Source organism: Parasteatoda tepidariorum, chromosome 2 (assembly GCF_982258835.1).
Source record: "Parasteatoda tepidariorum strain Cologne lab strain chromosome 2, Ptep-v5.0, whole genome shotgun sequence".
NCBI classification, from domain to species: Eukaryota; Metazoa; Arthropoda; class Arachnida; order Araneae; family Theridiidae; genus Parasteatoda; species Parasteatoda tepidariorum.
In genome coordinates this window covers 17,235,947-17,308,035 of record NC_141756.1, presented here as the reverse complement: position 1 = coordinate 17,308,035, position 72,089 = coordinate 17,235,947, and the positions used below count along the sequence as shown (strand labels likewise).

At 29.1% G+C, this 72,089-nt stretch overlaps 3 protein-coding genes across 3 annotated transcripts; 1 reads left to right on the top strand and 2 right to left on the bottom strand.

Moving 5' to 3' along the window:
* Positions 1-10,849: 10,849 nt before the first annotated feature.
* On the bottom strand, positions 10,850-12,093 carry LOC107441586 (uncharacterized). Its single transcript, XM_016054908.5, has one exon. The coding sequence runs from the start codon at positions 11,981-11,983 to the stop codon at positions 10,991-10,993; it is 993 nt and encodes a 330-aa protein (XP_015910394.1). The 5' UTR covers positions 11,984-12,093; the 3' UTR covers positions 10,850-10,990.
* Positions 12,094-14,745: 2,652 nt separating this feature from the next.
* LOC147814558 (histone H2A type 1-D-like) lies at positions 14,746-23,162 on the bottom strand. The gene is made up of 2 exons (XM_087155599.1): positions 23,048-23,162; positions 14,746-15,356 (listed from the first exon to the last, which is right to left on the bottom strand). The coding sequence occupies exon 2, from the start codon at positions 15,335-15,337 to the stop codon at positions 14,984-14,986; it is 354 nt and encodes a 117-aa protein (XP_087011725.1). The 5' UTR covers positions 15,338-15,356; positions 23,048-23,162; the 3' UTR covers positions 14,746-14,983.
* A 4,550-nt stretch (positions 23,163-27,712) lies between these two features.
* LOC107441569 (paired box protein Pax-1) lies at positions 27,713-70,998 on the top strand. The gene is made up of 2 exons (XM_016054880.4): positions 27,713-27,847; positions 69,967-70,998. The coding sequence occupies exons 1-2, from the start codon at positions 27,844-27,846 to the stop codon at positions 70,707-70,709; spliced, it is 747 nt and encodes a 248-aa protein (XP_015910366.1). The 5' UTR covers positions 27,713-27,843; the 3' UTR covers positions 70,710-70,998.
* The last annotated feature ends 1,091 nt before the right edge of the window (positions 70,999-72,089 follow it).

Below are 72,089 nucleotides of genomic sequence, written 5' to 3'. Positions count from 1 at the left end.
ACATCTTTTTTAAATTTGTGGGGGCGGAGTTAATCGACCATACCAACCGTCATCTATTGGCGATCGAAATGGGTTGGTTCTTCGTGATAGAATCAAGTTAGCATGCTTTATATACTAGTGAATGATGTTAAACTTTCATAGTGGTAGTTACGCCACAAATTTTATAAAATGAAAAAATGTATTTGAATTTTCTTTTTATTACAAATAGTTTAGAAGTAAATTTTTACCTTTAATTCTTTACGCGAATTTCTAACTTGAGTCACCCCTTTTTAACGAGCTCAGTTCGCATTTTGCAACCGATTCTATCGAACATTCACTCATTTTTTTGTAGTTACTATTTCTAGGTAACTTGGTTGTTGAAAAACATTCACTGCATCGTAAAATAAGGGAAGGATTAGAGCCACTCTCTTCTCCTCTGCTCAGATGCATGGGAATGTATTAGAATGTTGCCTCTTACATAATATTTTATGCATTTAGATTATCAAAAATATATTTTAAAATTCCCACGATGCTTAAATTAAACACTGTGATTAATGCAGTTTCAAATAGTTTCTGAGATTAATTTTAATCGGTTTAAAAATCAAGACAGAAACTAACGTACTTCCTACTCCTACGACTATCCACAAGCTAATGGTGAAAGGATGCTTAGTGTTAAGGGCATTAGGTAAAGAGTTCAACTATGTGTCACCGGTACCAATCATTTCGGACACCAAAAATGAGGAGTACTAAAAATTTTCTGCAAGCGGCGTTAGCAGATATTGCCCAAATCTGGTGAAGTGAAAATTCAAATTTTAATTGGAATACTAAAACCACTAAAATACGGCTATTTGTTATTCAATAGTAAAATAAGAATATAATTAAGCTGTATTGAATCATTTTTAGCAATTCAGAAAGCTGGAAATTCATACATATGGGACAGCGATGATGGCAAGCATTCCGCATAATTGAGAAAATGTCTTAGAGTAATTGCTTAAATTTCCGCTATATTTGTAACTGGAACAAAACTATTTACGATCTATAACTGTTCACGATGACTTATTTTAAATATAATTACTTTTTTAACAATAATAATGTAGCCTTACATGGCTATATATCCCATAAAATACAAATTTTAATTTGCCTTAAAAAAAACCTTTATAAAAAGGATATTAATGGCCTAATTATTGATTAAACCTACTCCATTTATTGCTATTCATGTAATTTGAATTGATATATGTTTGTAACTGGTATGATTACGTAAAATAACCAATATACTATAAGCATAAGCCATTCATTCAATATACCAATCATACTTTTAATTGACTAATGTAAAAAATAACAAAATTATAAAATAATATGTATTATTTTTAAAAAAAATTATGTAAAGAGTTGTAGCCAGAGGATTGAATAAAGTGTTTTTAAATAATATACTCCCAAATTGTTAAAACAATTATTTTCAATTAAAAAATTTCTCTCCTACATAATAAAAAATTTCCAAATTTTTTAAAATTAAGTTTAAACAAGCACTTCTGAATTAATTTTTTAAAAACAATATTCAGTAAACCAAAATTCAAATAAAAAATTAAAGTTGACATGCACTCACTCCTTTGCAAACTTCCGTAATCTACAGTGCTAATATACTTAGTAACTATCCCTCCCAAGCCTGAGTAATAATAAAATTTTGAGTAAGTAGATTATTTAAAAGCATATTTATAATTGCAGCAAAATAATGCAAATAAAATTTTAAAAAAATCAAAAAGTTTTTTCCAGAAAAAAACTGCTTGAGAAAATTTGAAAAAAAAAAATTTAATCGATCATGTAAGCTAAAAGATCAGGTCACCAAAGTGAACTAGCATACAAAGTAATCGGGTCAGCAAATTTAGTTATTATTAAAATTATTGTGTCCACAATATGAGCTGCGGTAAAGTGATTACTTCACTGAAGTGGCGTTGGCAATGTGATCTGTCGGTGAAGTGATTGTCAGTGATATGAACACTTCTATATAATTATATTACTTTATGGTATAGTTTTATTCATATCCATTTACATTTTACCGTAAGATAGTTTTAAAAGCATAAATGTGGATTTTGGAATGAATAAAATGAAATCATGTGGTGTTTTAAGGAAGAGATGCTAAAAATTTATTTACGCAGTAAATAGCAAAAGCTTTAATTCCAAAGAGTGATAATTTTCTTACGAAATGCATAAAAGGTCCTCCTTTAACAATTTTTTTTACAACCAAATGCAACACAGTAAACCACAATATTTTAAGGTTTTTGAAATTAAAATTCCCGCAATAATTTTCTTCCATTCTATTATATGTATTATTTTCGGTTGAACTACAAGTCTTCCTGTTTAAGAATATAGCAGAGCATTTCAGTGTATAAAAATAAACTTTTTATTGAAAATCCATTTACTGAAAGAAGAAATAAACAAATTGCACACTACTCGGCCTTATAAAATAAAATCTAATTGGGAAATAAGGCATTTTTAGCTTGACCATTCGTCACAAATAGTTGGTTAAAATTTTCAGCTTATTAAGGAGTGGTAGCTTTCTATGATGTCATACTTACATCTGTCCTGCTGATTATGTATTGCTCAATGGCTAGCTCAGGTGGCGACTGAAAATTTGAACACATTAAAGTAACAATGAAAAAAGGAAGGTAGGGATTTTCTCTCGATCGATTCTCTAGTCACATGATAAAAGGATAAAAAGGTTTACAAGGATAAAAATGTTAGCGATGAAAGCACCCGATTTACTTTTTATCCCAATGCTTTCCACATATCGATATTTTAAACACGTATTACGAAACTCTAATCGTGCATTTAAACATGCGCTTCATTTAAACGAATTTTATTGCAAATAAAGAGATTTTCATTGTTCTTTCAGCAGTTATTGCTACACTTTTCCCAAAGGTTTTAAAAATCCCGATATTTTGAGCATGATATTATAACGACTGGCAAGTTTCGAATCACACATTTTAATAATCATTTTTAATGTATACTTTATTTGCATTTATCTCATCGTCCATCCAAGTTAACTTTTTTTTTTTTATGGCAGTTGTTGCTACCTACTTTCAAAAGTTTTTTGAAATCTCAATATTTTTAATATTACTATACTCAGGGAAATCAAACCTGGTTTTTAAAACTGCTCAATGCTTTTTAAATTTCTTTTAATTTACTTTTTTATATCGTAAGTACATTTAAAAAACCATTTAAGATTTAACAATCATAAAATCTCTTATAATTCACTACATATAAATGTCCTAAAGTTAAGATTATATTCCTAACTGAATATTGAATCTTTTTAATAGAAGCTGTAATGTGTTTGTTTTATTTTATATAATTTCAGACTCCATAAAATTTTAAAAACTAAAATATTCAATTTGCACTTGCATTGCTTAAGAAAATATTTTTTATTATTATTTTTATTAAAGAGCTTTAGATTAGGGGTGCACAAACTTAGTAGAGAATATACATTTTCGAGAGAAGGGCCACATGCACAGCAGATAGACCAATAAAGGGCCGCATGCCAAAGTATTTAGACAGACATAATGACAGCAATTATAGGTAGTAATTGTTATATAAAAAACATCATTGATCTAAGCACTAAATTCCTTTTGTCAGTTAACCTTGTACTATCTTTGCATAAAATTAAATACTTTTAAATGTTTAAAATTAGAAATTGCAAAACTGAAGAATCAGAATCAATTTATCAGAATTTTTTTTTAGCTAAATTGAAATAATTAAAAACTATGGGAAAATTCATGCTTTTTTCTTCTTCATATTACATTATACAAAAGTTCATTTAAATAAATTTCAACATTAAAATTTTTTAAATCCTTATATTTTTTTGATATGAAAGAAGCATTTTTTATGGTATCAATTTAGTTTAGTATTCTTCAGTTTTGAATGAATTTTAATATTTAATTTTATTTTTTAAAAATATATTACAAAGATGGAGAGATTTCCGTATCGTGATCTGTGGTAGAATAATTGCCATGACTTGGCAATTTCTAGGCAGTGGCTCGCAAGAAACTAAAACAAACAACACAGAAAGGAACCAACTCTAAAGATATAAATTGTAGCCCTCCCTGGTAAACATTTACATGTTCTTTTCTTTTTAATTTTCAAGTTTAAAATTTATTTGACACATTGGAGATTGTAGTTGACATGACACATCACGATACAGTAATATCCCCCCAAGATGACTTGTTGTGGGGAAAACATTGATACCAATTAAAAAAATACACCAATTTTGTTTTTTCCTTTTTAAATTTTTTAATCTTTTTTTTTAATTGTTAATAAGAATACATTTCTTTTAAATTTTCAATAACATTTGAATCATGAATCTGCTTTTATTAGCTATTAAAAAAATTTTGGGGAGATTTCCGTATCGTGATCTGTGGCAGAATATTCGCCAAGTCTTGGCAACTTCGGGGCAGCAGTTTGCGAGGAACTAAAAAAAGAAAACATCACAGAAAGGAACTAACTCAAAAGGTATAACTCGTAGCTACCCCCAGGTAAACATCTACATGTTTTTCTTTTAAAAAATTCGCAAGTTTGGCAAGTCTATTTGGCACCTCGGCGATTGTAGTTGACGCGACAGATCACGATACGAAAATATCCCCCAAATTTTTTTAATACGGTAATATAGCTTGAAATGATCGGTTGAAATGTAGTTTTACCTAATCAGAGTTCATTCAGGGTAATAGTGCAACGCCAAAGTAAACTACAATTTCGGCAGGGTTGGCAGGTTTTTGACAGTTTAAACCATGGTTTAAATCGTCACGTCAAAAACCTCACTGTCAAAAATGTCGAAAATGTCAAAGACCTATATTCATAGGTGAAATTTAATTAATACATAAAATTCATATATTTTTTATAAAGGATAGTGTTTCTAAATATGTTCTAGAAAAAATAAATTGAAAATTTTGAGGAAACACTTATATTTTGAATAGTAACCAAAATCTTGCACTTTTGAAAGCTCACATCTTTTGTAATATTATGCATTCATTTTCATGTGTTATTGAAAATCTGCAGTGATATTATTAAGAAATTTATTTATAACCAAATTTAGTGTATAGTATAGATCATAGATTCTCAACCTTTCTAACGTTGCCGCCCCCTTAATAAGCAAAAAACATATCAACGCCCCCCTTTGTGATAATCCAGTTATTTAGAGCATTGAGGACGGGGGGGGGGTGCTGAATTATAAGATGCATTTTTAGGCAATTTTTTAAGCGTTAAATTTGCATGTTTTTTTTAATTTTTAAATTTAATGTGTACGTAAACTCTATAATTTTCTCCCGGCAGGTAATCGCAGTCTATTTGTCATAATAAAAATAAATACGTCTAATCTTAATTAGATAATTAAAAAAACACCCAAGAATAAAAGTAGTATTAACGAAGCAATCAAGTTACTATGTCAGTGGAATGATTGTACTTGATGGTTCATAGCCAATTTCTTAACGTTCGGTTCAATATTTTTACTGAGGTGAAGACGCAAGTCCCCTCGTTGCATGATTTCGAGTTCATTTCTCTTTTTTGTGACTTGATCCATAACAGCACTGAATCCACTTTCGACGAAGTAGGAGAAAGGGAAGGACATTAAAAATAATTTTGAAAATAAGAATGAATTTCGACAAAAGAATTTTGACAGTCCAGAGTAGAGGCGACTGATGTTACCTTGAAGCCAAAATTATGTGAGTTATCACCAGTTCAAAGCTTCATTAGTTGAAAGTTTGCCCAATTCCTCCTGAATCTGAACCTCTTCTGTTTCAATATTCAAAAAAGGGCATTTGAAGGAAACAGAACAAAACACATTTATAACAGTCAGAAAAGTTCATGTGCAAAGAGTCAAGGTGTTAACTATATTCTTGTGTATCATCAGAGGAAATTTCGCCATTCTTTTCTTCAAGGTACGATAAGATTTGAAATTGGTTGAACTCATTCCTACCAAATTTCTGCTTCCAAAAAATAAGTTTTTTTTAAAAATGTAGAAATAACTGATTTCGTAGGGATCAAATTGAGTTTGTCACCTTGAAGTTGCAAATTAACGCCATTAAATTTTGCAAATAAATCCACCAACGTCTATCTTAAATTCTAGCAATCTGTCTCTCAGAGCTACATTCTGTCTTCGAGGAACTCAAGCACAGAGTCGAAAAGATTCAAAAACCCATTGAGACAAGGCTCCTTTGGAAAGCCAGCGAATCACGGTGTAGTAGCAAGCGATATTCTAAATAGTTTTTCTTAAACAGCTATCTGAATAATCAATCGTTGAGAACATTACTGCGAATTTTGTTCGCAGCAGATATGACATATTGCCAATGCCGGATTTGCGTATAAGCTAAATAAGCTGTAGCTTGGAGCCCCGAGATGACAAGGGCCCCCAAATCCTACTTTTCCCCCTCTTTATTTAAAGTTTTATTCGGAGCTGGGGCCCTCAGAAGCCCAAAAAGCATTTTTTTTTTTTTACATTGCTGGACATAATAAATATAAATAAATAACTGAATAAAACAAAAAACTTCACTGTCATTAGAAGGGAACATCATCTTTCAAGCAATTTGAGTATTAATAAATTATTTATAAATAAAAAAAATTTTAGTTTGAAAGGTAAAAAAGTTATTTTTTTGCCCCTTCATTCGATCATCAGACTATTTAATATCTGTTTCTAAGGATCAGAATTCCCTTTTATATTACTTTAAAATTGTAGAAATAATGTATTTAATGCTTTCAAGTGATATGCAGCAGTTTTAAATAGCACTTTAAAATACCTAAAAAAGGACTGAAATTATCAATTCAAAAACAATTAACCAATACTTTTGAATATGAATTTAAATAACTGCACACGGTTGCTTTGCTATCTCATTTTATATAGCATTATTTAGAGCAGACAGTTGTGTGTGGGTGTGATGATGACGTAATAAAAGAGGCATACAAAAAAAGCAAATTTCATTTCAGTTAAAATCCTCCATATTATATTTTTAAACTCCTCGAAAAATGTAGTAAAAAAGGCAACAAATTAACTGTCGCAAACAAATTAATATTAAGTAAGAACGAAATAAAAATGATATTGAAATATGTTGAATCACTAATGAGACAGACGGGATGAAAGACATCAAAACCCATTTGATTGAATAGTAAAACTATCAGGTATTTCTATAATTCTGAAATCTATCAGGCTTTAATTTTTTTTTCTGTCACAAAATTTATCAGTAATTAAAAATAATAAATTCGTTAGATTTCAATATTGGTTCTGTTTTTTCGTTGATTAAATGTTAAACATTAACAGATATTTGTCTTTTAGAACATTTCATTCTATAATAAAATAATTATTCTACAATCGTAATTATCTAAAACTAATTGATATAAAGGTTTAGTGCGATCCATTGATACGTTGAATGCTCGTTTTGGCTGGATGCCCGGGACTGTTGCTCATTTTATATAGCATTATTTAGAGCAGACAGTTCCTAGCCACTATACACCATCAAGAGCAAAGCTGATACTTCAAACCCGTATCATATTTATTCTCTCTGATTTTTAATAGACCCTTTAATAAATCCTTAAAAATATAAACCAAAAATTTCATAAATAATGAAAATTTTTATTCTTGCACTAAAATTTAACAAATGTACTTAAAACTATTAAAAAGAATGCAAAAATAATGAAGAAATATTTTTAATATAAACATCAATTAAATAATATCAGCTTTCAAAATGTTCTTTTTATTTTTGAAAACAATATTAATATAACGGCCCTCACCTGCTCCAGGGTGTAGGGACTACTGGATTGGGTTCAAAATGACAAGGCTACGGAGTTGAATATTAGTTGTCGTAAACTCGAAATTGGGGGCAATAACTGTTATAGAATAGACTAATAAATTTGGCCGGGATAGCCTGGTTGATAGGGCGCTGGGCTCGTGTTCGTGAGAATGGGAGTTTGAATCCAGCCGGCAAAAGAATATCCATGTATAAAATGGTGTCTGGTGCATGTTAAATCTGTCGGGGTCACAAAGTCCTCCAAGTTCTCATAACAAATAAATACATCTGGGTACTGATCTAGCAGTTCCCTTGTCTTCTGGATTGGGTTCAAAATTACAAGGCTACGGAGTTAAACATTGGTAGCCTTAAACTCAAAATTGAGTCGGTTGTTCAACGGGGTTTTAAAAAAATAATAAAACTAATAATCGAATTGTATTTTCTTGTTTTCTTTCCAGCTCTTTGCATATTTTCTATGCACATTCAAAATTTCATGTTTCTAAGTCTTATAGATTTTGAGCAGCAAGCAAAATGTAACGTTAAAAAAAACAATTGAGAAAAAAATCATCAAAAATTGCAAATAAAATGTATTTAAAATGAATCTAAAAAAAAAAAAAAAACTCTGTTAAATATATAGTGGACCAGCACGCCAAATTTTTACTCTGTGCTTAAAATGTGCTTCTTTTGTAACTTTTTCCCTCGTTCAAAAAATATGTGCAATAAAAGAAAGGTTCGACCTAATACTCTCATCACAATCAATATACTATTTCACAATAAAGTAATATTATAAATATTTTTAATAATATAATGTTAATACGCAACAACAAAAAATAATGACAGTTTACTTTAGGTGTATGGAAATGGAATTGAACTTATAAGGGCCCCACCAAGCTTAAATCCGGCCCTGCATATTGCAATGACTGATGCAAACGGTCGCTGAGATTTTTTCTTACTAAATACTGTCTGTGAATCATGCAGTGAACTGCTGAAATATCTGGTACCACCCTCTTCAAAACGGCGATAAACCCACCATGTCGTCCCACTATTGCAAGGGATATTTTTGATTTAATCGGATGAGGCTGGATAGTGTAAAACTGTTCCTAAAACTTCCTTAAGTATCAACTCTTTCCCGATGGTATGACATTTCCCAGATTTAGCAATTAATTTTGATATATTATAACAAATCTTTATTTTGTTTGTGACAAATCTTTATTTTGTTTGTGAGAATGAGTATTTTGCAAATGCTTCTGCTAACGGGAAGGCTCTATTGTCTCATTATACTAAACTTTGTTATAAAATAAATTCATGGGTAGTTGAGAGTTCGACAGCGATTGAACAAATCTAAACTTCAAGTACGTGGCACTGTATGGAATATACTTCTTTATGTTAACCCACATTGTTGGTGGCAGCAAAATACGAAGGAAATAAAATCAAATGTTTTTTCAAATTAATAAATAATTTACGATTAAGAACTAATTCACAAACGTACCTGGCGAAATAAACAATGAAATCGAATCGAAACTGGGTAAAAAACTGCTAGGAAGCAAACTAAACCACCATAAGAAACACGGGTCAAATCGAACATTTTTACAAAAAGTGCGTGCACTTTAATTCTCCCCAAATGGCTTGAATGTCAGAGGCAAAAACTACTGACTCATGCGCTGTGCTGATTCGGATCGGAGAATATGTGTTGCATAAGTTCGTTTACTGCTGGTAGTAATGTTGTATCAGATAATCTAAATTTATTAATTTAATCTTTTTTTTCTTTATCATTAATTTTAGATTAATTTTATTTACTAAATGATTCTTAATTTAATAATTTTATTTGGGAGTAATAAAATTAAATTTGAATAACATAACCTGCTCATCGCCCCCATATCGCCCAAAACATACCTAACGCCCCCCTGCCGCCCAAAACAAGTCCACCGCCCCTCAACATACTCCCAACGCCCCCGTTGAGAAACAGTGGTATAGATTATACTGAAAATTAGACATTTTTAAAGATAAATCTTTTTAATATTCTTTTAAATCTTCTTAATAATCTTTTTAACATAAGACAATACGAATTTAAGTGCTTTCTGTTAAATACACAGAGTAGTTAGTGTCGATTTACAGTATATTCAGCCTATTCATTTACTATGCTGAAAATTTAGTTTATCCAAATACTTGTGAATTTCATTTTGCTGAATACTATATAGTTTTGTTGAATATCTAAATATTCAGCTGCTGAATAATTACTTCTTGCTTTCAAGATATGCATTATTTGTATTCTTAATACAAGTGGGGGAAAAAAATTAAGAGGTAAAAATTGTTTTAAAATGATAAGTGTAATAATTATAAATAAATATAATAAACAATATGAATTATATTTTTCATTATTCCCAAATATAACTACTTTTAAATTCAAATTAACATATTGGATAATAAAGATATTCGGTATAACATTAAAATTTTTTTCCATATACTTGTATCAAGCTTGTATTTATACAACATAACTTGTAAGTTCCTTATAAATATTAGTTATATGTTCCTTATATGTCAAAAATGCATAGTAATAAACTTTTAATTTTCTTAAATATCAAAAAAAAAATTTTTTTTTCAAAATATAAATATTTAAAAAAATTTTGTGCAAAATTTTTCTGCACATGCATTTGAATATAAATTTCTGAGATTTTAAATCTGTTACTTTACCTTAATTTTAATTAAAAAATATTTTAAAACCTGCTGATTACCTATAGCATAATTAAATTTCAATATAATGCATGGCAACTGTTGGTAGTTTTGAAGTTTATATATTTTCTTGGCAAACTTTAGTTTTTGACATTTTTGACGGTTTAAACCAGTATTATACCCTTGTCATGTCAAAAACCCAACCCTGAATTTCGGCAAAATAAATTATGCTATTAACGCTCCAAAATGAACTCTTAGCTAAAATAGAAACTAAACAATTGTTTTTTAATATATATTAGATTAACCAAAGCAAGGTGGACGCTTTTTGCCTATTCACAGGGTATGATTGCCTTGATGCCAATCTCTATCACTGAGGCCATCTGCCCCTTGTGATACAAAGAAATGAGCCTAGGGACAAATATCACTGTTCTCTGTTACACATATCATCTGTTATAAATAAAACAATCTGATATAATAAATAATCAAATGTAACATGATAATCAAATAAATCAGATTTATTTGATGTTTTAAAAAAAAAAATCACAAACCTTGATACTAACTATATAGATATAAATGTCTTATTATGTTTGCACATGATGCACTCTAGTATGAATACGGGAATGTTGAATTAAATTGCATGTTCTTGGAAATGTTTTATGACATATATTACATGAATAAGGTTTCTCTCCGGTATGAACAGTGTGATGGTGATTAAAAGAACTTTGAAATTTGAATGTTTTACCGCACACGCTGCATGAATAAGGTTTCTCTCCAGTATGAACAATGTGATGGTTATTTAAAGAACTTTGAAATTTGAATGTTTTACCACACACACTGCATAAATAAGGTTTCTCTCCAGTATGAATACGAAAATGTTGCACTAAATTGCCTTTAAATGTGAATGATTTACCACATACACTGCAAGAAAACTTTTCACCAGTATGAATACGAACATGCGTACTCAGACTATTTTTATCAACAAATTTTTTACCGCACACGCTGCACGAACACATCTTCTTTCCACTATGAATATAGGAATGTCGAATCAAACCATGTTGAAAAGAGAATTTTTTCCCACATTCATTACACGAATATGGTTTTACATCGGAATGCAAGGCCGAGTGGCGGGTTAGACTAGATTTCAATGAAAATGTTTTATCACACATATCACAGGCATAAGGTCTCTCACCGGTATGAAGATAAGTGTGTTGAGTTAAATTCATTTTTTGAGTGAAACTTCGATTGCACACATTGCATGAATAAGGCTTTTCACCAGTATGAACACGAGAATGTCGATTTAAACTTCCCTTTTCAGTAAATATTTTATTACACACGCTACACGAATAAGTCTTCCTTCCAGAATGAACACGATAATGTCGAAATAATTTAGATTTATCCGCATATGTTTTACCACACATGTTGCATGAAAAAGGATTTGTTTCGCTATGCAGATGAGAATGTTGATTTAAAAGAGTTTCACTTTGAAACGTTTTAGCACAAACACTGCAAGAAAAAACCTTCCTGTCTGCATTAACGATGGTATGTTCGTTTAAAGTACTCTTTTGTCTTAACATTTTATCTGAATTTAGTTTAATCTAATGAACATTTTTGTTTTGCAAAAGAGCCATTCAATCTTAGCAGCCGATGTTCCATTACGATAACCCTAGAAGTCAGTGGCGTTGGCGGCATCAGAAAAATTAGGGAGCGCCAAGGCTATTCTTACGCCAAGATTTGCCCTGCAGACGGCAGGTGAATTTTGCGCGGAATTTGAAATGCCGTTATTCAGCATCATGTGCAGTGTAGCGTTAAATGAAATGAGTGTATTTTAATTATAAATCTTTCATTTGTACAAAAACGTTTCACAAATCTTTTATTTGTTTAAAAAGTGTTTCGTATGCACGTAGGGGCTTTTGATGACTGATTATTTTATTAAATTATTTGTTTTCTTTTCAATGCTGAGTGAATTACTAAGCATTATTTCGTCTGAACTCAATATATGAAAAAATTGTAAGTAAAAAAAATTATTTATTTATTTTTAGAAAAACAAAAACAACTCTTTTAAGTGGCAAAATTTTGTAGCTGCATTTTGATAATTTATACTTTATTATAAAGAATTTGTTTTTTATTCCTTTTTATCTTTTAATTCTTTCAATGCACGGAATTTGATAGCATTTTATTATTTTTAAACCAATAAATCTTCTGTCATTTTCTCTTATTTTAATTAAAACTAAGCTTACATTTATTTATTTGATATTCGGCCCTTAGTCAATCCAATGTTATTATTTTATATAATAAATATTAAGTACATTTTTAAACTAATAAGTCTTAAGTCGATTTTAATTCCGTAAAAAAAGATAAATAAATAAAACAAAACTTAAATTTAATTTTACAGATATTACGTTTGAAATTTGACTGTTAGTCAATACAACTTTATTATTTTAAATAGATAAATGAAAAAAAAAGTTTAGCGATGCTTCAAAAGTATTTTTTTCTCCAAAATTGCGTTTGATAACTGAGTTCGAAATTATGTTCCCAAACTAACTTCTTTTTTTTTTTTTTTTTACTTATGTATTCTTTTGCCTTTTAACCATTTTTTTTTTTTTTTTTTTGAAGTTATACTTCTTATGCGACTTCCAACAAGGTTGCGTTAAACGTTTAACGCTACATTTTTATTGGCCGGGAAATCACGTGGTAGGATCCAGTTGTCCCTCATTCATTTCTATATTGTTTTAGTTCTCACTAGTATAAAAATAATAAAAGTCATAATAGTATTGTTTTTCTATAAATATTTATTTAGTTTGTTTTGATACGCATATAATTTAATGGTGTAGTATTTTTTATTTTCAAATTTAGTGGATAACAATTGTAAAAAATGAGTGAAAACAATACCACGGACAATGTGACGGATTTAAGGTTATGTCAAGGTACGTCTTTTGTGAATATCAATTGATTGTTAGGTTTTCTCTTCTCAAATTACATTACGACGCATTCACATACATTATTAATACATTTTCCAGGGCGAGACGATGAGGCAACCACAAGCACTTCCACTGGTTCAAGAGGTCTACGAGGGAAAAATGCACAATATTACCGTGATTACAGAGCACGGAAACGAGCGGAGCAGAAAAGAGAGTCGTTGGATAGAACTAGTGATCCTTTTACGACTGCTGATTCTTCTACAATTAACGTCGCAGGTTGCGAAGTTTAACTTCTCCCACGCGGAGGGACTCTACGCACTATTTTTATTCTTCTTAAATATTTTTACAATACATGTAAGCAAAATATTTCGATAGAATATTATTATTTTTTTAAACCATTAAATATTACGTCATTTTTAATTAAAATATAAAGTCAAAACTTACTCTTGTTTTAGTTTTAAAATTCGGTCATAAGTAAATCTGTCTTTATCATTTTAATTAAAAAAAATAAGACTAATAATATAAATAATATTATTTATCTATAAGACTAATAAGATAAATAATAATGTCATTGATGTTACAAAGACAATTTTCACAGTTAACATTTTCTTTTGTTATAAATTCATTATTTTTATTTTAGATTGATATAAGACATGGATCTTAGATTTTGAATTGGGTAGTTTTGCTTCAAAATGTAATGTCGGGAGTATATTATATGGAAGTCAAACAGACGATATATCTCCATATAAAACCTCTAATTGACATTGTTCAGTTCTAGTTGTAATTAAAGCTCTAGACTACCTAGTAAAGTAGCGTCACTCTTTTCCTTACGACCTTTGTGCCGTTTTCGATTTTGATTGACTGCCACTGATCACATGGTTAAACAGTTGCTATTTTTTAGTTCTGGAATTCCATTTAGTATTTGTCAGTTCCCCAAATTCCTTTACCCACTTGTTGCAATCTTCTAAATTTAGAACATTGCTTCTAAGGGTAATAATGTTTGATGAAATATTTTCCATTTCATTTTTAAATAAAGTAGGCCCGACATTTCAAGTTTGAAAAAAAAGCTGTAGTACAGAAATCATTCTATGCTTAAAATAACAAGCATAGCAGAATGAAATAGCCAAACGTTACAGAAGACGTTGCCAAAAAATCCAATCAGGTCGCGGTCGCTCAAAATCTCTCTTTAGTTTCTGCAGATGTAAAGGTAGTTTACATGCTGCCCGGCACTAAAGGACACCCCTTTGTGTGACCGTTACTGGCATGCAAGGAACTTATTGATTTCATAGACTTTTACTCGCCAAGTCTGTTATGTTTTTCTTTTCTTTATGTTCTCATTTGTTCCTCCTCATTTGTGGTGTAGAAGTCTTTCTGCAACGTTGGCCATTGGAAATAAAAAAAAAAAAAAAACGTTTCTTAAAATTGACTACCAAATTGATTATTTATTGATTTGCAGTTTACAATTTAATAATTCCACTGTCTCATATCTGCTACAACTTTATGAACTAAAGCCGTACATGTGTTTAGTATAATCCACAAAATCTATTGCACTTACACATACGAACTTTTTTGATGAAGTAATTAAAACGATTCATTCCCCTTTATTTGATGTCGTTTGTCTGGGCAGTTTAAAATAAACGGGAAAAGGAAATCGCGTTATTTTCCTGGATGACTTACTGCTTCTAAGACTGTCTTTCCCAATAATTCGTTCAGTTCTTCGTCAGCTTGAATAGCTTCCATTATGTCTTTGACTTCAATGACTTTATTTCGGCGATGAATGGCGTGGTTCCCAGCTTTCTCCAAAATTTCAGTCATCAAATACTCTTGCGCAGCTGACAGGTACAGGGAAACTTCTGGTTTAACTTCGACGGTTGGTTTTCCTTTAATCAATAAGTTGTGTATTTCCTGAGCTGGAAAAGTTGGTCCCGAAGCACCGCGAGCTGTTGCGGGCTTACGCTTAGATTTGGAAGCTAGTTTTCTCCTCTTTGTAGGTCTTTCTGCTGACTGCATTATAGATTCATAAATTCAGCTAAAATGCAAAAAAATAAAAAAATTTTGCGATTGAGATTTGCGTGATATGGCATGGTGCAGTTAGGATTCTACGTTGACGCATCCCTTATTATAAAATGTCAGAATCCTTGTCAAATTTAATTACATACACACATTAAAAGTCACAAAATTAATATTTTAGCGAGGAAAAAAACAAAAAAAAAAAAGCATTTTCAAAATCTGACGAATTACTATTAAGGAATAAAATACATCCGAAATCAGTTTGAAGTTTGGTGCTGATTGTTTCAAAGGTGCCTTTAAAAATTGCCATTTACTTCTTCTCAGTTTCCTTCAGCAATCGCGTGGGTTTTTATGCTTTTTATTCTGCCTACATTTATCATTATACATGATTTATCTGATTCATATAAAGTTCTTGGCTTTTTCTCTCTTAAAATTGATATGTTACTTTTTGACATGGATTCAATTCTACAAATATGCTTTAACAGCGGTGATTACTTAATATCTCATTTATAGGGAGATTCAACATTATATTCCGAGAGATAGCGTAAGAAATTGTCAATCATTTTAATATTTTATTTCATATATAACGTTCATGCTAAAATAAAATGATTTGCTGGTCTATACGCTATACGCTGTGTGATAAGGAATAAGAGTAAACTTTGAAAACCATTTTAACAAATGCAAGTGATGGGAAACTAACTATAATTAATTTTAAAAAAATTACTATTTTCTGTACCATGGTATATTCTGAATTCTTAAAAAAAATTGCTATTAATCTTATGGAAATTCTTAAAATTTTTCTAATTTTAATTGAAGGACTTGGGACAAATGATAAGCCACATTTTCAAGTTGTTCAAGAGGGCGCTTTTAAAAGAGTGCTTTTGGTAAAAGTACTGCAACAAAACAATATGGTTTTCATATAGGCAATAAGATTTTTTCTGAGAATTGAGCGGAAATTTCAAAAACTTATAAACTGCTTATCTTTAATCAATATTAAAGGATGTTTTGCTATAAAAATGTTATCTTTGAAAAAAGTTAGGCATATCACTCAATCACCCTTTTCAATTAAAGTCTTCCTTCAAGATTTAAAATATTATGTTAGTTATTGAGTACTTTTCTCATCTGGATACATAATCTGACTCATCATAATCCCCTATAGTACCACCGGCCTATAGAGAAAAATAGTTTACCAGTCCGCTAATGCAATCCAGTTTCTTTGGCTAAATATTTTTTCCTTCTATCATTTGCCATTCAAATAATTTTAAATCTCTTGCCCTTTAACCCTCAATGCTGAGAATTCAGTAGTAGTAGCAGTAGTAGTTCATTTACGTCGCATTAGAGCTCCACAAGGGGCTATGGGCGACGATCTGAGAAACGTCCCAGAGGATGATCCGAAGACATGCCATCACAATTTTGATCCTCTGCAGAGGGGATAGCACCCCCGCTTCGGTAGCCCAACGACTTGTACGCGAAGTCGAGCACTTTACGGTAGAACTGTTTAACGCGGACCAATACCGCACACCCTCGGTCCCTACGCAGACTGATCCAAGTGGTCACCCACCCGCACACTGACCACAGCCAATGGTGCTTGACTTCGGTGATCTGCTGGGAACCGTGTCTTAACGATCAGTCCACTGCGGGACTGCTGGCCATTGGAAATAAAAAAAATTAAAAAAAAACATTTCCTAAAATTGACTACCAAATTGATTATTTATTGATTTGCAGTTTACAATTTAATAATTCCACTGTCTCATATCTGCTACAACTTTATGAACTAAAGCCGTACATGTGTTTAGTATAATCCACAAAATCTATCCACAAAATCTTACATATACGAACTTTTTTGATGAAGTAATTAAAACTATTCATTCCACTTTATCAGTCCACTGCGGGATGCTGAGAATTCAGACTGACAAACTAACAGCAATCATTTTGTCCAACTACAGGGTACACATATCTATATAAAAAATATGAAAACTGATACAAATTAATGTGATGCTGCTTCTAGGATAATTTTAAACAAGGTATAAACTGTTTTTTTTTTTAAAAAAAATTGAAGTCGTAATATTTAGAAATCAATTTGTGTATTGCTTAGCTATTAACCCTACATTAAGCATTTTTTTTCCACCGCCTCTCATATAAACAAACCCTTTTATAAATTGGTGTTTAAATGCATCGATGGTCGTTAGAGGTTCTCCAGATATTTAAAGCAAATTATCGAAACCACAATTTGGTTACATAATACCTAACTCGTAATATAAAACATTATGCTTCGCAGAAATCGGATAGGAGCTGAATAACCATTTTAAATTGATTCAATTTATACCCGATCGAATTATGGTTACACATTATTATCTAATTTAATAATTAGAGCATAATGATACCAAATATGGATTTAAGAAGGACAACAAAAATCACCACCCAAATCTCTTGGGCCAGAACAGCAACAATACTAACCATTGGTCATAAAAATGAAATTTTTATAACCGTCGTTGGACAGTCGACCCAATTTCTGGGTTTACGACTACTAATATTCAACACTATAACCTTATAATTTTGAACCCATTCTAGAAGGCATGGATACGCCTGGATCAAGTATTGGGAAAAATTTTGCCTTCGTGGAGGACTTTTTGATGTAACTAACTCGCATTTGCATCACATGGATAGGAAAACCACCGAAAAATCCCATGGTTAGCCTGATTTCAAGGAGACTCTAACCCATAATCCATCTACCACTGAGGATATTTTATACTTGCATTGTGATTGGTGCGAGTCGGGTGCGGAACTTGTATCGACCAGCCATTGCTGGGATTCGAGCACAGTTCTCCTGATTGGAAGGCGAACGCTCTATCCCCTGAGCTACCTCAGTTCTATAAAAATGAGAGTGTTAAAATTTCAGATTTGACTTATTTGGCGAAAAGATCAAAAAATGCTACTTGAAAAAAAAAAAATTTTGTTGTTGATATTTTAGTATTCTCGATGTACTTGAATGCAGTTTGACGACACCACAGCTACTAAAACAATTCATCATACTTGTAGCATTTTCTAAATGCACACCATAATTGAATCATCTGTCTTTACATCTGTCATAAAAGTTGTAGAAGAGAACAGAAAAAATCAATAGCGGATATCCTCCAAACTACTTAACTGTTTTTAATACTTTAAGAGTGATGATGTAAGCCTTAAAGCTATCCAATTGTGGATGAAACATTTAACAATATCGGTTTAACAGAATCTCAAAATTTTTACATCAAAAAATATATTTCTATATTAGAAAAAAAACAACAACGCATAATTGCTCTCTTTATGATAATGAGAAACTTATTAATATGTGTGTCGACATAATAGACTATATTAATTAGCATCCTCAAGGGTGCTTGAATTGTAACAAAAAAATAATTACTACTTTCTTCAGTAAGATCCAACTAATTATTTCCCTCTTAAGAGAGCAATATACAACGAGTACCTTTAAAATAAATCTTTTGTTAATTGTGTTCATTAAGTGGACCTTATACTTTCGTTGATAAATGCCTGATTACGAAATGGCTTGATTTATTTGGTTATTTGAATCAGTTGCGAAACTGACATTCATTTTTAATATTATTAGTATTTTTTTTAAAATGCATTTTAACTTGCTTGTACTCACTACCAAGTAACACAGACCTTCAAAATTTGAGTTACGAAAAAAAGAAAAAAGAACGGAATAGGTGGAATATTTCTGAGAAATCGAATTCTATATATATGACAGTACTACAGTTGAAGTTACTCCCGTGTACCATTAAATATAAGTCCTAGTACGTGAAAATCCGATCATTTGATCGAAAGTTATTTAAGTCGATGCGTTTTTTTTCCCGCACAGCACCAAAAGTACAGTTTTGCATTTATTCCTATTAACGTGTCTGACACTATTCTATAGACAAGCGATATACTTGAATCTATACGCAAGATTTTATGCTAAATCTAATGTGGCAGAATCAAGTCTATCGAATCAATAGATTAATGTATACAAAGCGCAATTTCTTGCTTATACATTATTTACTTACCTGGCATTGCTAACTAGACAAGTGTGATAGGGGATAGGGGCTAGAGTGGACATCCTAAATAGTTTTTTCATTCTCTGGCCAAATATTTTCTGTGAGATTTTGTATATTTACAACACTGATTTACACTTCCATGAGCAATTGCATAATCATGCAATAAATACTTTAGTAGCAATTTATTAAAGAATGTTAAAGTGCAAAAGTTATTTTACGAACTTCAATTCTTTACTCACACATTTTGTTAATTAACATATCCCTTTATTAACATGTTTTATTTTCCTAATAAATTAGAAAATATACGGTCTATTTTGATATTAACTTTTGCTCTGTATTGTTTTAATGAATCAACATTGAGCATAAACAAACATACGTCTTCGTGGGACTAGTGTAGACATGTGGACCCCTTCAACTTCCAAAGGAGAAAAAAAATATGATTTTGTTACAAATGATGTTATTTATTTCATAAATTCGAAAGACTTTATAGAATGATATACCTGTACAATTAGTAGTTTCAATCTCCAGTAAAACATTTAGCACGAAGCCTTTAATTGTATCTTTAAAGGAGGAGAATTCAAAGATAATTAGAGATTTTTAGATATTTAGATTCAAAGTGATTTGCTAAAAGAAAAAAATTCAATATAGATAAATTAAAGAAGAACAAAAAAAATTTTAGTGAAGGAATTAAATTATAACAGAACATCAGCGAACTTCGTCACCTTGAAAAGTTGTTTCAATTGCTCTAGTGAGAAAAATGTCACTAAACGCACTTCGTGTGTTGTTGTCCATTTAGGCCATTTCATCATTACATTAAAAACTAGGGTAATTAAAAGTGATTGAACCTAGAATTGATTTTTCGCTTTCAGATAAGTAAAATTGAATAATGTTTTTCAAATGCATTAATTTGAGTTCAAACTGTCTTTCTCAGTATAGTAAAACGCTCAATTACAAATCAGGGTTGGGTTTTTGACGTCAAAAAGTGGTTTTTGACATGACAAGGGTATAATACTGGTTTAAACCGTCAAAAACCTGTCAAAAATGTCAAAAACTAAAGTTTGCCAAAAAAATATATAAACTTCAAAACTACCAACAGTTGCCATGCATTATATTGAAATTTAATTATACTATAGGTAATCAGCAGGTTTTAAAATATTTTTTAATGAAATTAAGGTAAAATAACAGATTTAAAATCTCAGAAATTTATATTCAAATGCATGTGCAGAAAAATTTTGCACAAAATTTTTTTAAATATTTATATTTTGAAAAAAAAAATTTATTTTTTGATACTTAAGAAAATTAAAAATTTATTACCAGGGGTCTGTCCAGACATTTTGTGAAAGGTCCGTTTTTTGTATAATTGTGAAAAAATTCCTCGTAATTTGTGAATATAAAATAAACGTTAAGTCACATTCTTTCGACCAGGGTCCGCTTTTGTGAATTTGTGCAAATAGGGTCCGTTACAGCAAAAAAAAAATACTTTTTCAAGGAGTTTCTAAATTGCAAAGACATACAAGATTATGCTCAATGCTGTAAAATTATAATTAAAAAAAGTTTAATTTTAAAAAATAAACAGCAAATGCAGCTACTAAATAAGCGATGCAACATACAAATATTTGGTATTTAGTACAAATATTTGGTATTTAGTAGTTAAATTAGTACTGCTGAACGCAGAATATTAATTTCGGACGAATAAAGGAAGACAAAATTTAGTTCGTTTACGTCTGTCTTTCTCCCCCCCCCCCCACTTCCTGGGATGGGTTTATTCAATTAACAAAACAATAATGAAGAAAGCAAATTTGTAGGGTCCGATTTAAAGATAAATTATTTTGTGAAGGGTCCGTTTTTAAGTTAAAATATTTTGTGAAGGGTCCGTTTTCATGAAAAGATATTTTGTGAAGGGTCCGTTAACGGACCCAAATTTCTTCTAAACAGACCCCTGATTACTATGCATTTTTGACATATAAGGAACATATAACTAATATTTATAAGGAACTTACAAGTTATATTGTATAAATACAAACTTGATACAAGTGTATGAAAAAAATTTTTAATGTTATACCGAATATCTTTATTATCCAGTATGTTAATTTGAATTTAAAAGTAGTTATATTTGTGAATAATGATAAATATAATTCATATTGTTTATTATATTTATTTATAATTATTACACTTATCATTTAAAAAAATTTTTTACCTCTTAATTTTTCCCCCCACTTGTATTAAGAATACAAATAATGCATATCTTGAAAGCAAGAAGTAATTATTCAACAGCTGAATATTCAGATATTCAACAAAACTATGTATATAGTAGTATTCAGCAAAATGAAATTCACAAGTATTTGGATAAACTAAATTTTCAGCATAGTAAATGAATAGGCTGAATATACTGTAAATCGACACTAACTACTCTGTGTATTTAACAGAAAGCACTTAAATTTGTATTGTCTTATGTTAAAAAGATTATTAAGAAGATTTAAAAGAATATTAAAAAGATTTTTCTTTAAAAGATGTCTAATGTACAAAACTGCTAATGTTTATCTTTAAAAATGTCTAATTTTTAGTATAATCTATACTATACACTAAATTTGGTTATAAATAAATTTCTTAATAATATGCAAATTCTGCAATTATTCAAATATGCAAATTTCTTAATAATGTTAATTGCAGAATGCAAATTAACTTCCAAATTATTGTTGCAAAAAATACTCTATGAGTTAAAAATTGTAATAAATATGTTTTTTTTTTTTGACAAATTTATAAAAAATGTTCACACTATTAGCTCCTCTCTCTTTTCTGTGTATTTTATAGGCTGAATCCAATAAAATAAAAACAAAATCGATAGATATATGAAAATCATAGTTTTTGATATTGTACCCCTTTAGTCATACCCATTACTGTAATTTTCATATACATAACTTCCAAACTATTCGTCCCATCGATTTGGGATTAGTTTCATTCAAAAGAGATAAAATATATCATTTGTCTAGATCGGATTATTTAAGTTTATAACATACATTTTGAACTAAAACCTAAATGATAAAAAAAGAGAATATTTTTACTGTTATTACTTACAAACTTAAAAACAGTTGAAAAGAATGAAAGATAATTAACTTAGTCTAAAATTTTTATAAGACTTAAATTGGTTGTTAATGTTGATATTCTTAATTATTATTTTGTTAAAATAATCTTCTTAATCTTGAGCAGAGCAAGAAAAAAAAATTGCTTGTGAAATTTACGGATTTAGCATTCTTTCTAATTGGGGATTTAATCTTTAAACCCTAAATAGCTAAAAAGAAAGTACCCAATCAAGAAGAACCAAAAAAATGGGAAACATTTTGATCCATTTTAGGTACACAGAGAGGCTGCAAGACAAATGGGCTTAGTCATAAATATTGAGAAAACAAAATACATATTATTCTCCAGAAACAGGGTCCCAGACCCCTATCTTGGAATAAATTCTTATACATAGATTTGAAACAGTAAGGAGTTAACTTGTAAAAATCACCGAGTTCGCTTGTAAAAGGCAAATAACTTGTTAAAAGGCACCGAGTGCTTTTAACAAAGGCTTCTATCGAAATGTTACAATGGTGTTTTGTAATTGTAGCCCCAAGAGATCCCATTCCTCCAAAATAATGAAAATAAATATTTTTCTAAATATCAAAAACATACTTACATCCGAGGAATCTTTTCATGAAAACAGAACTTAAAATAAAATTTTCCTGAAAGAAGCTACTAAATTTCCAAATGATTATAAATTTAAATGTATCTGTTTACAGTTCTGACACGAGGTGAAAAGAAAAAAAAAGATATCAATGCTTCCAATATAATTTGCTTATTGCAAGCCTTAATTATTATTGACTGACTGAAACGTTAGCAGGATTTTAAACTCTGATTGACTGAAACAATAAGTGATAAATTTAAAATTATCTAACCACCATTTATAAAGCAAAATACGTTTTTTATGAGAGTAATCTGTTTCATTTGCTGAAGAAACTTGTGATAGTTTTCAATTTCGTTTGTAAGAACTTCAGGGCGATTTTTAATTATTTTTTTTTAAAAAAAATATATGATGAAAATTTCAAAATGAAGGAACAATTAATGATTAAAAAAAACTTTCCTTATTCAAAACTCACTGTCAACTTAGTTCAGAAACTTCAACATTTTCTTCTTATCATCATAATTAATTTCATTTCTCGTATATCTAAATACTTAATATATCCACTTATAAATTTACAAATATTATAAATTTATAAAAGAACCCATTAACGGGTTTTTTAAGGGACAATTTTGCAAAAATTTATATATATATTAAAAATATATGCATTTCACTCTTAAAATTATTGATGAGTTCTCCTAAAAAATCGTATCAATTTTCGGTAGGGACATTTGGACAGATTTCATTATATTAGAGTAACTGAAAGCAAATAACATACCTGCACATTCTAAAAAACGTGAAAAAAAGCAATGATTCAAAAAATATTAATTTCAATTACCGAATTTCAGACTTCAATTGGAAACAAATTGAATGGGTAAAGGGTTCACGTTTCATTAGAACAATGCATTGCCTTGTGTAACTTCGACGAATTAATGAAAATTATTAAAACTCGGTAAAGATGTTTTATCCCCTCCACCATATTCACCAGACACTACAGTCTTAAATTTGTAATTATTTCATTCCTATAAGGATCTCCTTGAAAGAAAATAATTAGAAAAAAAAGCGCATGCCAAACGAATTTATCTGAAAAAGCATGAAAGGATTTTTATGTTACCTGAAGGATAACGAAAGAAACAGAATCAAAACTATACAATTTAGTAAATATTTATCAAAATTTATGTGTACTGAGATTCAATTTTCCTTCGAAATTGTCACGAACTTTTCGAACCACCCAATAAGGAGTGAGTTTTTTGTTTTGTATTAACGGTTGAAACTTTTTATATCTTCTTTAGTGAAGTTGGTTAATATACTATTATATGAGACGTTTCTTTCATATTTTATTAATTGTACACGTATTGGGATGTTCCATAGTAGTATTCACCAAACCCCGTTTCAAAATTTCCTGCTATTTCAATCGTTTCAAAATTGTGTCACCTTTTGTTTATAATTATAATTGCCTAAATTAAAAATGCGAGCAAATTTGAAGGAGAAGCATTTAACATTCTTCCATTCTGTGGAAAAATTTTAATAGAAGTAATGTTAAAAAAATTTCCATGAAAATTTAATGTGTGTCAAAGAAACAAATTTCGTGAAAAATATCAATATTTGTGGTTTTTTTCCTACAAGTCTTTCAAAACAAAAGAAGGAACGAAAACTTATTGTATTTAGCAAACTTTTAACGATAAAGTATAATTAGGCAGTGCAATACTTTTCACAAATAGTAAGAAAAAGAGGTGTTGCTTTATTAGGTAAGAGCGCTTAAAATTTTTCCTCAAAACTTTAAAGCTATTGCTTGCGATTTGTGATTTTGAGTAAGTAATTTAAAACTACACGCTTCTCAATTTTAAAACCTAACTGATGATAAACTGAGGAAAACCGTTTTGAGTGACGCTGAAAACTTCTTTTAACGTTACTTGCATAAAAACAAAAATCTAAAAGCAGGCAACTGTACAGTGCGGCTTTGAGGAGAACTCCTCCAGACTGAAAGTCTGGGGCTGTCTGCTGCTATGGTAACAAGCGAGAGCACATTCTAATGGGGGTAAAATGGAGGAAAGAAGGTGTCGATTGGTTTACTCACGACGACCTACTTTAAGATTAAAAGAAAACTATTCACCCCACACCCCTATTCGAAGTGACCTTTCCTCGTAACCATAGTACCCGCCACGACGTGAGACGGGTGTCTGGGGGAGTTCTCCTGAAAGCCGCACTATATACTACAGCGGCACCTCCAGGAAAGACCACCACTATTTACGTACGCGTTTGAGAGGCACGGAATTTTTTCCATAGACTTTATGTTGAAGAAAACCTTTAGGAGAGACCATTAAAACCTCTCCTAGCGACGAACAAACATCTGCACCCAATACAAAAAAGGTCAACTAAAGAAATACGAAGAGATATCAAAACAGAAAAATTAACAAAACAAATAAGTAAATTAAAATGTATTCAAAATATTTGTGTGAGGCTCTTATTTAAGAAAGCTCTTTTTAACCATACAACATCATGTTGCAGTCTGAATGCACTAAAAACGACACTAACAATGATTTACTTCTAAACTTCAGAAATTAAATTAGAAAAAAAAATTATTAAAAGTCACTATAAAACATACCTTTTTTCATCTTTACTAAATTAACTCATTTTTGTGATAGAAATTGAAATGCAAACTTTAACAAAAAGCGTAATTGTATATTTATTCAAAATAGCTTTATCGTTCATAATTAGTAAATTCATTTTTACGCATAATTATATCCTTTGGGCCCATTTTCATAGACGCTAAGTTTTATGCTATTGATCCGTCTTTCCACAACGCCAAGAAAAGTGACATTTCTGCAAAAAAAAAAAAAAAAAAAAAAAAAAAATGATACTGACTGAAATTAAAATTGTTTGCGAAAAATCATGTATAGTTTCGATAACAATTTCCAATTTCCAACAACCATTTTACAGTGGAACAAACATTGTTGATTGTAGAATTGTATTTGGCATAATTTTGTCAGAAAAAAAATAATAGAGAATCTAAAATACCGCACGTTTTATATCTCAAATTGTGATTGGGTGGAGGCCGTGTAACGAAAGGTACCGCCAAATACAGTAAATGTCCATCATTAGTTCATTTGTGAAAATTAAATAAAGAGGTTTAATTGCATATTTAGAATTTTTCCTCCCATCTTTTTGACAGTTGAGCTTGTTCGGGAGAGGAGGAACCTTTTCGAGTAAATCGTTTTAAAACTTTTAAATCAAATCGAACATGCTTTTTTGTGAGTAGGGCATCCATTTCATTTTTTAAGGCAGAATTAGGTGTTTTTAAACTTCTGAATCAAAACCAATATGTCGTGCATCTCTTTCGCATTTTAATAAAGAATGAGAAGTTCCAAATTAAATCAAATATGCTTTTTTGAAAGCGGCGGCATCTTCCTTACAATTTCGACATTTTTGAATTTCTAAATCAAATCAAACAGACCTTGGTGAGTAGTGCGTCTCCCTTACATTTTAAAATACAATTAGATGACTTTAAAATTATGCATTAAATCAAATAAGTGTTGTTTTTTTTTCAAGAGTCGTGATGTCGTTTCTTTTATAAAAAGTTTTAAATAAAATAAAACGTTTTCACACTCTTAAACTAAATCAAATATGCTCTGTAGAGAATAGTGATGTGCATTTCTTTTTTAAGATAAAATTAGACATGTTTAAACTTATAAATTAAATCAAATAAGCTTTTTTGAAATTGTGGCGTCCTCCTTACATTTTTAAAGTGGTGGCATCTCTATCAGATTTTAGATAGAATTAAACGTTTTCATACTACTTGACCAAATCAAATATGTATTAATAACTAGTGGACAGTGCGTGTCTTTTTTAAGATAAAATCAGTCGTTTTTACACTTTTAAATAAAATGACTTCTACTTTTTTTTTTTTAAATTTATGCAAGGGAGATACCATCTCCCTTGTCTCCCTTTCTTTTTTTTTTTTTTTTTTGAGAGAGAGAGAGAGGAGACAAGGGAGATGGTATCCCCCTTGCATTTTAAGATAATATTGGATGTTTTGAAACTTCTAAATCTAATCAAATATGATTTTTAGAGAGTAGTGCCTCTCCCTTACATTTCAATATAGAATTGGATTGATAAACTTCGATTGTCAATCAAAATGCTTTTTTTGAGAATGAGGACGCTTACCTGACGTTTTGAGATAAGACAAAACGTTTTTAAACTTTTAAATTATACCAACTATGTTTTATTGAATGTGGGGAGCCATTCTAACATTTTAAGTCAGAATTAGACGTTTTTGATCCTTTAAATTAGATCAAATTAGCTGTTTTTAGAGTTTCTTATTTTTAATTATGCTTCATTTTCATGTTCCAGGGCATTTTTAACTTAAAAAGTGCCCTTTTTATTGATGAAGTAGTTTTAATAAATTTTTCCAAATTGTATCAGGTATTTTTTTACTGAAAGAAATCTAAATAAATGTGTGCGTAACATTTAGAGGAACAAAAAATTTGTTAGGAAAGATAAAAAATTTATTGTAAATTTTAAACTTTTGAAAAATAATCGCAATAATTAACTAGTATCCTTATATATTTGAACTTCTGAATGGTTCATCTCCTGTCAGATCACGTGATAATCAATCTCAATTTAAAGAAGTCACATTCCATTAGATGCGTTTTATCCACAAATGAAATCGTGGTATGCCCTAATACAAAACTGTCTCTGATCCGTGACTATCGTCATTGGTCATTCAACCCAACCAATCGGAGAGGAGAAGGCGGAGCATAAGAGAATCCCTAAGGATTTGAGACACACGTGAGGGAATCGCAAGCACGAGAGGCATGGGTGAGTGAATCTTCTATTTTTTTTAGAAGCTACAAACACTTTATAAATAATGTTGTTTTAATCTTTGTTTCGAAGTGTTACTTTTCTCCTAAACGTAGATAGTCAATAGCTTAGGTCAGCATGCAAAACTTTTTATATTTCACTCGATCGGGGACCTGACCAGATAAAGAATTTTAATTTTATCCCCCCTTTTACCTGGAAATAGATAAAATTTGAAAATAAACAACATTTTTATTGTTTAAGAACTATTACGTTAAAGAACTATAAAGAACCTAACACTGTTGCAATTTTTAAATTTTATTTTATCTTTACTCTTGCAATTAAAAGGGGGGAAATGCTATTATATTAAATGTTTAAGGCCTTATTGCAAACAAGACCAAGACCGTTGAGGCCTTCAGGATAATCAGATTTTTTTATTTATCTATTGGTATTTGTAACTTTTTACTGACTTAAATTACGATAGATTTTTAAGCCTCTCCTACTTCCCTTAGAAAACTCTATCTAATTTATTTTGTTAAACTATTTATGTTCCATACTTTTGGGACTCTAAACATGTGACAAAGATATTCAATAGGCGATTTTTAAGATGCAATGATAAGTGGTTTTTTCTTAATACTTACAGAAATTGTCGCTTAAAACTGTTTTTTACTTCTTTATAGGATGAATTTTTCATAGCTAGGTTTAAAAATTATTTCTTGTTCTACGGCTATTTTGTTCTCGGTGCGTCGGAGGCTGAGGCGGTTCTGAAAACAATGCTGAGTTCTTAAAATATTTCTATTTATTCTGAAAACTATGCTGACTTTTAAACACTATTCTATTAAACGTAGTTAAAATTTTTAAATATTTTAATAAGAAATATTTTATTTCAATATTCAGTTAAATACACATTACTCGTTTTTATTTATTTTTATTTTATTTTTTGCATTCATCTACCGTCCTAGCAGCTCACCGAAGTCAAGCATCACTGGCTGCGGTCAGTGTGCGGGTGGGGACCTCTTGGATCAGTCTGCGTAGGGACCGCGGGTGTGCGGTATTGGTTCTCGTTAAACTGATCTACCGTAAAGTGCTCGACTTCGCGTGCAGGTCGTTGTACTTTTAAAGCAGGGGTGCCCTCCCCTCTGAAGAAGATCAAAATTGTGATGGCTTGTCTTCGGATCATCCTCAGGGATGTTTCCCAGACCATCGCCAATAGCCCATTGTGCAGCTCTAGTGCGACGTAAATGAACTACAACAGTTATTTGCCGTTTCCTTCCGATTCATTTCCTAGTGGGGAAACATTAGTACATTTACGATATCAGGAAAAGATAAGCTTCTAATAATCATTATTTTTTTTTGTAAATTTAATTTTTATTACTTTGATTATGAATTCATTAAACTGTTCAACTAATTTTTACTTGGTTATGAAAGAAATTGTTTTTTTTTTTTTTTTTGTATGAGAAATAATGAAATCATATGACACTTAAAGATCATTTTCTTTTTCGAAATCATAAAGTTTCTAAATTTAGAAAAATTAAATATCATGTCATATAATGCAGTTTGTTTCCTAACATAGTTTGGCAGATTTTTAGTATTTTGTAAGTGTTTTAGTATCAAATCGATCAGAATCAATTTTATTTTTATAAAAACATTTAATGTACCAAAAGTCATCTTCGAATACTTTGATTAACTACTTAGTTCTTATCTAAGTAGCTAATATTAACCTAATAACTGTCAATAACGATTAGGTTAAACTATAATTAACGATAGTTTAACTTAATTAACTACCATGATCAAACTATGCAACCTTTATTTATGTTAACAAAAATTTCGATGAAAAAAAAATTATTGTATGTTATTTTAACACTATGTGAACTGATAAGATATAATTATGATAATTTTTGCATTTTTTTAAAATTAATAATTCAGAAAAAGAGTAAACTGTTAATATTATAGTCTAGATTATTAAAAGGGTAAAATGGATGCAGTGAAACTAAAATTCCACAGATTATGTGTAAATTTTTGTTTAATTGTTTCTCAAAAGTGCATCTACAAATGATTTTGAAAATGAATCGCAATTTTTATTACAAAATTGTTTCCTTTAATTTCCAGTTTAGTTTCAAAATTGGACTCTCAAAAGTTCTATCTTAAAAACTGCCATACATTATTTTTCAGTACTAGAGAAAACGTTATATTTTCTACTTAGTTCTCAATGAATGATTGGAAAGGACCGTATTGAAATTCTTAAAACATTAAACTCTAATAAAATTAAATTTAATAGAAAATATAGATTCATATTTTAAGCTTCTTAAAATATGAAACCTATATATTATTTTATTCGTGATAGATTTCTTATTTCAATGTATAAAATAGTATGCATGCATTACATTAGTGGAAACTAACTTGAATGAATTCATAAATAGGACTAGAGTTTTTTTATAATAAATTATTATTTAGACAAGTTTTTTGTACTTTGAGGTAATTAGAAAACTCATTTATCAAAATTTGGAGTTATTATTTATAATTAGCAAAAATAAACATAAAAAACTTTAAAAATTCAACGGAACATTTTAGTTAATAGAAAAAGGGAAAAAGTATATTTAGTCCAATTAACAGAATCTGGTTTATAAAACCAATTTAGGAAATAATTGCTTTGGCATTCATTTGTGAAGAAATAATTAAAAACGTATTTCTTTCTTTTTATTTTCACGAAATCACTATAATTGTTTTAAACAAACGCTGATGAGATTGCTGATTTCTTATAAACAAATACTGGAAAAACTAAAAAAAACATTATACACAATTATATTTTTATGATTATTTTAATTCCGTTGACGAATTTCATTTATTATAAATAATGATGACAACGAATTAAATAGTTAACTTCATAAAACTTAATTCACTTTTTTTCTTCTTTTTGTAACATTCTGATAGCAATTCGACTACAATTTGAAACGGTAGATTCGATGAAAGGTCTATTGTACTATATATTGTAAGTTAAATCATAACCTTTTAAGAAACATAAAGCTCAAAGTTTTGTTTTGCTGAAGATCAAATGTTATTTAATAATGACAAGAATAAATATTTACAAAATCTTTTACTATAATCGATGTAATAGATCTAATATACTATGTGTCTATAGGAAGTACCTACTTTGCTCAAATAATTTAGGGTGAAAAAACTGAAATATCTAATTCAGTAATTCTCAACCTTTTTTGGGGGGCGGCACAGTTTTAACGATTTTGAAATTTGACGGCACACAATGAAAAAAATTTGTTTAAAAGTTGTTTACATACCTATAATACACTGTGTTAAATAGTTTATAATAATAATTTTGAATGTGAAATAAAATAATATGTTCTACAAAAGCACGTTTATTAAGGGATTAATTATTTCTTTCGACTAATTTTTTATTAGTTAGTAACAGTTATTTATTTTTATTTTTTTGCTAGTTATTAATTGTTAGCTTGTTTTCTATAGCTATTAGCTGTTATTTTTTTTGTGATTTCTTGTTAACTAGTTTTTTTGCTGATTATTAATTGTTATCTTTTTTTTTTTGTTAGTTATCCTTTGTTAATTTGTATTGCATAGCTTACTTTAATGATTAGCTTTTATTTCAATTTGAAAGTTAATATTTAGCTTGCTTTCCTTTGTTAATTAATAATTTTAATAATCATTAAGTTTCCTATTTATTTCAACATTTCTTAAAATTGTCAAAACAATTTAAACACTTCCTTCTTATTTTAAGATTGTCAGAGACAAGACAATCGCCGACAAAGATGTTCACACGGTTAAAGCATGGAAAAATTATAAAATGTGTATATTTATATATATATTATATTTTATATATATACACTTTTCTTTAATTTAAACTTTACTCGTAAGGAAAAAAAAGCATTATAATTTTTATTGTATCATTTCTAATATTTGACGGCACACTTTTAGAATTTGGCGGCACACAAAAGTGCAGCGGCACAGTGGTTGAGAATCACTGATCTAATTATTGGGGTTTTGAAACGTTTAAAAATTTCCAAAAAGTTTCATCACACATTTTTATTTTTATTTATTTCTTCACTAAATAGAAGGGACTACACTACATTTTTTAAACATTTAACAATGACGCTCTTAAAAAGTTTAAAAAAAAAAAAAAAAAAAAAAAAAAAAAAAAAAAAAAAAAACAGAAAAACTCTAAAACAAGAACTATGTGAACATTATTTTTATCTCTTTCGAGTGAAATTTTTTTATTAAATTAATGTGTTTTAACTATGCATTTTATTTCCATTTTATTAAATTGTCAATTTTCATTAATTTTATTTGTCAAAAATTTTATTAATATCACCGTTCTGTAATTTCTTACACCGATTAAAAATAACTTATATTTATAATTTTTAAAATTAAATCAATAAATTAAGATTATTGACAAACTAAAATGTTGAAGACAGCTTGATACTGATATTTATTCATAGGTACTCATTAATGACATTCATCGAAAAAAAAAAAAAAAAAAAAAGCATATCTTCGAGAAAAGTATTTTCCAATAGATTTAAATAAATAAAAATATCTAATTAACGTAAATATGGTTTTATGCAAACTTTAAAAAAAAAAAAAAAAAAAACAGAAAAAAACGTAAGTCTTGCATTTTGATTACGTCTGTAAGGAAAGAATGTTGCACCTTGGGAAAATTTTAAGGTACTAATTTTTATCGTCAGCAATGGACAATTACAGCATCTCTTAATTTTTAATCCTTATCAATCCTAACCTATTGGAAATTCTGTCCTCAGATGGAATTCAGATTTAAAATCTAAAGACAACCTTTAAATCATTTCTTTCAATCATTTCTTCTTTAATGTATTTCTTTTTCAATGCAAGCAGATGCTGAGAACAGAAGTTCTCAGTTGTAGAATCACGATGAAGCACGGCACATAATTTCTTTGGCAACAAGAATGGTAATCACACGCTCTCCAATAATCAATTCGATAGTGCAGCTTTTCTTATTTTTTAGGGGTGTGATGAAGAAAAAATTAAAATTGAAACTTTTTATAACTGCTTTGCACAAATTAGGATGTTTCTCTCTCTTTTTTTTTTTTTTTTTTTTTTTTTTTTTAAAAAACCTATTATTATTTGGTAATGGAACAAAGAAGCTAATTGTTTTTGAAAGAAAGTAAAAAGAAACTGCTTAATAACACGCTCCAAATTTTATGCTTTATATAAAGTTTCATTACTTTTGAATTCACAGTATGTGAAGTTTGATAAATAATAATATTGAAACAATACACTAAGTATAATTTATGAAATACAACTTTTCCTTCATTTAAAAAAAATTGCTAACGATTGGAACCTATTTCTTTGTAGCAAACGATACCGAAATCATAAAAATTACTTTGGAACGTGTTCCGAGGAATGACACGCTTTACTATGCTGAAGCATCATCATCACATAGTTTTAAAATAAAACCACAGCTTTAAAATAAAATTAAAATTGTGATCACTCTGAAGAAACTATCATCATCATTTTCTCGTAAATATTTAAGATTCTTCGCTTTTATGACCCAAAAGAATTCAGTTGAATTGTTATATAAATTCTTATTCAAAAATTGATGTAATTTTTCTTTAAAAAAATTTACTTATAAATGTCGAAATATATATATACATATCTTTTTTTCTGTTTTTTTTTCACCGAGACATTTTTCATTGCTTTGAGTGCTAACTTTTGCTTCTTATGTCATCTATTGCGTTAAGGTCATAATTAAAAATAATATTAATGGTGTCTTTAGGTTTTTAGAAACTGTGAATATCTCTGGGAATAATATTGTATATAATATTAATGTACTGTTCATTTAATAAGACGTTAAAAAATAATGATTTTTCTTTAACGCTGCATGAAAACTGCAGTCAATCAGTATGAACTGATTTTATTTGTACCTGAATTCAATACCCTAAAATCTAAACAAGTATGTTAAAAAAAAAGAAACACATTTTCCTTTTAATAATACTATTAGCATAATAAATAATGAAAACCATTATTTTTCAAGCTAAATCATTGAAATATTTGATTCTACAAGAATATCCGTGCACTTTTAAGTACTTTTTCATAAGTGGGCAAAAGACTTGGGTTAGATGATAAGTTTAAAATATATATTTATAACAAAGAAGTAAAATAGAGGATTTTTTTCTCGTTTTGATTCGCGGTTTAACTAAAAAAGTATTTTGAAGGATCACTGAATTCAAAATAACAATTAAAATCCTTTATAAACTAATCCTCGCTTTATTTGATTTCTGATGCAAATTCTGTTTTAATGATTTCTAAATCAGCTAGTGCTTCGAAACCTCTTTTAGACATAAAATTCATTTCACGAATCAAATTTACAGTTCGAATAATTGAGTGATCTAAGTAACTTTCGTTGAAACTATTGTACAAAGTTAAGTGAAATTAAACTTAATTCAATTCATGCCTTTCAGTGTTAAAGTTATTACCAAAACTTTTGAAATAGATATTTTATTTGGCCAGAATTGAGTTGTATCAACCCATTAAATGATAATGATACAACGTAGTTGATTCGAAATATATTAGGGTATAGTTTAAGTTAATTTTTTAAGAACGAAAAATGTGAACTCCACTGTTTGAAATTTTGGAGTGTGTTGAACTATAGTAACGTTCACATTTGTTAAATCATCCCTAATATAGTTCGATGCATGTTTCATATAATGACTAACTATAAAGCGAACTATATTAACATCTCTCCCGTTGCATTGGAAATACAAATAATAATAAAGTTGAATTTATTTATCTGATACTATGGTTCAAATTGAACGGAAGCAAGGTTCAATTTAACACTGGAGTGTGTTGAACTATTAAATCGTTCAAATTTCCCGGACCTTAAGTATGATTGTATATGGTTTATAATACGGCTGATTATAAAGTTTAAGTGTATTACCGATTTCTTAATATAGCTTTCTAGCCTAACCCGATTAAGGTATATTCTAGAACATCAAAATCGTTGTCTGATAACTCCTCCGGGAGGAATACCAGATGCACGGGGGAGGCTAGGCGACCTGCCACCACACCTGTACTTTTAACTTTATTAAAATTTCGTAAAAAACAAACAGAGAATGACAACGGCTTGCGATTTGCCTAATCTAGTAACAGCAAATTTACAATAAGATCCAATTTACACGAGTAGATCGGTTACATATAGTGCCCATACTTGCATCCTTAATTTTTTTTTAATCGATTTTTGACTTGCTACTTATTGAAGATTCTATCCAACTAATCAGCCAAATAACTAAAAGACTCGGAAGTTAAACTTGATCATTAAAGTTAGAAATTAAATATTTATCAAATAATTATAGTGCTTCTTAAACTTATTTACACAATTCGATAATGTTCAACTTGAAGGGAGCATAATTCAATTTAATATCTTATTACGGTTACTACAAATTCACACCGCATTATGATACTGTAACGTATCAAGCTATATAAATAACAGTTCTGTTTCTTATAAAAAATATTAAAAAAACTTTTATTCACAAACACAAATAGTAACAAATACGTAGTACCTGTAACGGGATAGTTAAAATATTATAAAACAAACTAGAAAAACCCGTAACGAGTTATATGAAAACTCAAATTCCGAAACAAAACTAATATCTAAAAAAACCAACAGCTCTGTTGTTCTAAAAAGGTCTTCTAATTTCATCGTCTGCTTTCATTTTATTGTTTATCTCTTTATGTGTTTATTTTATTTTATTCATGATTTTGCGAGCCCGTTTTTTCAAAAATATTTTTATTTTTAATCATGCTTTTGGCAGCCAATTATTTTTTAAATATTTTTAGACTTTTATTACCGATATAATTAATGGTTCAATGTTGAACTGATTTTTCTGAAAGCGTTATTTTATCCATTTATTTGTTTTATTTTGATTCAAACACTCGATAAAAATCAGACCATCCATGCAAAAAATTGCAATTTAAAGATTAATTCTGATATAAATAATAAATTTTATTTCTTCGACATTTAGATTCGCGGATTTGTATATTTTGGAAATTCGTGACTACCATTTTAGAGGATTTCCCCTCGCCTAGCTTGACATCCCGAAATGGATATAATATACATATATACGATTTTTAGTCTTTATGTTATTTAAACCGTGCCATATTTTTCACTTCCAAGGGAAATACGACCCACCAATTTGGAATTTTGAGACAAGACCATAAAATGGAGACATGGTGGTAAATTAACTTGAGGACACTGAGCAGTCAAGCAGGAAGTCGTTTCAAAGATGCCGGTAAAAGGGGCGGGTAAGACCGCCGGCAGCGTCAGTTTATTGGGACGCCGGAGTTTCTTTTCAAGACAGAGTAAACCTATATGCATTTTAAAAAATAAAACACCTCATTTTGTGCGAGGGGGAAAAAAGTGCAAAAAATATATCTAAAATATTTCCGTTTAATAGCCGAACAAAAAAAAATGTTAGAAAATTCTCTGTCTTACAATTTTTTCTTCCTCTTTTTGTGTCTGCCAAAGGAAATTTAATATTAAGATAAAGCATTTTCAATAAAATAATAATTTTTAAAATTTAGACATTATTACTAATACGGTAATAAGAATATGACTTAGTCAAAAAAATCAAATTGCAGTTCGACAAGCAATTGCTTCGATTAAAAAAGCTATAACTTCATTTTGTGCTGGGGAAAAAAAGAGTAAAAAAGAGTAAAAAATATGTCTAAAATAGTTCCTTTTAATAACCGAACAAAAAAAATTTTAGAAAATTGTCTGTCTTTCATTGTTTCTTTTTTTTTCGTGTGCCAAGGGAAATTTAATATTAAGATAAAACATTTTCAATAAAATGATGCTTTTTAAAATTTAGACAGTATTATTAATAGGGTAATAATAATATGAAGGTCGTCAAAAAAGTCAAATTGCAGTTCGATACACAATTCGACTTACAGTAAAAAAAATTGCAGTTCGATAAGTAATTGCTTCGATTAAAAACACTAAAACTTCATTTTGTGCTGGGGAAAAAAAGAGTAAAAAATATGTCTAAAATAGTTCCTTTTAATAACCGAACAAAAAAAATTTTAGAAAATTGTCTGTCTTTCATTGTTTCTTTTTTTTTCGTGTGCCAAGGGAAATTTAATATTAAGATAAAACATTTTCAATAAAATGATGCTTTTTAAAATTTAGACAGTATTATTAATAGGGTAATAATAATATGAAGGTCGTCAAAAAAGTCAAATTGCAGTTCGATACACAATTCGACTTACAGTAAAAAAAATTGCAGTTCGATAAGTAATTGCTTCGATTAAAAACACTAAAACTTCATTTTGTGCTGGGGAAAAAAAGAGTAAAAAATATGTCTAAAATAGTTCCTTTTAATAACCGAACAAAAAAAATGTTAGAAAATTGTCTGTCTTTCATTGTTTCTTTTTTTTTCGTGTGCCAAGGGAAATTTAATATTAAGATAAAACATTTTCAATAAAATGATGCTTTTTAAAATTTAGACAGTATTATTAATAGGGTAATAATAATATGAAGGTCGTCAAAAAGTCAAATTGCAGTTTGATAAACAATTCGACTTACAGTAAAAAAATTGCACTTCGATAAGTAATTGCTTCGATTAAAAACACTAATACTTCATTTTGTGCGGGGAAAAAAATATCTAAAATATTTCCGTTTAATAACCGAACAAAAAAAATATTAGAAAATTCTCTGTCTTTCATTTTTTTGGGGGGGCTAAAGGAAATTTAATATTAGGAGTAAAAATTTTCAATCAAATAATAATTTCTAAAATTTAGACATTATTATTAATAAGGTAATAATAATATGAAGGTCGTCAAAAAATCAAATTGCAGCTTGATGAGTAATTGCTTCGATTAAAGTCACTAACACTTCATTTTGTGCGGGGAAAAAAAGAGTGAAAAATATATCTAAAATACTTCTTTTTAATAACCGAATAAAAGAAATATTAGAAAATTCTCTGTTTTAAATTTTTTTTTATTAAAGTTATATATTTATTTATTGCCAAAGGAAATTTAATATTAAGATAAAAAAAAATTCGATAAAATAATAATTTTTATAATGTAGATATTATTAGTAATAAAATAATAACAGGTTGTCAAAAAAATCAAATTTGCTTACATAAATAATTGCTGTTTCTTGGTATGAAACAGTTGAAATTATTCAACTTAAAATATATGTGCTAAAAAACACTTGTCCCGCCACTTCCCATGTCCAAATATTTCTCTCCTTAATGATACTATTAAGATCTATTAGTTATCATAAATCATTTTTCTAAGTAATCATTTTTTGTAATAGCATTCAAAATTGAAAGTATATTGTTATAACAAACTTGGTGAGTTCACAAGTGTAATTTAATATTTTTGCTTACCAAACGGACGGATTTATTTTAAATACAAGTTTTGCATGACTTTGTGCATGAAGCTGAAATTTAAGTTCTGAACCATTTAACGAATCTCTTTAACTGTAATGAATAATAGTATATTAATGTAATTTGCACCGAAGGATAATAATTGTAAAACGGTGAACAAGAATAAACAAAGATTTAATTAACTTTATCTTAAAATGTGACGTAGAATTACGTTATTCTAACAGTAATAATAATTAAAACAATCTTCTTAAACTCTAAAACAAGTAATAAAGTATTTATAAGAAAACGACACCTTTATGACTTACTACAATTTTATGCTGATGATAGCCAAGCCAATATGAAAATTAATGTGAGAATGAACCATGTGATTTCTCGGCCAATAAAAATTTACCGACAACAATGGAAAACTATCTCTTTTTTCTTCTTTTTTTTTTTGCTTTTGATTGATATTTACTTGAGCTCGGGCTTATAAAATAAAAATAAAAAGATCTCGTGAGTGAAAAATAAGTACAACTATGGACAAATAGTCAATGTTTTTTTCTTAAAAAAAAGAAAGAACTGAAAAATTTACGAAAAAGCACTTAAATTTGCATTGACTTTCAGACAAATTGGAATTTTGAAACAAAATTCGCGTTAAGCTCACAAATAAAAATGACTTGTTCAGCACGTTAAATTTTAACTCCGTTTGTGTATTGTTACAGGTTACAGATCGAACAAACAGGATATTTTTTTCCCTACAAGTTTAAGAACAATAATTCTCAACTATTTGTCGACTCTAATCACATTACTCTCTCATACTCCCCATACATTTTTGCACAGCCCATAATAATTTCAAATTTTGAAAACCTCATAGTTTTTGCTCAATAAAAATGCAAGAAAAAAAGGAGAAAAATTCGCTTAGAAAGCACATAAAATTTCAATAACTTTTGAATAAATTTGTATTTTAGGAAAAAGCTCATGTTAAGTTTATAAAAAAACTTGTTTTTTCAACACATCGAATTTTAACTTTGTAGTTCGATTACTGTGGTCTGCAGAGCTACCCGTATGGTATTTTTTCATCAAGTTTAACCGTTCTCGAACTAATTATCAAATATTATTTTTTTGTTTCATCAAACTTCCCGTACATTTTTTAAAAATCCATTTTAAATTCAAGTTTCTTAGTTCAATTGTTTTTGCGCAGCAAAGCAGATTATAACGTTAAGCTGAACACACAAAACAGCGGAGGTTGACAGCCTTTAAGTTTTTTTTGTTTAATATAGAGAGCTTTATGCATAAAAAAATTATATTTAATTAACTTAAATTCTAAAGTGAATAAATTTTTATGCAAGTACTCAAAACTTTTGCATGCAAGTTACTTTCATCAAAATTAGCATACAAAAACATTTCTTATATAGTGTAAATACATTAATCATTATATGTATTTTCAATAGCTTAAAGCTATGATTGTAGAAGTGTGTCATAACAAAAATAAAACAATTTATTTTTTATTTTTATTTAATTATTATATTTTTTAAAGAGGGAGTTGAAATCTCTTATTTGCACGCTGATTTCTAAACAATCAATCACTAATCGTATATTTGCATGCTGATTGCTAAACAAACTGATTGGTCTGATTCGACAGCTTTAATTTTTAAAGTCATAAACTGACGCACGGGCTTAAATTGAAAAGGCATATGAGTATGAAGCATTTTATTTTTAATTTCAAATTATCGACAAAAGGAATTTCAAATCGATGTATTTAAAAATTTTAACAGTTGCATATTTTTTTTTCTTTCGGTTTTTTGGACAATTAAATATTTAAATCAAAATAAAGTGCAATATGTGTATGCTACATTGAAATTTAAGTGCATCCCATGAAAATTTAATTTCTGAAAAATATGCGAGAAATTATTTAAAGTTAAAGAAAATTACAGTTAACTTCCTTGCAAAATCATCATTAGGTCTATATTTCTTTTACAATATTTTTCTTCAAAACACCTCTCCAGATTTGTTGTTAAGATGTTTATCCATTCAAATTTTTATTTCATCATCGAAGGTTTATGGGACATTCATATCTCCGGTAGCATAATTTGCAGAGTCAATCTGCAGATCGATCTTCCTGATTTCAAATTCATCGGCGACCCTAACATAGTAAGACATATACTATCATTGCAAAAATTAGGCTTTATATAGCCACAGTTATATTAGCTCATACATACATTAGCACAGAAATATTAGCACGAAAGAATTATAAACAACAAAAATGTTGTTAAGAACTTGTTATTTTAATTTTAAAGTTTTTGTGCACTTTCAAATGAATAGAATAATTAAAAATTATAAAATGAATCAAGTCCTTATAGAATCTCAAGAAAAGCAACTAGAGTTTTCGGAAATTGAGAATTTAGTTTTTTAATTTTTCTTGTATTTTAATATGTTATTTTTCGAAATCCCAGTTTACTGAAGTAAGTTATTTAGAAATTTTGAAAGACATCACTTTTCGCTTGTTTATATGTATGGAGACGGGCGAGCAAGTTTTGTTAAAAGAACTTTAAACAAAAGGTAATTGAAAAAGTTTAGGACTTAAAAATTACTTTTGTGTTCTTCCTATTAGTAATTTTTATGCTTGCTTTTTGTATCTGAGATGAAATATAATCCTCAAATACGGTAATATATATATTTTTTAATTCTTAGATAAAAAATAATTAGCAGATGCTTTTATAATCTGCAGCACAAGCTGTCATGCTGGACGATTTTTGCTACTGGGTCCATACCTATTATCAAATAGTGCCCCGCTGAACATTTCTATCCTCAATTTCACCTTAACAGGTAATAACCGCATCGAAGTAATTAAACAAGTCTTCGTTTTCTAACCGAACCGTCTTTAAGCCGAACTTCATTTTTTAGGAGATTTCAATGTGTTTTTTATTATTTTTTTTCTTCTGCATAATTTATGTATACAAAAGAAAAGAAAAAACTACTCCCACAGCATACGGTTGTGGGCCAAGGGGTTCATCGGGGTTAAAGCTCTGTAATTTCTTGACCAACAGCATGTTTGTGGCAATGTGGAATTCGGAACTGCGCTCGACCACTTTTGCTTCCGAGATAAGCTGGTGCTCATCGATCTGAAGCTGGGTGGGCTTCAAATCGCCACTGGAGATCGAACCCTAAATCTTCACAAGTTCCTTAACCACTGAGCCATCGCGAAAAATATTAAAAATATTTGATATTGTTAAAAATATTTTTAAAAAAACTTTTATCTAAAAAAAGAATTAAAAATCCGGAAACCAAAGTAATTAAAAGATATAATCTCGACATCAGCTCTCACGATTACATCCGCAGAAAGGAGTGCTTTCTAATATTGTATTAATATAGCAAAAGCGAAATATATCAATAACAGTAGTGTGAAGAGATTTTTTTTTATAAATTTTGGCTTTATTGTGTTATATATATATATATATATATATATATATATATATATATATATATATATATATATATATATATACATATATATATATATATATATATATATATATATATATATATATATATATATATATATATATATATATATATATATATATATTTTATATATATATTTTATATATATATATATATATATATATATATATATATATATATATATATATATATATATATATATATATATATATATATATATATATATATATATATATTTTATATATATATATATATATATATATATATATATATATATATATATATATATATATATATATATATATATATATATATATATATATATATATATATATATATATATATATATTATATATATATATTTACTTCGCTCACCAACCCTGAAAAATCGCTCTTCGATTATTTTTGCACATTGGCAATAAATAGATTATTGCATTAAAATTAATAAATTATTCCATTTAGTTCCATAGATATAGTTCCCGATTTTATTGGTATAAACCATTTTGCTCGGTTACCATTGAAACTTTGCCCACTAACTTGTTTTATAAATTCTATTTTTTTATAAATTTATTTTTTTTTTGTTAGTATAAAAACTCGTTAAATGTTTTTCGTCAAAGGGATTAAATAGCAAAAGTGTGAAAGGTTAATTCTTTATAAAGGTTATTTGTATTCAAGGCCATATCATAGCTAGATAAGTTTTCTTTTTTGGTATGAAATTAATTATAAAAGTAAATGTAATTTATTACCATAGTTGTAAAGTGGTAATTAAATATGCTTATCAAAAAATAGAATCTAATAAGGTGATATCACACGACTATCTAACGATATAATAAGGAAAATCATTTAAGTCCTTTAATTTTAAGCAAATTGAAAATTAAAAAAACTTAATAATCGTGGAAAGTAATATTAAAAAAGGAGGAGGAATAGACACAGATAAACACCGTTTTGAGCCACTGTGGCTCAGGCAGTAAAGCGTGTGCTTTGAGGTGACCCAGGTTCGAATCCCAGCGGTAGCTGGATGATACAAATTCTGCTCCCGGCTCACACCGAGCATAGTGGTGGCGTGAAAAATCCTTTGTGTTATACAGATCTTGGGTTAGAATCCTCCTGCAGTCTGGCTAACCATGACATGTTTTCGTGACTTTCCTATCTATGTTACGTAAATGTGGATTAGTTCCATCAAAAAAGTCCTCCACGAAGGCTAGTTTATCCCAATGCCTGATCCAGGAACTCCCTTGTCTTCTGGATTGGGTTCAAAATAACAAGACTACGGAGTTGAGCATTAATAGTCGTAAACTGAGAATTGGGTTAACTGTTCAGGGCCGGTTATATAATAAAATAAACACCATAAAATAATTGATATATGCCTCATTTACACGGAAAATACCTGTACAACAACTTGTGCTGATGATAACCAAAAATATATCTATCTTCTATATTTATTACACATGATTTGTCAAATGAGAATGGTTGAGATGATTACATGACGATCTTGTTGTAACATAGTAGAGGAATAATAATATAATTATCAGAGTCAACAAAGATTCAGTGAGGCTATTTGAAAAGAAGAAATAGCCTACATTCATTTTCGAATTTTACAGAGGCAGCCATCTTAAGATATTTTTTCATTAGACCAGCATATTCTCATCTAGAAATCTACAGTTTTGTGTGTGGTCATAGAGCTCAAAACTTTTCATTAATAATTACCGAACTGGTTATTCAAAAACTTAACTTTCAATGACTCCATCTTTTTAGATATATATTTTTATCTTTTCTTATATTTCTTTCATTATTTTTTACATTAGGGCGATTCGCGAAGAAACAAAGTAGTTCTTTATGACTAAACATTTTTCATTATGACAATTATTTTGAGTGCCGTTTTGCTATAAGCTTTATTAACACCTCTAAAATTACATCTCCTTCGCGTCGGAGTCAAATTGTCACTTACTTCTTGTCGTGTGACTCCTTCGCAATTACCGCCCCTTCCACTCCTCTCACTTTTAGAGGCCGGTCGGGTTCTAAAACTTCTTAAGAGCCGAGACATTTCATTCCCCTCCCCTTTATTGCAATTAAAACGATATTAATTTTCAACATTTTTCATTTTTAGACTTTTTGTCGAAAATAATGAATTTTCAAAATCCGATCTTTCTGGAAAAATGTCCAATACCCATGAATATTCCAATCTCAATTATATTTTCAACAAAAATATATTTTCCCAGGCTTGTTTTGATTAAGATTTTAGAGGTTCATCCTATTTCCGTTTTATTTTGACATTACATATATTCTTTGTGATAAAATACGATTGTTACCTATATTTTTAAATGTTTATAAGCTTTAAAAAGACAATCATTTGTGCGTAAAAACGAATATTTTTTTAAGAATTACTTTTTTAAAAAAAAGTGTTATTACGTAATTATTATCTGCTTTTATTACTTTTTAAAATTTACGTCTAATAATAATAATTTGTGTTCTTACCATTCACTAAACAAATTGACTTGACTTTCGTATATGTTTAAGAACCGTATTTAGCAATATGTGTTTCATATTTTGTATTATACGAAAACCCGTATGTTATGAAAGAGGGAAAATTGTTACTTGTCATAAGTTACTTGGATCACATAAAAATTACCCCATTTTTCAGTGCTTTGATCACATTTTCAAACACGTTTTAAATTAAATGTTTTTCTTACACCCAGAAAAAAAATTAAGGTAAAATTACCGTGCTCTACGGTAATGACATCTTTGATTTAAAAAAAAAACATCATAATTCTGGTTAACAAAACCAAAATATACGGTAATTAAATCCTTTGTAATCATTTAGTGTTTTTTTTTTCACTCATATGATACCGGTTGCCATGTAGTTTTGCCGAAAATTCCTGTTCTCAAAAATTATAGTTCCTATTACCACACATTTAGTACAAAATGGTAAACTGAAAAATAAATTTAACTGAATAAAGTGTTTTTTAATACCACCCTCTAAGGCAGTGTTTCCCAAACTTATTACTTTTGTGTACCCTTTCTAAATTTTTCGTAACGCTGTGTACCACTAATAGAAAAATGAATGGATTTTTTACTATAAAAAAAATTCACACAAGTTAAAAGTCACAACTGGCTGTTGGCACCACTAGTTATTAACTGTTAACTCTGCAAAAATAGCCAATAGAAAAATAAGTAATAATAAATTTTCATGGCTAGCATTGTTTTTAAATAAATGTTTTTGAAATTTTTGTTTCTTGCAAGATATTTCGCATAAGAACGCGTACCCCAGCTAAACTGCTCTCGAACGCCTGGGGGTATGCGTACCGCACTTTGGAAAACTAAGGTATAATAATAAAATTACTTAATTTCACCACATTTACCAAATTTTATCACTCATTATAGAACAAAAATTCACTGTTAATTTTACTAAAATCATAATCTAAGCGTTTCGGTAAAAATTAACGTCCTTTTTGGTATTCTCTTAAATGCAGAAACATGATTCAAAACGGTAGATTCTGGTAGTTTCCCTCATACTATTTTTCTCTAATTACTTTTGTTCCCTGTTTAAAAATTCAGTGTAATTATTTTGTAATTAAACTCATTGTTTTGTTAATTAAAAAAATTTACAACAATGTCACTAGTGTTCAAAAATTAAATCATTCTAGGAGCTGGTTCGATTAATGTTTTACAAATACTTGCCATTTCTTTCAAAAATTTTAATGTTAAAAGATTTTCAAAAAATTAACGCAATATCAGCTTTTAATTGAAAATTGCAAGACCTTAAATTGAAAATTGAGAGTCAAAACCAAAAGTAATTTGTAAATGTTTTTTTTTTTTTGACTTATTGAAAAAAAGTTTTTTGAAAGCAATAAATTAACATATTGATTGAATTATACGAATATTTATAAACTTATAGAAAAAGACATTAAAATGAATGCTCTATTTTTCAGATATAAAAAATTTATTTAATTTGAGCTTGTAATTGAAAGTTGTAAGTTGATTAATAGCAAGTAGAATTATTATTACTTGATATTAGCGTTGTACTTAAGAATTTTTTTAAATTATATTTTTACTCTGTAAAATTATTTGTTCAATATTTAAGGTATCTGACTGGAAGAAAATCGGCTGTTTTGACGAAAACTTCGATTTTTTCTTTTTTCTTTTATCTACACTAAAAAAGTATGGTCAAATGGTAAAATTTACTGCGTTTCTGGCTCTATGGGAACACCGAAAAGCACGATAATTTTTACCGAAGCGTTTTGTCACTGATTTTCGTAAAATTAACAGCAAAATATTGTTTCATAATGTGGGATAAAATTTGGTCATTTTAACGTAATACCTTAGAGCATGTCATAAAAATCATTTATTCGGTAAAATTCATTTTTCAGTTTTGTATTCTTACTAAATGTCTGGTAACAAGAACTATAATTCTGAAAATTAGAATTTACGATAAACCGTTACCGTATGCATGATTTAAATATCGCCTCGTATATTTTGGTTTTATTACAAAAATTATGCTTTTTTTTAATGTGTTTACGATACAGTACAATAATTTTACTAGAATTTTTCCCCCTTATATCCCTGAACTTTTATTCATTAGCTTTTTAAATTTTTGTTCTCCGATCTTTAGAAATGAAATTTGAGTTGTTGTTTCCTTCGCATTTTTTTATTTTATTTTTTTAGCAGTTTATACTACTTGAAATACATTTTCTGAAAAACGTTGTTTCTTAGGAAATCTTTTTAACGCTAACACACATTACAAAAAAAAAAAAAATTAGTATAGAACTCTATAAGACTTTGTTACATAACTTCTATCCATTACATAACTCTAAACAAAAATCTATTTTTTGGAGAATTCGTGATTACTTTATTAAAACTTCTTTCATTTTTAATCCTTTCAAAATGAAATTCAAAATGAAGATAAAACAAGGAAAAATTATAGACATATGAAAAAGGGGGGGAATAATAAGTAAAAAAATAGCAAACAACAGTTTAAAAAAAAAAAAAGTTTTAAAAGAATTTAAAAAAAAGGATGAAATTTTATTTAAAAAAAACGGAAAAAAAGACATAATCTCTTCATCAGCCCACACGATTATATCCGCAAAAAAGTCTCTTCTCATTTCTTCTTATCTTTCACTCTTATCTTCATTTTGAACTTATATAATGAGTTCTGTTTACTTGCAGCTTACGCGCAATAAATGAAACTTATTGTTTTTCTTAACTTTCTTCGTGTTTTCTTGTATTTGTTTATTATATATATATATATATATATATATATATATATATATATATATATATATATATATATATATATATATATATATATATATGTGTGTGTGTCGAAGCCATCAGAATAACCATAATATCTTGCAAATGACAAATATCACACTAACCCAATAAAGAAAATAATTGCACCATGTTTTCCTTTCATTTGTTCATGCATAATATCGAATATTCAAATTTAAAATGAATAAATTAGTTCGATGCTACATTATTGCAGCTTATTAATGTTACCGTGGAAATTTCCTCATCATTATTTTAAACCTTGATAACTTCAAATTTGATGCACACTTAAAAACGAACAAGTTCTCTTAAGAACTTAATTGAATAATATTTTCGTGTAATTTGAACCATGGTATCTCGCAATCACACTTAGCTAAATTAGTAATATGGTGTAATTTGTTCGATAATAAGGTTCAAGTTGTCATTTTATTATGATTGCAGCAACAATTCATGGTATTACAGTTTAAAGCTGTGTAGTTTCCTAACTGTGTAGTTTTGGTAAATAAATTATGTATGTTAAAAAGTAACTTAATTGACCAAAGCGAATTTAATAATCTTGTAATGCAACCGTATTCGATAAAGTATTTTGTTTGCGCTCTGTATTGATGCAAGCTGTATTTTCTTGTAACATCCGCTAAATTGCAAAAGTGTAGTTGAAGCCATAAGTATTAAAAAAACGTATTTAAAAAAATATTTAAAAATTTTTTTTTCATTTTTCTTAAAAAAATGAAAGCATTTTTTGAAAAGCTAAAATACTTTTTTTTCCAGTAAATAAATAGGATTTTTTATTCATAATATTGGAGATGAACGCTGATGAAAATAATTATTATTTTTCTAGGGTAAAAAAAAAAAAAAAAAACAATACTTTTAAACATTCAAAGTGTTTTTGTTTTTAAAAAATTAAAGTATTTTTTTTCATTAAACAAATAAGGAAATTTATTCAGAATGAATGTGAATGGAAATAATTTTCATTTTTTCAATATATAACCTATTTAACATTCGTTTCTCTCGGTATTCGCAATGAAATGGAAACTGATAAAAATGCATATTATAATTTTTTCAGTTATTAGTATTCAGTTATTAGTTAGTTATTAGCATTTAGCTAGTTGGAATTTAGTATTTTAGTTAGTATTTAGTTATTAGTATTTAGTAAGTTATAGTTATTTTCTTTAGACAATATTATGTAGGAGTAAAAATAATTATTAGTTTGTGTAACATTTAAATAACAGCTTCAAGCCTAGATCTATTGAGCAAGCTCTTGATACGAAAAAAGTCTTTGGAAAGCAAAAAATGACGTAAAATCAACACAAACCAAAATAAGTGAAATCATCCTAAGTGTGAATGATGAAATTCTTTAAGTGACGAAAAATAACATTTGAAGCGTGGGATTCAGTTGTCAATCAATACAGTCTGTCAAATAGGGTTCGAACTTACTGAGAGTATTCTGTCATCATATGATAAAATAAACATTTAATAAGTAAATATGAAATAATTCTTGTACTTCATTTACTAATGCATTGATAAGTTGCTCTTCACTATCATCACTGGTCAACTTGATTTTTATGCGCTGCTCTTAATTAATTATTCACGAAACTGATAATATATTTTTATTTGAATAAATGCATATTTTATGATGTTACTTCAATACTTATTTTTACTTTTTTTTATTTTATAACAGTCGTTGAATAGTCGACCCAGTTTCTTTGTGTTTACTACTACTAATGTTCAACTCCGTAGCCTTATGATTTTGAATCCAATCCAGAAAACAAACGCAGCACTAGAGCTGCACAATGAACTATTGACTATTCTGGGAAAAATCCCCAAGAATGATCCGCAGACATGCCATCCCAATTTTGATTTTCTGCAGAGGGGATGGCTCTCTCGCTCTGGTAGCTTGACGACCTGCGCTTGAAGTCTAGCACTTTACGGTAGAACAGTTTAACGAGGACCAATACCGCACACCCTTGGTCCCTACACAGGCTGATCGAAGAGGTCACCTAGCCACTTATTGACCGCAGCCAGGACGCTTGTTCTGCTGAGAACGGTGTCTTTACGATAAATCAATTGCAGGACTATACAGAAATGTTAATATACCTTTGTATATAGAAATGCTAATAGTATTCAGGTTAATATTATACTAAACGGTGAAGCTTTGAGATGTCTGAACCAAGCTGTATGATAATCTGGAGTATACGGCTACAGATACATTTACAAATACGGCTACTATGCGCTGTGATTGTCAGTAAATTTTACAGAGTCTTTGAACATTCTTAACGGCAACAGTTGGTACGGAAATTCAAGAGGTTCAAATAACACGTGTCAGAAAATAGCCCCGTTGAAATTTCAAACTCGCAGAAAAATTTCGAAGAAAAATTTTACAGAGTCTTTGAACATTCTTAACGGCAACAGTTGGTACGGAAATTCAAGAGGTTCAAATAACACGTGTCAGAAAATAGCCCCGTTGAAATTTCAAACTCGCAGAAAAATTTCGAAGAAAAATTTTACAGAGTCTTTGAACATTCTTAACGGCAACAGTTGGTACGGAAATTCAAGAGGTTCAAATAACACGTGTCAGAAAATAGCCCCGTTGAAATTTCAAACTCGCAGAAAAATTTCGAAGAAAAATTTTACAGAGTCTTTGAACATTCTTAACGGCAACAGTTGGTACGGAAATTCAAGAGGTTCAAATAACACGTGTCAGAAAATAGCCCCGTTGAAATTTCAAACTCGCAGAAAAATTTCGGTAGAGCAGAATATGAAAGTGAACCGCTCCGTGAGCATGATTCGGGATGGGCATCATGACCATCCCGAATATTATCTGTATTCGTGAACAATTGTGAATTATGCTTAAATTTCAGCCGCTTTAATGAAATATGACATCTTAAAACACTACATACTTTAAGAATCAATCAATATTGATAGTTACATAGAATTACATTACATTTGCTTCAACTGTGTACATTATAGTCACATTTGGATAAAAGTAGATAAATCGAGTTATAATCGAGAATGGATACCCGACTTAAGATAACTTCAAAAAATTCTCTTCTTAAAATGATGCCATAAATAAATTTTTTTTTTTTTTAAATTTAGAGTTAATATTGCAAATTATAAAATTATCGTGATTAGACTAATTAGTATCAGCACAGCATTGTTCTACCAACAATCTCCATTCAATTCAGCACGAGTAAATGTTTGTTTAAATTATTGGTTGGTTGGTCTAAATACAATAAATATAATTGCTTTTTCGTTTTGCTTAAACCTAATTTTTAATTTTTGAGCGAAGCATACAAGAAGTTAGCTTGTATGAATGAAGACGGAAAATAATTATTTCAGCTCTTTTAACTATCAGAGTATGAAAAAATGTTTGCATGAGTATGATGTATTCCGTTTAATTGATATACAGCTCTCATTAGCAGGTTTTTAAAACGGCAATAAAGTGTTCCGAAAAGGCAGGAATAGTCATTAAAAAACGTTAAACCTTAAAGTTGTTGTCTAGAAAATTTTAACAAATATTTGTATTATTTATTTTGTTTTCGGTTGCTTAAATCTCTTTATATTTTTTAATTACTTACTTTCATTTAGTATGTCTTACTTTTATTATTTTCCAAAGAATACATAAAAATTAATATAATATTTAGAAATATATATATATTTTTTAAATATCTGTAAGAATATTTCCAATTTAATTTTATTATTACATTGTCTCATGATGGTTTTTTTTCATGCTTACAACTCATATATTTCTCAATTAGGACCTGTCTAAAAAATTAGTTCAAGCAAATATCATTTACCCCGGATAAGATGTACTTAATTTTGCACAAAAAAATTACATTTTAAGCCTAGCTTAATTTTTGCAGTATGCAATTTAGTTATAGTTTTATAATGTAATGTAAGTCCAAAATTAAAAATTTCAAGAAAAATTAGAAAATAATATTGAATATTATTAAAAAGTTTTTTGTTCATGTGTGAAATAGACATTATTTAATATGACATAGAAGTTTTGAACATTTTTGATAATTTTTTAATAATTTGATGAATAAAGGGTGAAGCAAATATAAAATCAAAATTTACTGAACATCGGATACTTTTTCCATAATAAAACTAATTCGATATCATATTACTGAAAAAGAACTGTTCGTTAAGCATAAGGGAATTTCGTCCGTGATTTTTATTTTATTTTGATTATAGCTAAAAATATGCATTAAAAAGTAAACTGAACTCAAAATGGGCATTGAAAAAAAAATGGACATGGCTTAAAAGACGTCTTAAAGGAAAAGGATGCAGCATTTGGTACTGTTTCTAAACCTACTCTTACTCACTGAAGTGGTTTAAAAGAATATCTAATGAATAATGATTATTCGTAGTATATCATATTAAAACATTAATTTGATATGCGCCATTTTTAAGAGTAACGTAATGTTTGAAAGTTTCGATTTATTGTTTAACATTGGAAAAGCGTATTTCGTGCTATTTACAGTTTCTTTAATGCTAATTTTGAGATATGTCCATTATTTAAATGTGTATATCCTTTTCTTAAACACGTGCTTTGAGTTAGATCTTTTTTCTCCCGAATGCACATATCAAGCCATTTCTTAAAAGTGCATTCTGTTTCCCTAAACGCATATTTCAAGTTATTTTATTTACCTTAAGCATGGTTTTCGAACTACTGTTTTTTTCAAATGCTCATATTAAACTGTTTATTTCCTTAAGCACATTTTGAGCTATATCTGTTTTTTCAAGTGCGCATTTCATAGTTCAAGTCATCTCCATTTTCTTAAACGCGCATTTTGAGCTAGATCTGTCTTATCAAATGCACATTTGAAGTAATATCTATTTTCTTAAACGCGCATTTTGAGCTAGATCTGTCTTATCAAATGCACATTTGAAGTAATATCTATTTTCTTAAACGCTCATTTTGAGCTAGATCTGTCTTATCAAATGCACATTTGAAGTAATATCTATTTTCTTAAACGCGTATTTTGAGCTAGTATCTGTCTTATCAAATCCACATTTGAAATAATATCTATTTTCTGAAACGCGCATTTGAGCTATCCTCAAAATAAATAAGTTCAGTGACAATTTTTTCTTCAATACAGTGTCTATCCACAAAGAAATTTACAAAAGTATTTATCACCTGTTAACGAAGTTTTTCCCAGATGGTAGTTAATTAAAAGTAAATTTAAAAAAAAAGTACTTTATCGTAGCATGAAGAAAGAAAAATAAAATGTCTGGAAAATCACCTTCTTTCTGACAGGTTTAGTCTCTTAGTACAAAGTTTACTTGTAACACATAAGCACATCAGTACAATATAAGGGAATAAAATCATATATTTAAGCTTTATCTCGGCTGTAGATCCAACTAATTAGGAAAAGCGTTTCCTTTTCTGTATCGCATTACTCTTCGCTTCCGTTTCTTACAAAAGTCGGTCTTTGGAAATAACATGACCACCGTTTCTTTTAAACCCTTTTCTTCTTTTTTTTCTGTTTCTAATTATACAACGCTTCGGGCTGATTCAAACGAGGATTCAGAGAAATTCGTCGGCATTTCACCGATCCGAAATAACAAGTCAACTGGAAACTCAAGAGTTTTTTTCTTTCTTTTTTCCTTTTTCCTTACCTGTACTAAAACTTGTGGATCAAAAAAACATGTTTTTATAATATAAATTTTTGTTATAACAGTGAAAAATGGATTTTACAACTGTGAAAATGTACCAAATAATTTTAAATCAAAAAATTTTGCGGAAGATAAAGTTAATAAAAACAATTAACTTTTTCTATAGCCGCAGACTCAAAGAGTGGCGACTCAAAAAAACTCGAAGAGAAATATAAAAAACACACCGTGCTCATCTGCTTGTATCATAAAAAGACAAACGTTGTGGTACCTTCATTCTCTCCTTCATTCTCAATGGACAAAAAAGAAAAGAAAAAAATCACATGATCATTAATAAGCAAAAAAAGCCCTGAACTAATTTAGTGTTATCAGCATACAATTATTAATTAAAGTTATACCGGCATTATCGGTATGCCTAATTTAAAGGTGCAATATTTTTAACTTAATAACTTAATGTACTATAAAATAATTAAATATTATATAATATATACAACAAAAATATAATAATATGCAATACAAAACGCTTTGCGTTTTGTTTTGTGTTTTTCTTACATTTTATTTCCTGTTTCTTGCTTGATATGTTTTTTTTTTACTTAATGTGTTCTATTTTCGTTTCAATTTTCTTGGGTGCTCTTCACACTATTTTATTGACATATTTTGATTTCGCGATATTAATACAATAGAAAGCACTCTTTTGTGGATATAAACGTGTGAGCTAACGACGAGATTATATTTTTTCATTATTTTGTTTTCCGGCTTTTTAATATTTTTTAGCTTATGCTCAGTAAGTAAAACTTATTAATTTTCTTCGTTTTTTCCCCTCTCTTTTTTATCTTTATTGTGCTCTCTCTCTCTCTCTCTCTCTCTCTCTCTCTCTCTCTCTATATATATATATATATATATATATATATATATATATATATATATATATATATATATATATATATATATATATATATATATATATATATATATATATAATCAGAATTTTCATCCATCCATTACATAACTCTAAACAAAAATCTATTTTTTTGGAGAATTCGAGATTACTTTATTAAAACTTCTTTTATTTTTAATCTTTTTCCTTAACAAACGTTACATTTTCTAATAAAGTTATGTACTACGTCATCAGTTTGTAATAGAAAAAGTAAGAATAAATAACAAAAATTTTTTTTCTTTATTTACCTAATTTCCTTAAAGAGAAATTAATAAATAAAACTGGTAAAAAAACATAAGGGAAAAGCTTCAGAGGTAAGCAAATGCAAATTAACAATTAAGTAGTGAGAAAGAAAAGTATTCAATAAAATATTTTTAAAACAAAATTTCAAAAACTTACAACTATACAAGACTGAGGGTAAATGCAATCAAAAAGTTTAGAATACTTTTTTTTTCAAAAAAAAAAAAATTATAATAACTTCATTTAAATTTAAAACATTCGAACTTCTTTTGAGTAACTGAAAAACATGAATCATAACCGGAGTCTTCTTCCCGTGAAACAAATTGCCCGCGTTTTAAATCCGTTAATAAAGTTTTAAATATATTTATTAAGGTATACTGTAAGAGAATCATTTTTAAATTACAGATATTAAAGTGATGGAATAATAGGTGGAGGCACATTTGAATTGCAGAGCGTACTTTAAAAAATTATAGCCATGCTAATAGAATACAAATTTCATAAAAATATGCTAAAAGAATTGTACTTGACTTGCTTTTTACTTAGCAATAATAGAAAGAAAAACTAAAGCTTCATGATATTAGCAATATTATGCTTTCATTAATATTTAATAAAATTTTATACGTTATTTATTTTCTAGACTTTATCCACAATAATATTTCATATTTGTTAAAACTTGATTTACAATATCATTTTAATATAAATATAGATCTCTGAAAATCAAACATAATTGGATTTCAAGTGAACAATAAAAAAAAATTAAAAAAAAATTTAAAATAGTATTTACTTAGGGGAAGAAAAAAAACATTTTGTCACATTGTATAAGCTCCTTGTATATTTTGTTGTTTTAGCCAAGCTAACATGATCCATTTAATTTCTTAGTCGTTCATTATTGAGAAGATGCGCCTTTTCTTTTTGAGATTTTCTTTTTTAGAGATTTTCTTCCTTTACCCTCCTAAAGACTTGCATCAAAATTAGAAAGGCGTATTATCCTAAGAGATCAGTGGCGCCGAAAAAGAAAAAAAAAGAAAAAAAAGAAAAAGAAAACTTTAAGCAGCATCCAACATTTTGGAAAAGTGATCTGTTAGTTTTCTCAAGTAAAATAAATTGTGTAACGCTGTCTTTAACATTTATTTCTAACTACTATTAAAGATTTTTATTAAAAAATTGAAAACCTTAAAAAAACTAAAACTAATATAATAAAATTTCCTTAAAAGTAATATAAACTGATAATTAAATTGGAAATAAAATATTGAAATTCTCAAGAAAAAAAAAACTTTTGTCTACGCTTTCAAACTAAAATATTATTTTTGACATGTAATTATTTTACCTGAGTATAAATGATAGTGCCGTCATTCGGGGCTACTTTGTGCAGGATTTCGCAGTTTTTGAACTTTGACATGTAAAAAAACTATGTTAATTCAAACTTCAGTATAATTTATCGATATTATATTCCTAACTGGACTCAGACGAGTAAATTTGATCAAAATTGGCATTATTTGTATGTAATATTTACAAATAATAAGTTAAAACATACCTTGCACAAAGTAACCCCCAAGTGGGGCTACTTTGTGCAGCGATAGGAATTCAGTTTAATAATCATGTTTTCAGTAAAATATTGATATAAAATTGTTAAAAAAGTTAATTGTTGACATTTTTAATTACAAAAACATCAAGATGTGTTAAGATATTAGTTTGAAAATAATTTTCAGCGTTAAAACACCATTTTTTATGAAGAATTTTTTCTTAAAAAGAATGTTTATTTCGAAATATTTGAGTTTAAACAAAAGGAAACCATATGCATTTTTGAACATTGAAATAGATGAAATTTCAGAAATAATAATTATTATATATTCATTAACATTTATAATATTGATAAATTTGAACATAACATGCTTGAATGAACATGACAGAATTTGCTCTTCAGTTTTTGTCAAAATCACCTGATGTCCTATAAAATATATTTTTATGTGTTAAATCGTTTGATTAATTCATTGAAAAATCTTTGTAGAAGAAAAATAATAGTTTACCAGCACGTTTCACGTGTTTTTTATGAATTTTATTAGAGATAGTATTTCTGCGGATTTTGTACTTCCGAGAAGCTTCTGCAATTGACATACCACCAGCAACTGCTTGCAAATATTATTGCAGCTTTTCTAAAGTGTAATCACGGTAGTTTCTCGTTCCAGGTAATTTTTTTATAACGTCTGATCCTTTTTCTGTCGAAAAAAAGAGGAATGAAACTTTGCACAAAGTAGCCCCACAGTGCATTTTTTTTTCATTTTCCGTTTATTTGTTATTAATTTTCAAATTTTTTTAACGCTAATGTGATATAATTGTTTATTAATATATAAATAAAAAATTTTGCACTTACGACAATTGTTTTATCAGCATCTTTGCATTTCACAGCTAAAGTTTCCACGCACACTTTTCGACGTCCGACGTTCTCGGAAAGTTGTTGACATTGGATAAACAAAACACACTCTGAGATTGTTTTAAAATTCGAAAAAATATTTGTAGCAATAGAGGAGACTTCTATCTTCATATTCCACACATTTTTAATGTGAAAAAAAAACATAATACCTAATAGCAGCACTTGAAAAGTGCCAAATTCGAATTTGCACAAAGTAGCCCCCGCTGCACAAAGTAGCCGCACATGACGGTACATAATATGCAAAGAAATTTTCAGTGAATTTTGTCTTCTTTTAAATTTTTTTTGATTTTTTTATAGCCTTATGATAATTCCCATCTATAATCTTCGAAACCACATCTCACTATTTTTAAATAAAAAAGTAACGATTCTTAAAATTTTACATATTTCATACTTCATATTTGATGCTTATCATTTCATACTTTCATCACACAATATTTTTCCTGACCTTCAGTTAAGCGTTTGAGTTGTTAATATAATTTAATTATTAATATTTCAATTGCCTTTTTCATAGTAATAAGTAATAAATTTTGTATTCACAGTAAACATTTAGATAGTAAAAATGTGAAATAAGCATATTCATCATCACTAAGGGGGTAATCTGTCCAGCTGGAAGAAAAATAGAACAATAAAACGTACTTTAAAAAACTAGAGGTCAACAGAAATAAATTTTAAAAAATTTTTGGCGGCATTAAATAACAGAAATAAATTAGGTTGCCAAAAAAAGTTCTGCAACACCTGCGAAAATTTCAACTTTTATGAATTTTCATTTTGTGCTGTTGTTTTTTTGGTGTTCTTAGTTTAAACTTCCATTAATAAGTTCTAAATGACTTAGGATAAAACTGAACTTCGGGTTTTGATTCGTTATTGCTATAAACGAGATCTTCTAACAAAGGAAGCTGCAAGGGTGTTGCAGAACTTTTTTAACAACCTAATGTAAGGAGGAAAAAAAAGACAGGTATTATTGCATGTAATGCAGCACTTAAACAAAATAAAAATGGAAACTAAATAATAAAATTTCCTTGCATGCATTTTCCGGGGATTAAAATAAAAATGTCTTTAACTAAAAAAATTTTAAAAATGTCCACCTTTATGATTAATCGGATAGACAAACTACTGCCACTTATTTTACTGTAATTTCAGAATGAAAATTCTAACAGTGTAAGAATGCGAAGCCCGATCATTATTTTTATATGTATAGATTTTGTATTATTTGGATTAGTTATATTCACCCTATAACCTGTTGTAACTAGGACAGTCCTTAGGGGCGACCGTTCAGGACCGCTAAAATTTAGGGCCGTCAAAAATTCGAAACTGACTGACAGTTATATTACAAATTTTTCTTCACATTTGCTAAATTTTGAATAAAGTTTTATTAATTCTCGGATATATAATATATACGAGTTATTCGAATTTATATATTTCCAAATATGTCTGATTTCATTTCAGTTAATGTTCCTTTATACCAGGAGTGTAATTTTTAAAATAACAATATGGAACTTTTTGTCGAATTTCAACTTTTATATCATAAAATTAGAATTGTATTAAAATTTCAACTATTGTCGATTTGTGAGTATGTGTTTTGTGGAGGCCAATCCCCAAGAACTGCAGTGGAAAATGTCAAGAAAAATATAAAGCAGGGTTAGCATGATTATTTTTAATCATAGATTTATCTAATAAATAATATATAGTACTGCATTGTCTAATGTATTATACTTAAGGCTGCGATAATAGATCATTGGTATTAAATTTTATTAATAATAAATGTTTTATTTAACCATTTAAACCATTCATATGGTACTATTACAGTTCGCTGTTTTTACAGTTAACAGGAAATTTTGCTTTTCAGAATTATAGTTCTTATTACAATACATTTAGTATCAAATACAAATCTCAATTTTTCCGTGCTTTTGAAGTATCACGAAAAATTACCAAAACTGTCAAAAAAAGTTACTTCAAAACTGTCATTCATACCATTTATTTGATAATTTTAACCTTTTAACGTCGATGCCTTTTTCCAAATAGAATAGTAATAATGTGTTTACACTTCTATGGTTTATTTAAAATGGTAGATTATTTAAATGGTTTATAGGAGTTAGATGACTGTTAATTATTTCTTATTCTAATATAATTTCTCAAGCATAACAAGGCTTAAAGGGGCAAAAATAATGGCTTCAAATGTAAGTGATTTAAAAGTACTACATTAAGATATATCATACAATGGTGACTGTTTTATCCATCTTTTATGAAGTAGTGGAATTTATTTACGTACATAAGTTGGTTTCGCTGTAAATACAAGGGGCGATTTGAAAAACAGATTGCACAATTCTATGAAAGACAGCAAGAATATACATCCAATGTTATAGCGGGATTCAAACCCCTATATTATTGAGGTCTCCATTGTCGCGGGTGTTGTCCTTCTGCCGAACTCTCGGAAGCGTAAAGGTATAATTGTGGGTTCAACATTTTTATGCTGTTTTTCTCTTTCTTTTATGATATCTGTTCTGCAATTAGACTAGAAACAAGCAATTATTTGCATTATGCACTCTACCCTGCATATGCATCAATACCAATGGCTACAGTCAGTGTGCTGGTGGGTGACCACTTGGATCAGTCTGCGTAGTGACCGAGGTTGTGCGGTATTGGTCCTCGTTAAACTGTGCTACCGTAAAGTGCTCGACTTCGCGCGCAGGTTGTCGGGCTACCGAAGCGGGGGTGCCATCCCCTCCGCAGAGGATCAAAATTGTGATGGCATGTCTTCGGATTATCCTCCGGGATGTTTCCCAGACCGTCGCCAATAGCCCATTGTGCAGCTCTAGTGCGACGTAAATTAACAGCAACAGCATCAATACCAGATTCATTCATATATTGTTACATACCCATGGTTACGCTTTGGTTCAAACTCGCTACCTCCATTTTAAATAACGTTTGGTGGAAAGCTAAAACTAGTGTAAAATTACTTGTAATTTTTTTTTTAAATCTTCACTATTCTAAGAATTTATTCTTTTCTATTTATTTTTACACATACATATGAAGACTTGTGAGTTCATAACCAAACACTCCTTATAAGCCTTGCTCAAGTTTAAGAGAAGATTGCTCACATTGAAGAAAAACATTACAAAGATGCATTCTTTGCAACGTGAAGGTGGCTGGTTCGAATCCCACTGTGTCCCAGACTGTATGCGTGTGTTGTCTCTCTATCTTGTGCTATCTGTATATCGACTTCACCAGGACTTATTAGCCAAACTTTGTAATGAGCCACAGGCCTGCGTATGTGTACATAACAATAAACAAATAAATATAAATAGCTGTATCCAAAGTACGGATCTAACTACCGTGGGATTCGAACCCGCTACCTCTCCGTTTCCATTTTAGGATGTGGGGATAGCAATAATGTAGTAATGCTATTTACCCTGATGTAGTAGTGACCTGCTCCCTCACTGGGTGAAGGACTGTCCCGTCGACGAAGGGTTAATTTATGTTTTACCCTGATGTAGTGTTAATTTAAGTTACTGATTTAGTTCAGACTCTTACAGGCAATTATACAAGTACAATTGCATATTTTTTGTAATTTTAAATGTTGGTAGATGTTAATTTACAGCTTGCATAGGAAAAAAAATAACCGAACAGAAACAAAGTTAAAAAAATACTTGCTAAATAAAATAGAGGTTATCAAAATGAACATTTTTACGTCATCTCAAACTATAAAACTGTTAAAATTATCGCCTTTTACTAAAGATTACCTAATTTTACAGCATTTACTACCAAGCAGCAAGATAATAAAAACAATATTTTATTTTTAATTTTATCGAAAAGTCATTATTAAAGCGCTTCGGTAAAAATTACCTAGCTTTTCGGTGTTCCCATAGAGCCAGAAGTACGATAAATTTAACCATATTCTGATAGTTTCGACTATACTTTTTTTTTTCTCAGGGTGGAGTTAAGGAAAACGTTAGTGAACTCAGAAACAAAATATTATCTTTTTTTACATTTACATTCCAGCTCTTGAACGAGCTAAGAATGTGATTTTTAATTTATAATTTTTAATCTTACATTTCAGATTATTTTCATATTTTAATTTGCTCATTGTGGTATGTAAAATAATTTGCTGTTTTATTATCAATGAATATATTTAAATTATACCCATTTAATTTTATACACATATATTTATTTCAATACAAGTTATTTTAAACTTATTATTAAATATGTAGGGTATCTACTTGGAAATAAAGAATAAAGACTTTTTCTGCAATGAATAATTTATTTTTAAAGATGATTCTGTTCTTTGTATAATTCACTTTTCATTCGTTGGTCATTCAATAAAAGGTAGTTCAGTTGTTGATTCTCCGTCTTTGGAATTCATCAATGTTTTTCTAACTATATATAAAAACCTAATGATGGTATTACAGTTTTCTATTGTTGTCAATACATTTTTATAGGCTGGAAAATCACATGGTAGAATCCAGTTCTCCCACATTAATTTTCATATTGGTTTGGTTGTCAACAGCATAACATTGATATAAGTCACAAAGTTATCGTTTTCTTATAAATATTTTTGTTTTCCTAATTTAAAGGTTAAAATTACACGTACTGTTATTATTACGTTACTAGTATTATTATTATTATTATTATTAGAATAACGTATTTCTACGTAATTTTTTAAGATAAAGTTATTGAAATCGGTTGCTGATCTTTTTAACCGTTTCATAATTATTATTTTTTGGTGCAAATTACATTAATATACTATTATGAATTACGATTAAAGAGGTTCGTTAAATGATTTAGAACTTAATTTTCAGCTTCATGCACAAAGTGATGCATTTAAAATAAATCCATCCGTTTGGTAAACAAAAATATTACGGTTGTGAACCCACTAAATTTGCTATAACAATGTACTTTAAATTTTAAATGTTATTTCAAAAAATGACTACTTAGAAAAATGATTTATGTACACTAATAGATATTAACAGTATCATAAGGGAAATACTTAGACGTAGGGTGTGGTGACACAAGTGCTCTTTTTAGTACATATATATATTTTTAGTTGAATAATTTCAACTGTTTTGTGCCAAGTAACAGCAATTATTGCGAAGCAATCATCGGGGTTGATGAGCGCCAGCGAACAGGGGGCTTATCCCCCTAGTAGTTTGATAGGATATCAATATTAACCTTTTTATTATTAGCTGTATTACGAATTTTAGTTAATTATTATTATTTAGTATTATTTATAAATTTTGCCAGATTTTTGATCGTTAAAGGCGAAAACAATTTAAAAACAAAATTTGATTGAAATGAGAAATGTCTAATGTATACTTTGTTAAACATAACATGACTTTTCTTAACCATGATAAAATGGCTCTGAGCTGCTAAAACCCCAAGCTTTACCATAAAAGATAATGCTTTTCACAAATTCGTATCCTCAAATGAGTAGAAAAAATGATTTCCCCAGTTTGATGGAATGTTTGGTTGAAGCCTTTCTCAGGAAACATTCGGGGAAAAAAAAAATTATGTATACTTTGTCTACGGTAAGAACTCCCCCCGGCATGAAGTCTGAGACTATCTGCTGCTATGGAAACAAGAATAGCACATTTCAGGGAGGATGGCTCATCTTCCATCTAGGGCTAACACAATTGATAGAAAAAAAATATTCCCTTTCTCTCACCGACCAGTGCCAAAACGTGACCTAAACAGTGACCCCACTCCCCGACTTAAAATAGTTATACCTCGTTACCATAGACACCGCCACAGGTCCAGACGAATGATTAGGGGAGTTCTCACTTTAGACAAACTACATTTTGAGTGTCACTATATTACTCTGACTCACTATATTACTCGCAGTCAGTATATTATTATATAGTGAGTATTTGTCAGTGTGGACACTAGAGTTGGTATTTTTTTACAATACCGGAATGGATACCTGCCTTAATAATATTTTTAACTGTGCTTTATACATTGTTTTCTACGTTATGTTCGGAGAAAAAGAATTCTGGTAAAATTACTGTACTGTATAATAACATTTCTAGTTTTTTTCTTTTGTTTCTTTTAAATATTATTTTAGTTAATTTAAAATATACGGTAATTAAACCATTTATTTGGTTATTTTTCCGCTCATATGATACCAATTGGCTGAAATTTCTGGTTTTCAAAATTATAGCTTTTATTACTACACATTTAGTAAAAAATACAAAAGTGAAAAGCAAATTTAATTACCCTATTGAATTTTGAATTATGCCACGCTCTAAGCTGTCATGATAAAATTACCAAATTGTGTTCATTAAAAAAAAAAAAAAAAAAAAAAAAAAAAAAAAAAAAAAAATAGCACAAATTTTAAAACCACATTTTATTTTAATTTTACCAAAATCATTACCAAAGTGCCTCGCTAAAAATTGTCGAGCTTTTCGGTGTTCACATATTTTACCATATTCTGGTAGTTCCTGTCATACTTTCTTTCTCAGTCTGGAATGCCTTAACCATGTACAATCTCAGTTTCTTAATTGTTACTCAATAAAATGTTCGAATTCAACTTTTATATCAACGTATTTTTTACGAAAAAAAGGAAAGAAAGAAGAAGAAACTAAGATAATTAAATGAAAGAAGAATTCCATGTTGAGACGATTAGATTCTATCTGTGAAAGTCAGTGCAAAAATTTGTCACCTCCTTTAGGGGGAGTTCAAGGTTTTTTTTTCTACAACACTTGAAAGGGTGCGCAGAGGTTTAGAATTACTGACATGTGTCAAAACCTTCCACGAAGTTCTCACTGGCAGAGCGTTTAGCCCTACAAATGTCCCTTTGAGGATGATCCCAGATGATACGAAGAAAGCATAAAGTTTGTTCTAGCTAATACTCTTTGTAACTTTTTTTTATACATTCCAAAAGAGAAAATGACTCTAGGAAAATTAATGTTTATGTATGAACTGAATATATTTTCTCACCTGAATTATAAGGGATTCCAAAAGTGAAGGTACTTGCATTAACTCTGTTGGAACATAATGTTTTATTCTATCATACCATTGTAATATTTAATATGAGGAAATAGATAACAAATTCCATAGCAAGCAGTTCCGAAAGAAATGTAACTTGTTTAAAAAAAATAGATATGTGCGTAAAAAATCAACTTAAATGCAATAATTGTCGTGGGGGCTTTTAAAATCATTAAATTAAAATCATTTATTAACAAAAAATTTGAAAAGTAACTTTAATTTTTAATTTGCAAATTATTATTCGAAAATTTCGACACTAGGATACAATTTAAAATGAAAATGTATTGAGTATTTCCGACTTACTTAAAGAAAATAATGAAAGCTTTAGTTGGTGAAAAATAATTCGAATAATCATTTTAACTTTTCCTGTATCTATGTAAAATTTTTGATAAATCTACAACATGGAAAATCTCATAACGTTTAATTAACAACAAATAAATAAATAAATCAAATTATGGAAAAAAATAAAATTAGAGTATTGATTTTTCAAAGTTAAAATTTAAAGATTGTTTTGTTTATAATACGCATGTACCTAAAAAAGTTTTTAATATAATTACATTTGAACTTTTTAAATCAAATCAGAATTAATTGTTTTTCCAAACGTGATTTTAAAGATTGTTTTGTTTATAATACGTATGTACCTAAAAAAGTCCTAAAATATAATTACATTTGAACTTTTTAAATCAAATCAGAGGTAATTGTTGTTCCAAACGTGATGCGATTACAATTTGGTTTTCGGTAGAACTCAATTTACTTTTTACAGCACATTTAAATCTTTAAAAATGTATCCTCGAACATATTATAGTGATAAATTCCGAAAATGATATAGGCAGTAAGTTAAATATCCAATTTTCAATTTTCGTTAAAAGCAAAGCAGATTCCAACGAGTGAAATTACTTCTCATTCATTTCTTTTTATTGAATCTCAGAATCTGTATTCTCTAGGTTAATTTTTTTTCTTCAAAAATACAGATAACTATTTTTCAAATCTAAGCAATCGTCTACTTCGTTACCATCAACATAATGTTTGTATATGAGGATAAAATAATTGTATGTTATAAAACAAAAATGTTCTTCTTTTGTGTGAACGCTATTGACGTTTTTAAGAAGAAATAAACATTAAAGAATGAGAATTAACACTAGATTGCCTAAGGAAGTCATTTTGATTGCTTTTAATTTCAATTCGAAAAACAATAATGCATGTATGACACAATTTCTTAGAATTCTGTCCAACATATATTTTTTTTATTGTTAATATTTACTATAAACTTGTTATATAACTGTAAATAATATAAAAAAATATTAAAAATTAGTTTCAGACAAATTTCTTTACACATTATTTATTCCTTTACAATCCAGTCATTTTGACTGCTTTTGAGCACTATAGGTATATACTAAGTTTCAGTCTCTTTAGTGTTAATAACGGGGTTGGTGAGAGGAGCAAGCAGGGGGCGGAACTAACTAGTCAGTTAAAAAATTATTAAATTTGTTTAGAAGTAATATTTCAATTCTTCATAAAATATTTTGTCTAGAAGAAATACTTTTTTATTTCAATTAAATTTAATTTTAATCTTTTATTCAAATTTTGTTCTTCATTAAATATTTGCTTAGACAAAATATTTTATGAAGAATAAGATTTGTTTTTTAAACAAATATTTACTATTTTTTTAAAAAAAATATTTATTTATTTGTTTTATGAACAAATTTATTAATAGATTTTATGAAATTTGAATATTCTTATTATTTAACGGGAGGGGTGAATAAATATTTTTGGTGCAAATAATAATTTTTTCAACTTAGAATAATTTTCAATTTTATTACATTAAGAGAATTTAAAATATGGATTAAGATTTCACTTTACAGGGCTTCTTTTTACTGAAAATTAAAAGTTTAGTCTTTCTCTGAAGTGTAAACGCTCCACTTTTTAAGGACATCTAACGAAGGAGTTAATCCTGCACATCTAAACACCGATGCAAGCCATTCATTTTATCCATTTTTTCATGACAAATAATGAGTTTGGAACACAAGAACAAAGAGTATTTTGAATATTTGTCATTGAAATTGTTCTACACCTAGTATTTAACTCAACTCCTCAATGTGTCACTGTCATAAATATTTAAAATTCTGTAAAATAATGCTTGTCAATAGGAGACAACTGCATTATCTTGATACTTTTGATTTCTTGTAAATGTGCTTATAACTTTAATATCTAATATATATAATTCTCTTACGTGGCTCCCAAATTTTGGCTTTCTTTTCCGCCGGTGGTAACGTTTGCTTTGTTTTGTTTACGTTACTATTTCTCTTACACGGCGACAAAAAAAAAGCCTCATTACAACTCCCCGAATGGCAACGCTAGAAAATCGACCAATGATTGCACTAAAAATGTCACATGCCAAATCTAGCTGAGGTGACTCAACATATAGCGCTTTTAAAAACGGAAACTGAAATAACCAGAGAGCATCAGTGGCGGCAATTACATACTATTAAGTTAGGTAGAAGTGAGTAGTCTTTGTCGATAGATCTCTATTTTAGTATTTTGTCGAAAACGCTTTTTTTCACGAATTTATATATTACGAATTTATTTGACGATTTTTGATTTATATCACGAATTATACTATAGCACATTTCTAATAGGTTTAACGAATTACATGTCATTTATTTGAATTGAAATTTATTTTAATGACTTAGTATTTACTAATAAGGAGTAATTTTAAAAAAAAGTTGTTAAATGGGTTTGAATGATTGTTTTGAATTCTTAGAATTTTCTGCATTTGCAATGTACCTAAGTTAGTAGCGAGTGAAGCGAGCTTAGTTTGCGAAGCAAACCATATAAGGTTGCGTAGTAATTTTCGGGGGTTGGCGAGCGTCAGCGAGCAGGGGGCGCAGCCCACTAGTATATTGTAAATCTTTATTATATTACTTTGATATAGATTATTATAGATTGTAAAGGTGTTGTTATAGATTGTAAAGATTGTAGATTGTAAAGCTTTATTTTCTGGTTCAAAGATTATTTCACTTCTTCCATAAATGATATTAACTCAACTTATATAGTGCTGAAATCTTTACCGTATCAATTTTTTCGGCGCGTCATCAAATATCTTGAGCAAAGTTTAAAGTCAAATATTTTTATCACAACTTTCCTGTGTTTTCATTTCCCAACTTCCGTTCAGTTTCGTGACAATTCTGTTTTAAGACTACTAAAAGTGGTCATTTAAAAACAAGACGGGTAAAAGAACTAAGCGTGGCATGATGGCGGGCACAGCAGATTTATTTTGACCTTAAATAGACTCAACTTTTAAATTTATGTATCTTTGTAGTTATTTTACCACGTTTATATAAACTTGCCTTCGTGTACGTCTGTCCGGGTGGAATTTTGTAATCGATTTTAAACTAACTTCCCGACTAGCTACAAACTTCAAATTTGGCACATAGTTCAGAATTGGATGACAATGCATGAAAATGAAGAGAAAAAAGACACACAAAGTAAAATAAAATTAAAAATTAAAAAAAATTAAAAAAATTTCGAGATTGTCTTTTGTTGTCGATTCCATTATTTCAAATTAGTATTACATGTCAGGTGAAAAGATTTTTATTGTCGGAGTATTTTTATTGGCTGAAAAATCACGTGGTAGGATCCAGTTTTTCCTCATTCATTTCCGGATTGTTTTGGTTGTCATCAGCATAAAACTAATGAAAGTCGTAAAGGTATTGTTTTTCTATAAAGATTTTTGTATCCCTAATTTAAAATGAAAGTTCTATTATTTTAGTAGTGGTCTTGTAGTAGTCTTGACTACTCTTGACTAAGAAAAATAATCTAAATAAAAATATATATTTTTAAAAACCACGTTTTTTGTAGTGAAGAATAATAATTGAAAAGAAATAATTTTTAAAAAATATAAAATAAAAATTAAAAAAATTATAATTTAAAGTAAAAAAATTCAAAATAAAAAATAATATTTTTAAAAACTACGTTTTTGTAGTGGAGAATAATAATTAAAAAAAAATTGAAAAACGAAAAACGTGGGGAGCATGAAATACATAACAGTATACATACACATACATATACACATTTTCTTACTCATGCACATGCACAGCCACATATACATATGCATATACACAAGCATATTCCACATCCACATTCAGATACAATTACAGATATACCATACACATATTCTCAAGAGCACACATACACACACTATAACATTACTGTTATGTATTTCATGCGCCCCACGTTTTTCGTTTTCCAATTTTTTTTTAAATTATTATTCTCCACTACAAAAACGTGGTTTTTAAAAATATTATTTTTTATTTTGAATTTTTTTATTTCATTTTAATTATTTATTTATTTATTGCTGACAAAATTTAGTTAACCGAAAAGAAAGAGAAAACTGTTTGTCCTATATTAGCATTCGCCTCATAAAATCGGTGAATCGTTAAAATGGAGAGAATCACTCAATAATGCGATTTTTTTTACTTTCATTCTTGTGAATTTTTTTTCGTGTTGTTTTTGCGGGATTTATATTTTTCCTTTTATTTAGGTTGATGATAGTTCAACACAAAAAAATTTAATTTTTTTTCTCCTCGCTTTCTTTACGTTCTTTGTGATAAATATTAGACAGTCGTTTGAAATTTATTTATTTATTTGAAATTTCATATAGAATTTTGTAATTTTTGAAGATTTTTAATGTTTTAAATTTTATTTTCTTTCTTTATTAATTAAACCGGTGTTTATTTTGATGTTCTTAAATTTTAAATTTTATTGTTGATTTATTTCGAAAGTAATCGAAATCAAAAATCATTTTCGTTTTAAATTTACTGTTGGTTTTCTTTAATTAAAAAATTTGAAACTAATAAATGTTCTATTAATTAATTTTTAAGTACTTTCGTTTAGTCTTTCAATTATTTCATTCCGTGTCGTAGTTTTAGACATTCTTTCTTTTTAAAACTTTTTTTGTTTTTTTGTTTCCAATGAGCTGCACAATCTGTCTTGCCGATGAGCAGACCTAGTGCGTTCTCCAGAGGTGGTATCCACTCTTTCAGGACCACCACAATGGGTGAGATACCGTTGGTCATGTTAATTTGCACGTCTAGTGCCTGCCACACTAGATGGCAGCACCGAGACTCTATTTGGATACTAAAGTGCACTAGGAATTTAATTTTGCCGGAAATGCCAAGAGCTAATGAGGCACTCCAGGGATCTTTTACATGCCGCATAATCATACGACATGGCCGCTGAGGATTTTCTGCATCCCGAAAATCCGGTGTCTGGGCCGGGGATCGAACCCGCAGACTTGGGCTCAGAAGGCCGACGACAAACCAACTGCGCCACCCAGCCACGCTTTTTAAAACTTATGAACAACAAAGTACAACAATGGAAAAGAAACAACTCACTCCGCACTCCGTAAATATATTGGGAATTTCTCAATGGTGTTTCAGATTAATACAGAGGTTTCTGTTACTAAGGTTACAAGTAGTTAAGTTTAACATATTTATTTGAAAGTTTGGTTGCGATATTTTAATAAGCTATAAGACACTACAGTGTATAATGTGTCTAAGCTATTTCTTGTCAACTTGCAAGACAAGAGTCTTGGATAAAGTAAGAGGTTCCCCAAAACTTTATTAAGCGAGCCCCGGAGGCTCAGGGGATAGAACGTTCGCCTCTCAATGAGGTGTTCCAGGTTCGAATCCCAACTTTGGCTGGTCGATACAAATTCTGTTCCTGGCTCATACCGACCACAGTGTTGACATAAAATATACCAAGTGTTAGGCTGATCAGGGGTAAGAATCTTCTTGCCGGTCGAGTTGACCCAGGGAGGTCCTTGTGGTTTTCCTCTCCATGTAATGCAAACGCGGGTTAGTTCAATCAAAATGTCCTCCACGAAGGCAAGTTTGTATCAATGCTTGATTTAAGTTTTCTTCCCTTCTTCGAAATTACGACGTTGCCGAGTTAAACATTGATAGCCATAAACTCAGAATCGAGTTGACTGTTCAACGCCGGTTATGACATAAAATAAAACTTTATTATTTAAAATTTTTAGAACTTCAATGTCTATAAACTTGGAAATTCGGATATAGAATATGGGTTATATGTGCTATACGTATTGTGTTATTATTGTGTTCTTACGTTATCTAGTTATTTATTATAAAACAGCAAAGATCATTTAAGACTATTTTTACAAACACATAATCATGAGCCGCGATGGCTCAGGGGATAGAGCGTTCGCCTTCCAATGAGGCGAACCGGGTTCCAATCCCAGTCGATACGAATTCCGCATCCGGCTTGCACCGACCACAGTGCTAACGTGAAATATCCTCAGTGGTAGACGGATCATGGGTTAGAGTTCCCTTGCCATCAGGCTAACCGTGGGGGTTCTCGTGGTCTTCCTCTCCATGTAACGCAATTGCGGGTTAGCTCCATCAGAAAGTCCTCCACGAAGGCAAATTTCTCCCAATACTCAATCCAGGAGTTTCCTTGTCTTCTGGATTAGGTGGTTCGAAATTACAAGGCTGCGGAGTTGAACATTAGTAGTCGTTTACCCATAAAATTGGGTCGGCTGTTCAACGACGGTTATTAAAAAAAAAAAAAAAAAAGCATAATTATTATTCTTTATACGTGTATAATTCATCTGAAAACATTATTATGTCAGACATTTTAAACATAATTTAGTCAAAAGTTATTTCTGATATTTGGAGTAGACGTTTCTACAAAATTTATCATACAAAAACTATCATACTGGGAAATTTTGAAACAAAGATAAAAGTTAAAATCTTCTTTTTTCTGAATACCAATTATATTTAAGTTACGTGTCTAAATTATGCATTTACGCAATATGATTGTTTTAATTTTGTTGTAGATGCCCAGAGTTACGGAGAAATCAATCAACTAGGTGGATTTTTCGTGAATGGTCGACCTCTACCTAACGCAATTCGTTTACGAATAGTGGAATTGGCTCAACTAGGAGTGCGTCCCTGCGACATCTCAAGACAGTTAAAAGTATCACACGGATGTGTATCGAAAATTCTAGCAAGGTATCAAGAGACAGGCTCCATACTCCCAGGAGCCATTGGTGGAAGCAAGCCCCGAGTCACAACTCCAAAAGTAGTGTCCTACATACGACACCTAAAACAAAAAGATCCCGGGATTTTTGCCTGGGAAATCAGAGACAAGCTTTTAGGGGACAGAGTTTGCGACAAATATAATGTCCCCAGTGTCAGCAGTATCAGTAGAATATTAAGGCATAAAATTGGAGTCAATAATAGTTTGGACAAAAATCGACACCTGTACAATGGAATTTATCAGTATACTTGTGCGGGAAGTTCAGTGCAACCACAACCAGCAACTCCTTTGCTGAGCAAAGAAAACTCTTCAGTGACACCAAGACCGTGGCCATCAGCCCACTCTGTTTCTGATTTGCTAGGGCACTTCCAGTCTACATCAGCGCTGACTGGGCAGCCATTTCCCACTCCTGACGCAACTGCTGCCATTACACAAAACTATAATTATTATATGTACCACCATTTGCACGGTCATCATCATCATCATCATCAGACTAACGCTATGACAAGTTTCCTTCCAAATATTCATCAAGTCCCATAAAAGTTATATAAAATAAAACCCTATTGAATTCTGTGATAATTGGTGCCAAAGAGTAACGCTTTTAATTCGTTGTTTCTGAATGGAAACATAGTGAGAGAAAAATACATTTATTTTATACAAGGGTTGCTTATTTAAATCTTATGTGACGGCATATATTGCAAAGATTTGATAATTAATTAGATAGGCGACAACAGGAAATGTTTTAAATAACGCTTTGTAAAATGATGTGTAAATATTATTGGAAAGAAAAATGTTGCGTTTTTAAAATAAATAATTCAAAAACTCAAAACCCATATGCTTTATTTATTTTGCAAAACAAATGATTGGATTCTCATTGTGACTTAACAAAGTGAATAGTAAGTAAAAATATTATATCTATGCAATAAAAGATTATAATTCATAATCTGTATACAGTTATAATGCTCCTTAATATTAGAAACCCATTATGTTGCAAAAACAAACCTTTAAGCACAGTTTGAAATAAAGACAAGTTCAAATTCTTTTCAAGGAAATAGTTTATGTTTAGTAATAAAACAAAGAAATTAAAAAGAAACAAAAATTTCGTACGATAAAGTTGATTGAGAAACTTTTAGCCTTAAAAAAATAGCGATATTATGAGCAAAGTTTCTTGAATAATCTCCAGATATTCTAGAAAATTCTTTATATCTTCCTTAGAGCGTAGGCTATAGAAGATTTCAACGAAATTTTATAGATAAATTGCTTCAGTGTAACTATAGATAAGGGACTTGACTAGAAATACATCGATTTTATATCTTGTAATCGATTTAGCAGAAATTATCTTGACAAGAAATTATCTTTTAATCGATTTAGCAGAGTGCAGCTGCGGGTAAAATAAAGGAATTTTCAATATTTGTGAAAAGATATTAGATATTTTTATTAAATGTTTTATTTTTATTAACATAACTTATTCAAATTTTAAGATGTATTTTGAAAACAAAATTTAATACACTCTCACTATACTATTACTTTTTAATGGATGGTTTTAACTAAACTTATATTTGTGTTTATAACCTGATTTTAATCCAGCGTTTTATAAACTCTTGTTAGCGTGTCAAAGAATAGAGAATATTATTACGATATTATTTAGTGTGCAAATGTTGTAAAAATCGCTTGTTGCAGCAATCGTCTGTTATTATTATTTTCTTTTTTCTTAATTTAAAACGTTTTTCGTAAAAACTTTCCTAACATCCGCGAGGTCATTCTTTACCCATACTAAAATGAATAGTTAAAGTTTAAAAGACAAATTTTTTTTAAAAAAAGAAAAGAAACTTCTAGGTTGAATGCTGTCTTTTAGCTCCAAAGTTATTACATTTATCTCATTTGTTTCCTTTTTATCTATAGTTTTTTTCCATCTAAAAT

Coding starts and splice junctions, on each gene's coding strand:
- LOC107441586 (XM_016054908.5), bottom strand. CDS start 11,983: ATGTTAAGACAAAAGAGTACTTTAAACGAACATACCATCGTTAATGCA.
- LOC147814558 (XM_087155599.1), bottom strand. CDS start 15,337: ATGCAGTCAGCAGAAAGACCTACAAAGAGGAGAAAACTAGCTTCCAAA.